Source organism: Barbatula barbatula, assembly GCF_947034865.1.
Source record: "Barbatula barbatula genome assembly, chromosome: 4".
NCBI classification, from domain to species: Eukaryota; Metazoa; Chordata; class Actinopteri; order Cypriniformes; family Nemacheilidae; genus Barbatula; species Barbatula barbatula.
In genome coordinates, this window is record NC_136768.1 from 24,966,921 (window position 1) to 25,039,009 (window position 72,089).

Below are 72,089 nucleotides of genomic sequence, written 5' to 3' on the forward strand. Positions count from 1 at the left end.
TTGATATCATATGATAGCTCTTCTCATTCTGAACAAATTTGCCTCTTGATCCATTGATGTCAATCAAACTGTTCACGAGTTATCGGTGATGATTTTAAGCACTTACTTTTGCTAACTAGTCCTTGAGTTTTTGCCCAATCAAAGCCAAACCAACACAGATGAAGTCTTTGGGGTGGGATCATAAAAAGTACTTGCAAAAAAGTTGAAATTTAAATTCAGGGTCGCTTGGGGTGTTAATACATACATGGTATTGTGTCCGTTATAGCCACTAGATGACAGCACAGCATCACTAAGTCGCTCTTAGTAAACAACAATACGTATTCGATTAAAAAATAAATATTTAAGCACTGGATCTTCGCTGGTTATTCAAATAACTTGCATACGAAAGCACTTTTTCTCCTTTCTCCAAAATCCGACAATTCTCACGGCTCAAGGACAACTGGAAAATAATCGTCCAGGTACAGGAACTTTAGACTACTTGCATTTGAAAGCACTCTTTCCCACTTTACAAAAGCCAACAACTCCTTTGACTCTTTGACGTTTCAAAATTTACAAATCTTGCCACAGGAGCACTGCAATTTGTAGGTATCATCATCAACTCGTGGCAGCCTGCATTGTTTCCATCATAACCACTAGATGGAAGCAGAGAATCACTCATTGGCTCATTTGTGGTCTTATAGCACAACCTATGGTCAAGATCACTATTAAAAAAGAAATTCTGAAGTAAATTGTCTATATTGGCTATAGATAGTTTTTCACAAATTTTTACAGGCTTTTTGAACTTGGGACATTTAGGAAGATCACATGCTTTTAGTATATGTGCATGTGTGTTTAAGCATGCGTACATTGCATGAGCCGATACTGATAATTCCTGTCATTTTTCTACGCTAACAATTTCTAAGTGAAATTTTTTATCTTCACCATTTTTAACAAAGCAATTTGTTTTATCTCATTTAATAAGCTCTCTCTGATATTCTTAAATATTTACTCAATAATTATTATTAAAGTCACTGAGTGCAGCTGTGATACATCAGAGGAGACCTGTCCCTCTCGACTTACTGTCTACTCTCAGTGTTTCTCTCCATATATTTATCATTGGACACTGGAGTTTGGGTTCTTTGCCACAAGACCATAGACTTGCTCACTAGACTGCTTTTATTTTATTAAATTACCTTGGTTTTTTACCGTTTTCTATTCTTCTGTAAGGCTGCTTTGAAACAATCCACATTGTGACAATCGATATTTAAATAAAATGGAAATTTTTACATTTTCATAAAAGGTGACATTTTCAGGACCCCAAAAGTGACGTGCATGCACCACCTGGTGGCTATTTAATAATAAAGCAACAACATAAATTATCTTGTGTGTGTGTGTGTGTGTGTGCGTGCGTGCGTAAGTTTAATGAATGTGTGTAATCTTTCAATATGCTTTTCTTACTTTCCTTTCATAAATGTATTGTTTTGCTTATAGACATTTTATCTCATGTTCAGCTGCTTTCTTACAATAATTTTTTTATAAAAAAGCTTTATATAAATAAACTTGAGTTGAGATAAACAACAATGCAACATTTTATACCAGTGCAAATTTTTATGTTGTATTTTAGCCAATAGATGGCAGCAGAGTACCACTAACTTGCTTATTGTAATCCATTGGTTTTTCTTTACACAAAAAAAGGTATTTTGAAGAATGTTTATATATTTAAAACCAGTTGGTCCTCATTGTATGAACACAAAACTGATGCAAGTCAGTAGGAAGCGAACACTTTTGGTTACCAGCCCACCAAATGTATTGTTACTCAAAAAAAGGGATATATTCAAATATGTATTTATATAAATACATGAATCTAATTGCAAAAAAACCCAATAATTAATACATTTTTTTTTACTTTTTTGTGAAGCAATAAATAAATAATTGAAATAGTATTAAAAGCTTTCATTTATTTTGAATTTTAACAAAACTGCTGAGTACATCAAAGGACACAATAACATATAGGCTAGCCATATTTTAAACAAACAAATAAGTATTTAAAAGTAACAAAAAATATCAAGGATTTTAATTGTTCATGTATTGACATAGCAAAGTGTTTGTTTTAATAGATAGAACTACATATTAAATCAAACCAATTGGGAAAAGGAAAATATTTTTAATGACAGAATATAGAAATTGATAAAATAAATCAAAGTGAAACACTGGAACATCAATAATGATTTAGAACACACACAAATAAATTATAATAATTGCATTTAAAAATATATAATATTTATAAAAAATGCATTTCTTCATGTCTTATGTCATTTCAAAAAATATTATAAGAAAAGAAATAAGGAGCATTTGTCATATTCATTCATAAATATGGATTTTTAAACACTTAACAGGGTTTATGCAAACAGGGCAATGGTGTTTGTTTGCTAAAATCTTAGCCACGTTTGTTACATCAAGCACACATAGCTACATGAGGAACAATAGTGTTTTACACTCAGTTGCTTGAAAATACATCCAGGATTGGCGTTAACAAGATGAGTTGAATTATCCATCCAATATGTCATCACTGACTATAAAGAAGAGCGTTTAGTAAGCTATACATTTAATACCACATTTACTAATACTTGGTACAAAGTACTTGAGGCTTGATCAAAAATGCTGAACAGTGGTGTTGTCAGTTTGCTGAAAGTTTAGTTGGTAAACATATCATTATCACTTGGTGAAAAGTAACCTTAGTGCTATTAGATCAAAAGTGGCGTATCTGGTTAAAATTTAACTGTATGTACATCATATACCCATATGGAGGTACCCAATTGGATGAAATTTGAATAAAATGCTTTTTATTCATTCATTCATTTTCAATGCATTGAAAAATTAAAAGTACACATAAATACACAACCACAAAGCAAACAGATGCATGATGAAAGCAGGAAGAAAGCAAAAGGGCGACTCAGAGCAGGACCAGGAAGAAGGCCAATTGCAGCAAGATGCAGATTAGAGGTACGGTAGGATGTAAACACAGCTCTGTGTGATGTAAGTAAAGTTGAGAACAGTGTTGTTCTAAATGAACGTGATGGTGAATGACAGTTGGACCTGGGTAAGATATCTTGATACTTGGTGTGACCAGTGGCATTGAAGATGAGTTGGGACTGTGCTAAACCGGCACAGCTGAAGATGCATTGGAACTGGATTGAATCAATGGAGACTGTGAATAAAAGTGAATAAAATTAAGATGAATAAAAGTCAGTGAGCAGTTAACATTTCAGATTATTTGACATATCACACTAAAAGAAGTGTAATAATGTAACAGGACAAAATTATGCTGGTTTCTTCTTCTGAGAGTCATGAATAAAAATCAAAAGCTGCAATGAGCCGAAAGTCATTCATTCAGATACTTTTGAAAAAACCTAGGTTTGTCTTCTGCTACTAAACGGAGTCACACAGATGTACTGTAAAGTCAACATGGAATGTAACTGGAATGTAAATCTATCAACCAAACTTGCCTTCAGTCAACAGTCCAAGATGATGGTGGTGATGAAGTGATACGTCCAATATACAATTAAAGTCTTCTTTCTTGATTTTATAGAAACTGGCAATGTCTGCTGGTCATGGAGTTGAGAACAGTGGAATGTTGTTGTCACAAAGATGATGTTGTCATCAGAGCAGCATAGAAGATTTGGTGTATCTGTAGATAATGAGATTCTGATTAGAACATTGTTTTATGTAAAGCCTACTATATACATCTATGTTACATTAATACATAGTCAATATATATAATTTTTCACAATATGTTTGTAACACAAACATATGTTATACATTGGACATGTTAATATAATAAAATTCATGGCCAAGAGATAAAATATATTTTCACCTGTTTATTACTATTTGAAGTGTTCGGATATAGATGCCAATGAACCAGCAGATTTCGACAATGATTTTTCAGAGTTCTCATTTCTCCTTTTGTTTTTCTCCTTCCTCTTTCCTTTATATATTGATGTTACTGTTCTGCTTTAAGACTACATACACACTCATGATATGTAGATAGACACAACACATACATTTTGAAGAATAAAATAAATAAAACAAATTAATAAAGATAATACTTAAATGAATGAATGAATAAATGAAAAAGACACAAATAAAAATGTAATAATAATTAAAAAAAACATAAAACAGTACAATGAATAGTAGTACAATGTTTGAGTAGTATATAAATACGTGTAATGATTATTAAATAAATTACCTTATTATATTAGGTTAAAAAATATAATATTCAGATAGGAAAAATAAATCTACATGACCCTAACAACCAGTAATAATAGAAACAAAAAAATCCCAATGCTGCCTTCACATGCTACCAGAAATGTGCTGCTTCTGCTACCTTTTCACTGCACGTGTTTAACAAAAAAGTAGTATGTAATATGGTCTGTTATTTGCAGTACAGGAAAATACTTTACTTCTGGTCAGCGGATTGTAGGCCTATGTAGCATAATTACTGAAGTTTATATAGGTCACATCCAAAGATCATTTGATCATATGATTATTTGATTGGAGCACAGGAAACACATTTCTTATGTTTGGTTGATCGTAGTATAGTTGCTTATGTGCAGTTTTTTTACATACATCCAAAAATCTGATTGGATCCAAAATGTTCACATATGCAGTTAGTCATCACACAAAGCCCAAATGTGATGTTTTATAATGAATGACTTTTGTCGTATCTGCTGTGGTTTGTTATGTGCAGTGAAAAAACTTTAAATGTTTAAATGTTCACATTTCGTGTCTTTTAAATGCAGAGTTTTTCTAGGTACATCAGCAGCACATTACCATAAGAATATGTCAAGTTCTCAGAATATTAAACTTAGTAAAGATGAAGACACAGATGATCACAGCTTAAATAAATCTACTAGCAGAGTTATTGCCAGGTTTATAACTCATGGTTACTTAGCAACAACAGACACATGATATAAAATGAACTGGCAGGATACTGGAGAACAGTTAATGGATGATCTGCTCACGCTGTCTAAGTGATCTCACCTGAGATAGAGTCATTTTTCATCTACTGGAATTTTAACAGTAAGGCATGTTTGATTGTTTAGTTGTCCAGTAATATTGGCATCTCAATGAAGGGAAGGATGGTTTTTAGCTATTTCTTTAGAAAATATTCTTATATTTTGTAGTTTAAGATAAATTGACTAAAAATATTTTCTTAAAAAGAATAATACAAAAATATATAACTAAATAAGAAAATAAATAAAATAAATTCATACTCACAATAATTCCGATAGCAAGTGAAGGCAGCAAAAAGTCCCACAGGGGTCGTCCATATTTTAAGCCCTACCCCTGTATCCCCCTCCCCCCATATTGTTGGACGATTTCTTTATTCTAAAAATGTCATTGCAATACTATTATAATGTAAGTAAATATGCATCACTGTTTACTTTATCCAAACCTTTATATTATCTTCATCAACTTCATTAGTGGCATAAACATATAAACTCTATCAACACAATGAACAATTTCACTTTGTTTAATAATAGTAACCTTTTCTTTAATTATTTCCTCACCTTTTTTGTATAGCTTTATGCGATTTCATCTAGCACATTAAAATAGCCACTTGAGCACAATGCAGTCATGATAGCTGAAGTATGTGGGCATTATGTCAATCTTTATTTTATCCAACTCAATATCTTTTATATAAACATGATCAATCAATGTGCCATTTTCAGTTGTTGCACTGTGAACTATTTGTGTGAAACCAAACTGCTGCATGACATCATGAATAGTTGATTTATTGAGAAGGTTTTCATTGAAATCTCCAAGAATGATTTTGCCTCCTGGAAAACTGTTGATTTCATTGATCAAGTGAATCAAGTTCTCTCTAAACAACGGTACATTATATGATGGAGGTCTGTACACGACTGCCACTGTTGTGTTTAAATGTTCAACCCTGCACATTAGACATTCAATGTTAATACATGGTAGATCAAGTACAGTAACTTCTACATTCTCTCTGTGATATACACCCACACCACCATGATTTTCCTCTTTTAGTTTAGCAAACACATCTTGACTTGTGTCATATGCATCACTTCGTGTTTTGTCATGAATATAGTATCCAGCAAGACTGATATCATTCTCATAATAGTTTGGTTTTAGCCATGTCTCTGTCACACAAATCATATCTGCTTGAAAATATCTACTGTCATGTCGAATGTCTGAGATATGTGGAATGAGCCCTTGCACGTTGTGTAACATCATTTGAAATGTTGAACTTTCTGTTGTTTCACATGGAAGAATGAATGGTGGCATACTCTGCAAAGCTTGTACAATGTTATCTTTTGCAAAAATAACTTTTTCCTTGAAATCTTCTATTATCAGTCCATCAAGAGAAGTCACACGACTTAAAGCAACATAAGCTTGTCCTGGAGCAAATATCTTTTTCAATGATACAACAGCTTTATTCACTGTGAGACCTTGTACTTTGTGAACTGTACATGCGTAAGCAAGTTTCAGTGAATACTGTATTCTGATGCCCCCAGCGCTTGTGACTTTTTCTTCTGAAGGTTCAATCGGTGTACATTTCTCCAGTCCAGGTTTTAAACATGGGTTTTTACCTCTGGCTTCTTTACCAATTCTTTCATCATCAAAATCAATATATATTTTGGCTGGAAATGTTTCATCATCATCATAACAGAATTCTTTAATTGTCCCAAAAACACCATTCACAAGCCCATCAGAAACATTAATATTCTTCAGAAGCATTACTCGAGCATCAACAGCTAACTCAAGAGATTTCTCTAAAGAACTGTTCTGAATTCTGACATGAAACCCATCTTTTCTTTCCATTCGGCCAGTTTTCGCATTTCTCTCAAAGTCTTTGGCATTTACAGTAACTGTGTCAGAGCACAATTTACACAACTTCTTTATGTTATGATCATCAACTTCTCTGTTAGTTGCATATATGTGGATAGCTGTGCTTTCATCTCCATCACCAGTTTCACATTGTTTAATCATAGCAACATCTTCTTTAAGCAGTGGTTCACCTTTTTTATGTACTCTCAGACGATTTAATAATTCTGCAAACCTTTTGTCCTTCTGTCTCATAATCTCTGTAAGCTCAACGAAACTGAAGTTAGTTTCCCAAAGATTCACACTGTTCACAGGTTCGGTGTAAAGTGGTTTTCCTTTAACAGGTGACAGCTGATAAAAATCTCCGACTGCGATGACACAGACTTTTCCAAATGCAGAATAATCCCCAGTTTGTTTGATTTGTCTCAATCTTCCATGAATATATGCTAGAAGTTTATGATCAACCATTGAAATTTCATCAATTATCAAAATTTGCAATTTTCCAAATTTGGCTCTCAATGAATTAATTTTTTCATCTCCAAGAGGTTGATATGGCAGTGAAGCATTTGTTCCGATAGAGAAAGTGCTGTGGATTGTAGCGGCATTGATATTATAAGCAGCAACACCAGTCGGAGCTGTTAACAGCACGTGAGTCTCATCTGGATTCTCTGACAACTGTGAGAGGATACGAGACGTTTCATAATACATTGCTTTAATCAGTACAGACTTTCCAACACCTCCTGGACCAGATATGAACACATGAAATGGATCTGGGTTTTCACCTTGTACTTTTGCTAAACACCACTGTCGCACTTTATAAAAGATTTGTGACTGTTTTTCATTCAATGATTGTAGTAAAGCCATTGCATCTTGTTTTGTCATAGCAGATGGATTTTTTTCTATTTTGGAAACACATGCGTTTGGTAATAGATCGGGTATGACATCATCACCTCCCTCTGTTTCTATTTGTTGTTTATTCTCCAGACATTCTAAACGCTCAAGTTCAGCTTCAGGACAGATTTCAGCCCAAGCATCCTCCATTGGTCCATGTTGTTCTAGATCATCTTGAGCTCTTTGTATTGTGTCTGCTTCTTTTTCAAATTTTGCCATGTTTGTGTCCACTATCATTTTCACTGACTCAAGCTCGTCATTAATGGTTACATATGCAGTCTCATAAAAATCTTTATGGGAAGTGAAATTTGGTGGTTTCAGTTGGCTTTGAGAATAATGAGGCAAAAATAATTCCAAAATACTTTGAAAATAATTTTCTGGATTTTTAGTGGGTGAAAAACGTGCGTATCGTACAACAGCAAAGCCTGTGCGAGTTCTTTTCCTCACAAATCCCATGTCATTGTCCAGTCTTACTCTGTCAGAACAAGAGATTTCAGATTTACACAAAACTCTGTATTCTGATGCAAAAGTTGCTAAACACATTCCAGTAAATTCTTTTGTGTTTGGTCGAGCTCTGTATCTGTCTGTGATGCTTTTCATCCATATGTCATCACTGTCATTTTCTGCACATTCAGCTTTTTTCTGCATTACGTTTAAGGGCAAACTCATTTTTACTGTATTAGGTCCAGTTGGAATGAAAACCACTTTCCTTGATGCTTCTTTTAATCTCATGTTTGTCAGCCGATAAACACTTTCTTGAGCCGAAACCTCTCGATTATGTAAAAACACGCTTCCAAGTTTTCTTAAAGCCTGCTTTGCATCCATATTACCTTGACTGTGTGCTTCTTTCTGAGCATTAGCTAGCAGCAATCCCATTTCTCTCTCAGCTTTGGAAATGTAGGAAATGATATAAACAACACAAGAATAAGCATCAACAACAAACTGTATGTCCATGTTTGCATTCCAGCAGCGTAAAAGATCAGGATTATACTGATTCACCCACACGTCACTTGGCTTTCTCTTCAACAGAACACTTGTTTTCTTGGTCAGTTTAATGTACGCAGCTTCAAAGATCCGTTGATTTATACCAAGAGATGCAAACAAAGAGTCAACTGAGTCAAATACAGCATCACTATTCAACAAACATTCTTTTACTTGTTTTAATATAGATTCAGCTAGCTCACTTGATATTTCTTTACAGTTGTTTGTATTTTCATGTTTTTTATCATCAGCTCCCTTTTTATCCTTATCAGTATTTCTGCTTCTTGTAATGAAAGTATTTTTGCTCGGTGGACGTGGAAAGTTAAATCTACACACAGTTCCTTTCTTTCTACATGTTTTTGAATGTCTTTTGCTGTGTTGTTGAACACTGCTCACAATTTCATACAGTTCATCTTCCTCAGATGGCATTTCACAAGTCACATACTTATCAACAAATGCAACAACATCTTTATCATCATCTCTGTCCACTTGAGGTGCATTTTCAACCCAAAACAAACAGTGTGTATGAGGCGATCCACGCTGCTGAAATTCTACACGATAGAAATAATCAATGACTTTTCCGATTGGTTGAGCAGGTGACATGATCACATCTTTAAGAAAGCAGTGAAATCTATGATCAAACATCCGAGCAGCGGTTACTGGATTACGTTTAAGCATTCCACATCTCTCAGACCAGTCCAGTTCATCAATAGGAGTTTCACAGCCCTCTTGTCTCGCAATAGTCTGCATTAGCTCTGGCCAGCGCAAGTCAGCTGATGAAAATGACGCAAAAAACGATGGAAGGCCTTGTTGACGCAAAATTGCGAAAAGATCTCGTTGGCAGGAGCTCCAGAAACTCGGTGATCCTCTTATTGGCTTTAAGAATTTATAACCCTGATCAAAATTCAAAATCTTTTGAAGTGATTCTTTATTTGTCAGATTCTCTGGAGTAATTTTTGTTTTGTTATCAGTATGATAACCTTTCCTTAAAGCAATTGATACATTTGAAATAACTTGATTCAGCTCAGACAAATATTGGCCATAAAATATGTAATCTTGGTTTTGAGCAAAACGTCCGTCTGCGTTTAGGATTCTATTTTTCAAGTATTTACAAATTGTTAGTTTTTCCTGTCTTGAGTCATGAAACGTTCCTGTTCCTTTTGGGAAGAGAACTGGAAAACATTTGGCTTCATTCGTTTCATCCATTAACATTCTCACTGGACTACTGCCCTCTGCTGGTGCAAGTGACATAATGCCATCAAAATGCTGATCACAAATTTCTTGTCCAATATCCACAGGTTGAAGGCATGTGTCCATATATAATCCATGCTGTTGTCTATCATGAAGTGTCTCATCAGTCATCTCATCATCTTCATTCTCAGTTTTGTTCTCTGTCTCAACACACATGTCCTGACAATTCTCTGAATGTTGCTCACTATTGTCAATTTCCTCGACAATTTCTTCTTCTGTTTTACTCAGAGGATTAATCCAAGTTTCATTAAAGTCCACATCTGAATACCACTTGTTATTATCCTTTAAGTATGCCAGCGCTGTCTTTATCTTATCAGTATGTACATATTTATACTCATAATGTCCTTTATATGTTAATTTCCTCTTTAGCTTTACACGAATCATCAAATCATCATTTTCTGATCTTGGTAAGACATTCACCACTTCTGTAACATTAGATGGGACACAGGTCACAGGTCCATGAACACCATTCTGTCCACCTCGTGGTAATGCCAGCATCTTCATGAATGGAATATGCTTTGCTATCAGATGTGTCTCAAGAGAATTTAAACAGCTCAGTTCAGGAGGAATAGGATCCAGAGCAAGATTATTTGCTACACTTTCAGCAGGCATTTTACCATCAGAAATCTTTCTATCACATGTGTGACAAATCCACAGAGATGCAGCAGAGCTGTTTCTGTAAACACAGTCTTCACAACAGTCTTCATTACACTCATGTACATAATTAAATGTTACACATTTTTCTGCAACATACCTGCATTGTGCTGACTTTTGAAAGTATGTGTCTATTCTGCAGTGTTTGACCTGCATTTTAAAGCAACAGCGATGACAAACTGAACAAACATATTCAGGACCTGTAGATATTTTATCTTTAAACTGTTCCACCACAAAGTCAATGTCTTTTTTATTCATCTGTGTCTCACATCGTCTTTCAGTGTTTCTTATTTTAATCCTACTAGCAAAGCCATCATCATTTCTGTATTTCTGTATATTATAATCTATAACACTGTTTCTATGTATTTCATTCTCATGGTATTTTCTGTGGCTGAATTCTTTTTTGGCCTGTTTGTGTATTTCATTGTCGTGGTATTTTCGGTGGCTAAATTCTTTTTTGGCCTGTTTGTGTATTTCATTCTCGTGGTATTTTCTGTGGCTAAATTCTTTTTTGGCCTGTTTGTGTATTTCATTCTCGTGGTATTTTCGGTGACTAAATTCTTTTTTGGCCTGTTTGTGTATTTCATTCTCATGATATTTTCTGTGGCTAAATTCTTTCACGGCCTGTTTGTGTATTTCATCATTCGCATACTTCTCTGTACTAAACTTTTTCACAATCTCACGATGCAAATCATCAAATTTATATCTATCTTTACTATATTGTTTGATCTTTTCTTGATGCTGTTCATTTGTCTTGTATTTCTCAGTGCTGAATTTCATCAGTTTATCTTTGTAAATTTCATCCTCATGATACCTTTTGTTAACATTGATGTTTTTCTTCTGTTGTAAGTCATTATTGGTGGTGTATTGAAGTTTCTCCCTGTACTGCTTACGTGAGTATGATGTTCGTTTTAATGAATCATCTTCAGATAGTGATTTACAAAAGGAGGCACAGTTACTATCAGTGGTTTTCACACACAGAACAACTTCATAATGACAGCTGTTGACATGTTTCAGGTAAATCCCATTACTTTGACAACCACGTCTATTTGATGAGACATTTGAAGATGAATATTTAAGCCATTTATCATCACTGTATGTAAATATGTCAACACCAATTAAATCACTAGTAGCCTGAATCTCAAGTTCTGTTGCCCAAACACCGAGATATTTCATCCTTGATGTGGAAATATAGTCTCTTACAGAGCTGTGTCCTTCTCTGAGATACTGTGTGTAGTTTGATTCATTCTGCAGTATGTGTGTAACAACAGCTCGTCTCATTCTACGATGTTCTGTCTCATCCTGAGATACAGCATAGGTTAGTGCTCGGAAAAAACAATTGCCATCTCCTACAATACTTTTAGTTACACAAGGCTCAGCCATTTCAGCAGCCACACTTGCATTGTTCTGTTCTCTGACAATGTTTACAATGTTCAACTTTAAACAAATGCTTTTTTGTTGCTGTACTGTTAACGGACTAAACTGAAAAGTGTCATTGACAATTTCTGAAATAAATTCAACATCACTTGTATATTCATTTGTTGACTCCACACAAATGACTTCAGGTGTGTGTTGAACACACGTTTCATTAATAGATTCTGTATCTGTGCTTGTGACATCAATAACACACTGATTGAGATTTACATCAATTTCTATTTCAGAGTTTACCGCTTGTTCAGCTTCAGCATCTGTCGCGACTACTGGACTGTACACAGAGACAGAAGGCACGTCACTCATGTTTGCATTCACCCCAGTTACTTCAAAGGGAGTACCGTCAGCTTCCAGTGATGCTCCGAGCTTCTTAAAATGCGTGCACAAAGATCTCATGTCACGGTGGAAAACCACTACACTCTTACCCTCACATGCTAATGTTCCGTCAACATTTCGTGAATGTGGATCGATGACTGCATACCAGGAGCCTTGTTTGACTGCTGCACAAATGCTTCTCTGGACATTCACCAAACATGCATCAAAATTCTGAAATGCTCGAGTCAGAGCTTTATCTAGAGACATGTAAACATTACGCATAGATTTCTGATATCTAGTCACACCAAACAAACCACTTAATGTTGTCCCATAGTTTATTGCAAAAGTACAATCATTCAGTGTGTGTGTGTCAGGCAGTTCCTCGACGTACATGTAGCCATTGATGCGGTCACTGATCTTTCCAGCAGCTTCCAGGTCTGAATAGAATTGATCACCATGCAATAACACAGAATTAATATCACTGGTGCTCCACTGAAAAACATTTTTCAATTTACACATCACAATTGCAGTTAAACTGTTAACAGCACATTGCTTCCCATAATTCTGGACATAACGAGGATCTCCTTGATGGAAAGAGCCAGTGATGAAGGATGTCTGAGGAAACAAGTCAAAAACAGCATTCATGGTTATTTTAGATTTTTGCTCATAGTTTGATTGACACTTTGGTTCAAGACTGGTTTCATGATTAGGCATATTGGAAGGTATATTGGAAGGTATTTGGAAAGGTATTTTGGAAGGTATTTTGGAAGGTATTTTGGAAGGTATTTGGAAAGGTATTTTGGAAGGTATTTGGAAAGGTATTTTGGAAGGTATTTGGAAAGGTATTTGTGCAGAGCTGTCATGATGTCCGAAACATTCAGTTGATTGTGCCACTTTATTAACAGCAGGCACACCCTCTGCAGGATAAGGAGCCATCCGGTCCACCATCCTTTTCTTGGCTACCTGCGAACGCAGGCTCTTCTTAGTACGGGGCATTCTGCACACAAAAATAAATAATATTAAAGATTAGTTACAAATGCAATACAATATCAAAAAACCTAGTTTCAATTTTTTTCATATTACAACAAGGTCTAATATTATTAATGACAGTATTTGTTTCCATTTTGTGTAGTTTTAAGTATAAGATGACCAGATGGGCCTGTCGCAAGAACACCACCTGCCCAGGATATCACCTATGTTTCTGAGTATGCATGCAAAATGTACTTGCTACATCATGTGCCAACTTATGCGTTTTTTGCATAGGGTTGGGTACTGTTTGGGATTTTTTTTATACTAGTGATACTCTTTTGAAACAATAATGGTGCCCTAATCATTACCTAAAAAAAGATATTGAATGATATTAAGTAGTACATTACACAAGATCATTATGCAGATGATACTCGATACACATAGATTCACATAAGTCACCAAAAACATATTTTGCATTTCTGCATACCCAGATATGGACACAGTCGAAATCCTGTACTGATCATGTCCCTTGGAACAAGCACATTTGGTCACTTTCCCTGAGCAATGAAATGATTTGATGATACTACTAACTGAATACTACTGCGCAACTTCAAATCTAAAGTATCAGCTCAAAACAATATTCACATAAAAGACATTTAGTGAAACACAAAATAAAAATAACCATTGACTAAACACTTTGTAACATAATAAGACTTAACTTCTAGTTACATTTTAAAAATATTTATAAACAAAAGACAAAATTTACATTTTTACCTCAGATTCACCTTCACCGTCTTCTGCAACATAAAAGTGAAAAACATTTAATAACCAACATATAACATTACACTTTAGCTTATTATAAAGTGCTGACTTTTAAAGAAATGTCAGTTTAGTTTATTTGAACATTAATCATGTATGTCACTTTACGATACATCTATAAAGCAAACACACATACACGTGTAAATGTGTGTCACAACACCCACCACAGTGTCACCACAGCTGACATAAATGTATATAATAAATCACTTTTATTGTAATTATGTACTACCTTAAAGCATAATAAGCCGTTTACCTTTGTTTTGCTCTCATATAACTAGATCAATAATATCAGTACCATTGTACACATGGTCAACGAGGGAATGGGGAAAAATAAAATCCCTGTCCGGCAAAGTTAAAAGGAAAATACAGTAATATACTACGACTTTGCCTTATTTTTATAGTATTTATTTTTAATACTGCTCCAGCGAGCATATACACCTTAAAATGTAGATGCACAATTTCATTATTTTTATATTTTTTAAGAAATAAAAATAATGGGAACCATTCTTCGTTTTTTCCGTATGAAGTAGTTTGTAGACGGTCCATAACTGCTAACCTGCCATGCGTCGCATCAAAACAGACATAAAGTTTTAAACTGTGATCTGTGTCGATTTAGACATTGCAAATAAGCGAACTTGTATACAATTACACTCCACTACAAATCTTTTTACATTATTCGAGGCTGCATATCCGTCTTATACAACATTAAACTTCTAACCAGCGTTACATGAGTACACGATGTCATAATATATCTATAAATATAAATCACAATTCGACCTGAATATAAAAAATAATGAACACATGACGGAATTATCCTTAAAACGTTAATATGATATCATAAAAAAATAAGGACAAAACGCGTAATACAGTCAAACATTACCAACTGAGCATCTAACAAACACGAACGGTAACACTATTTCTAAACAAACATACTGTCAAAATAAAGCGATGTATTATTTTCTCTAATGAACATGTTTTAACATTTTACACCGGAGCATTGGCATCGCGTGACTTACCACTTGCAAACATCCAAAATGGATTCCTTCTCTTCCCAACAAAAACGGATGTAGGCTTTCAACAACATTTGCGACACCTAGTGGAAAAAACGTATTACCATTTGTATTATCATACTTTACGTACAAAAATTAACTAGCTACTATAATGAAAAATTGTTTCTTTATTGAAATAGGATTACCATAATAGGATATATTCATCTATATTTTTATTGAAATAGGATTACCATATAGATAAAAGGATACATTTGTGGAAACTGTGGAGTTACTGCAAAAACAATCCCTGCTTAAAAAAACATTAAGTTGTGAGTCACTTTTAGATTTTTTAACTGTCATCTGCGTACCTGAGGATTATTTCTGACCATTTGTATTTCTTAATGACTATTTATATACCTGTTCTGTTCTTTATACAGACCGACGAACTCCAGCACGCCTTATGTATCTTTATTATGACCCCTGTCGTCCCCAAACATGCCTACGTGACTATGGATCTCAGTATATTAGATGACCACTAGATGTCCTCATAACCTCATATATGTATAATTCACATAATATGTTACAATACCCATCATTTGATTCCTAAAGGATAATACAATATGTCAGAAAACTCTAATGATCTCAAACTGGTATCTTGAACATGACACTGAACTCATTGTAATCCAAAGGTCTACACACTCACCATATCTTCATTTAAGTGGCTTTGATGAAGAAACAATCACACACTTGATAACAATAAACAAACATGCCATATTTTATGACAATAATAAATACCAGAATATCTATGAATACACAACATGTCATACCACAATAATTGGTTTATTTTATTAATTCATATGTTGCCTATTTGAGTATATATTTCTTTAATTGTGTTACTTAGGCCTTTTTGTCTTTTGTTTAGAAATATTGAATAAAATGACACCCACAATTCAAACCTTACAGGTTATATTAACAGAAGCCAGTGAATTGCTCTGTAAATGTAAATTAAAATACAAAAAAGTTGGATTAAAGGCTATATTAGAAGAATGGAGACGTTTGCATTCTAACATGCTTCACAGTGATCACATCTTTACACTAGCAACAAACTCTATTACACATTGGTCCTTCGAGGCAAATAGCTAATTTCTGCATCAAAAGGATAGCTTACACTCCATTTAGCAAAGACTCTACATGATCTTCGTCCACGACGACAGCAGATTCCTCCTGTCTGGACTAGGAATTACGTCTCTTCCAGCCCTACAGTCCACACAACTGGAGCTAAGAAGTTATGAGTGGAATGAATTAAACATCACAACCTGTCCCCTGTTACAAGAGCACCCCTGTAGTTTCATGGTTAACTCCACAATGGGGGTTCTTATGTAAATGCAGGAGGATAACAAGCGGTTACATCACACCATATTGGATAAACAGAATACAAAAGACGGTGGCAGAGCCTATCCCACAAACCCTGCTCCAGAACAAACACTTGTCCCTACATTAAGTGCCAATATGAGGCATTAAGCCACTTTCAGTATAGCACCTTAGTCTGTTAACCAACCATTACGTGACGTTGAATACTGGCCACCCCCTCCAGTGACTTTGAATGAGACACTGACATAGTCTGGTTTTACAGAGGTTATGGAGGAGATATAGGAAAGTGTTTGCTTCTTAGAACTGAAAGGCTCATCTTCCTCCTCCAAAGCAAGGTATAAACAGCCATGGTGATAAGGAGTCAGAGTCATGGGCAAACTCACATAACATGGGTAAACCTCCATTGCCGCCACTAAGAGATTACAACATTGGTAATATAGGACAACACAGCCATGACAAATTTAATCCCTTTAGCCTTTTTTTAGCCTTTTTTAAATTTAAATTTAGCCTTTAATCCCAAATTTCACCAGTGATGATCCGCAAGAGTTTGCAGGGCTTCGAACATCTGTTGACAATATCCTTCCCCTGACGCTACAGAGAGATTTAAATACCAAATTATGCTGGAAAATGCTAAATTCAAGGAAGTACTCCTGATAGCTGATTCCTATAGTACTCTCTGGACTCTCTAGGTCAACAATGATCAAAAACATGTTGAGTTTTTTTGTTGTGTGACCATTACAGGGTCCTTTATTATATTAACGTGAAAAATGTACGTTAAAGGTTGCTACTCGTTAATAAATAATCCAACTGATTTGCAATTAAGTAGTATTATACATATTATGACTCAAAACAAGCATGCTCATCAGAAGAGGCATACCTTCATAAAAGTCCAAAAGGTGAAATATTAATTCAATGTCTTTGTAAGCATGCATAGTCTGCATAGACCATTACTGATCACCTAAGTCAAAATTCTGGGTCTAAAGGCCTATCATTCATTGAGGATGTGTGTTAGGGCAATTTCTGAAATGGATTTGACTAATTTATCCTGATAACGTGAGTCTCGCTACTGAATTGTCCAAATGACTTGATATGAGAAAATGTAATCTATGTGCATGTGTGTTTGAGCATGCCTGGGTCTGTATGAGCCAATGCTGACCGTCTGACTCATTTTTCTGGGTGTGGGGTTGTATTGTCGATTGTGGACATGTTAGTTTGCCATCCCCGAGACTGGTCGACGTTTACTTACCTAAACTTCTCGAAACCCGATAATTGCTGCTTGCAGCTATATTCTTATTATTATTATTCCGCCATAAAACGCGTCGCCCAGCCCAAACCGTAAGTCGTAGAAACTCGACACTTTGTCAGTTGGTTGTATCTGTGCAGGTTACTCAGATACAGTGAACCAGCCAAATCGGTCCATAGGTGGCGCTATAGCGATGGCCAATGCGTTTGGGCTCATTGCTCGTAAACCGGATGTCGCACAACAAAGTGTTTGGTGTCAATGGAATCCTTGGGTCCAAACTTAAAAAATGGCTATCTCCGATTACATTTCCGGTATGCAAATTTTTCCGCTAATTTGCATTTTATGAAAAAAAAAAAAAATGAACTAGTCCCTGGATTTTTGCCCGATCGGAACCAAACCAACGCTGATGAATTCTGTGGAGTGTGAATATGAATAATCATAAAAGGAAGTTGAAATTTCGATTCAGGGTCGCTAGGGGGCATCAAAACGTCCGAACCGGAAGTAGCCTGTTTCACTAAAATGACCATAACTCGTGAACCGTTTGAGCTATCTTCACGGGGCTTAGACTGTATGTGTAGACCCTCAGTCCGGGGTCACAATAAAAAAGACTCGGTGTTTGGCCACTAGGTGGCGCTATAATAGCAAAGAAGTCGAAAAAGGCTATAACTACGCAACCGTTTGCCCGATTGACATATTATTTGGTATGGTGTGTCTTTGTGTCATGCACTGTGACTGTATAAAAGGACTTTGACGTTTCTCAAAAACCATGGCCGCTATCGGCCAATGAATTTTGAGCACTCATTAGACAGGGTTAACAGGGGCCGATCGAAACGACACTCGCTGGGCTTGTTCGACTCGTGGTCCTGAAGGTCTGTAAGAAATATGAACTCATTCGGCCACCGGGGGGCGAAGTAACGGTTTTAGAGTGCATAAACAATTGTATATCACGTGACATTTGACATATACCCAAACTATTTACATCATATGATAGCTCCTGTCATTCTGAACAACTTTGCCTCTGGACTTGCTTCTGTCGATCAAACGGTTCGTGAGTTATCGTTGACGATGTCAAAAATCTACTTTCGCGAACTAGTCCTTGGTTTTTCAACCGATCGGAACCAAACCAATGCAGATGACTTCTATGGAGTGTGAATGTAAATAATCATTGAAAAAAAGTTGAAATTTATATTCATACACGGTAGGGGGGGCCAAAAACTGAACTGAGCGGAGCCTATCACAATTACATGGCCATAAATCCAGAACGGATTAACACATCATCATGGGGCTTGAATCATATGTGTAGACCATCACTCTGAGGTCACCTACAAAAGAAGGTGGCGTTTGGACACTATGTGGCGCTAAACCAGTAAAAATGGCAAAATTGACGCGTATTTCATTTCTTAAACAATTGTGCATCACCTGATCATTTGACATTTACACAAACTAATAATATCATACGATAGTCCTCCACATTCTGAACAAATTTGCCTCTTGATCCATTGATGTCAATCAAACTGTTCACGAGTTATCGGTGATGATTTTAAGCACTTACTTTTGCTAACTAGTCTTTGAGTTTTTGCCCAATCAAAGCCAAACCAACACAGATGAAGTCTTTGGGGTGGGATCATAAAAAGTACTTGCAAAAAAGTTGAAATTTAAATTCAGGGTCGCTTGGGGTGTTAATACATACATGGTATTGTGTCCGTTATAGCCACTAGATGACAGCACAGCATCACTAAGTCGCTCTTAGTAAACAACAATACGTATTCGATTCAAAAATAAATATTTAAGCACTGGATCTTCGCTGGTTATTCAAATAACTTGCATACGAAAGCACTTTTTCTCCTTTCTCCAAAATCCGACAATTCTCACGGCTCAAGGACAACTGGAAAATAATCGTCCAGGTACAGGAACTTTAGACTACTTGCATTTGAAAGCACTCTTTCCCACTTTACAAAAGCCAACAACTCCTTTGACTCTTTGACGTTTCAAAATTTACAAATCTTGCCACAGGAGCACTGCATTTTGTAGGTATCATCATCAACTCGTGGCAGCCTGCATTGTTTCCATCATAACCACTAGATGGAAGCAGAGAATCACTCATTGGCTCATTTGTGGTCTTATAGCACAACCTATGGTCAAGATCACTATTAAAAAAGAAATTCTGAAGTAAATTGTCTATATTGGCTATAGATAGTTTTTCACAAATTTTTACAGGCTTTTTGAACTTGGGACATTTAGGAAGATCACATGCTTTTAGTATATGTGCATGTGTGTTTAAGCATGCGTACATTGCATGAGCCGATACTGATAATTCCTGTCATTTTTCTACGCTAACAATTTCTAAGTGAAATTTTTTATCTTCACCATTTTTAACAAAGCAATTTGTTTTATCTCATTTAATAAGCTCTCTCTGATATTCTTAAATATTTACTCAATAATTATTATTAAAGTCACTGAGTGCAGCTGTGATACATCAGAGGAGACCTGTCCCTCTCGACTTACTGTCTACTCTCAGTGTTTCTCTCCATATATTTATCATTGGACACTGGAGTTTGGGTTCTTTGCCACAAGACCATAGACTTGCTCACTAGACTGCTTTTATTTTATTAAATTACCTTGGTTTTTTCAACAATCCACATTGTGACAATCGATATTTAAATAAAATGGAAATTTTTACATTTTCATAAAAGGTGACATTTTCAGGACCCCAAAAGTGACGTGCATGCACCACCTGGTGGCTATTTAATAATAAAGCAACAACATAAATTATCTTGTGTGTGTGTGTGTGTGCGTGCGTGCGTAAGTTTAATGAATGTGTGTAATCTTTCAATATGCTTTTCTTACTTTCCTTTCATAAATGTATTGTTTTGCTTATAGACATTTTATCTCATGTTCAGCTGCTTTCTTACAATAATTTTTTTATAAAAAAGCTTTATATAAATAAACTTGAGTTGAGATAAACAACAATGCAACATTTTATACCAGTACAAATTTTTATGTTGTATTTTAGCCAATAGATGGCAGCAGAGTACCACTAACTTGCTTATTGTAATCCATTGGTTTTTCTTTACACAAAAAAAGGTATTTTGAAGAATGTTTATATATTTAAAACCAGTTGGTCCTCATTGTATGAACACAAAACTGATGCAAGTCAGTAGGAAGCGAACACTTTTGGTTACCAGCCCACCAAATGTATTGTTACTCAAAAAAAGGGATATATTCAAATATGTATTTATATAAATACATGAATCTAATTGCAAAAAAACCCAATAATTAATACATTTTTTTACTTTTTTGTGAAGCAATAAATAAATAATTGAAATAGTATTAAAAGCTTTCATTTATTTTGAATTTTAACAAAACTGCTGAGTACATCAAAGGACACAATAACATATAGGCTAGCCATATTTTAAACAAACAAATAAGTATTTAAAAGTAACAAAAAATATCAAGGATTTTAATTGTTCATGTATTGACATAGCAAAGTGTTTGTTTTAATAGATAGAACTACATATTAAATCAAACCAATTGGGAAAAGGAAAATATTTTTAATGACAGAATATAGAAATTGATAAAATAAATCAAAGTGAAACACTGGAACATCAATAATGATTTAGAACACACACAAATAAATTATAATAATTGCATTTAAAAATATATAATATTTATAAAAAATGCATTTCTTCATGTCTTATGTCATTTCAAAAAATATTATAAGAAAAGAAATAAGGAGCATTTGTCATATTCATTCATAAATATGGATTTTTAAACACTTAACAGGGTTTATGCAAACAGGGCAATGGTGTTTGTTTGCTAAAATCTTAGCCACGTTTGTTACATCAAGCACACATAGCTACATGAGGAACAATAGTGTTTTACACTCAGTTGCTTGAAAATACATCCAGGATTGGCGTTAACAAGATGAGTTGAATTATCCATCCAATATGTCATCACTGACTATAAAGAAGAGCGTTTAGTAAGCTATACATTTAATACCACATTTACTAATACTTGGTACAAAGTACTTGAGGCTTGATCAAAAATGCTGAACAGTGGTGTTGTCAGTTTGCTGAAAGTTTAGTTGGTAAACATATCATTATCACTTGGTGAAAAGTAACCTTAGTGCTATTAGATCAAAAGTGGCGTATCTGGTTAAAATTTAACTGTATGTACATCATATACCCATATGGAGGTACCCAATTGGATGAAATTTGAATAAAATGCTTTTTATTCATTCATTCATTTTCAATGCATTGAAAAAATAAAAGTACACATAAATACACAACCACAAAGCAAACAGATGCATGATGAAAGCAGGAAGAAAGCAAAAGGGCGACTCAGAGCAGGACCAGGAAGAAGGCCAATTGCAGCAAGATGCAGATTAGAGGTACGGTAGGAGGTAAACACAGCTCTGTGTGATGTAAGTAAAGTTGAGAACAGTGTTGTTCTAAATGAACGTGATGGTGAATGACAGTTGGACCTGGGTAAGATATCTTGATACTTGGTGTGACCAGTGGCATTGAAGATGAGTTGGGACTGTGCTAAACCGGCACAGCTGAAGATGCATTGGAACTGGATTGAATCAATGGAGACTGTGAATAAAAGTGAATAAAATTAAGATGAATAAAAGTCAGTGAGCAGTTAACATTTCAGATTATTTGACATATCACACTAAAAGAAGTGTAATAATGTAACAGGACAAAATTATGCTGGTTTCTTCTTCTGAGAGTCATGAATAAAAATCAAAAGCTGCAATGAGCCGAAAGTCATTCATTCAGATAGTTTTGAAAAAACGTAGGTTTGTCTTCTGCTACTAAATGGAGTCACACAGATGTACTGTAAAGTCAATATTTTGTAACTGGAATGTAAATCTATCAACCAAACTTGCCTTCAGTCAACAGTCCAAGATGATGGTGGTGATGAAGTGATACGTCCAATATACAATTAAAGTCTTCTTTCTTGATTTTATAGAAACTGGCAATGTCTGCTGGTCATGGAGTTGAGAACAGTGGAATGTTGTTGTCACAAAGATGATGTTGTCATCAGAGCAGCATAGAAGATTTGGTGTATCTGTAGAAAATGAGATTCTGATTAGAACATTGTTTTATATAAAGCCTACTATACACATCTATGTTACATTAATACATAGTCAATATATATAATTTTTCACAATATGTTTGTAACACAAACATATGTTATACATTGGACATGTTAATATAATAAAATTCATGGCCAAGAGATAAAATATATTTTCACCTGTTTATTACTATTTGAAGTGTTCGGATATAGATGCCAATGAACCAGCAGATTTCGACAATGATTTTTCAGAGTTCTCATTTCTCCTTTTGTTTTTCTCCTTCCTCTTTCCTTTATATATTGATGTTACTGTTCTGCTTTAAGACTACATACACACTCATGATATGTAGATAGACACAACACATACATTTTGAAGAATAAAATAAATAAAACAAATTAATAAAGATAATACTTAAATGAATGAATGAATAAATGAAAAAGACACAAATAAAAATGTAATAATAATTTAAAAAAACATAAAACAGTACAATGAATAGTAGTACAATGTTTGAGTAGTATATAAATACGTGTAATGATTATTAAATAAATTACCTTATTATATTAGGTTAAAAAATATAATATTCAGATAGGAAAAATAAATCTACATGACCCTAACAACCAGTAATAATAGAAACAAAAAAATCCCAATGCTGCCTTCACATGCTACCAGAAATGTGCTGCTTCTGCTATCTTTTCACTGCACGTGTTTAACAAAAAAGTAGTATATGTAATATGGTCTGTTATTTGCAGTACAGGAAAATACTTTACTTCTGGTCAGCGGATTGTAGGCCTATGTAGCATAATTACTGAAGTTTATATAGGTCACATCCAAAGATCATTTGATCATATGATTATTTGATTGGAGCACAGGAAACACATTTCTTATGTTTGGTTGATCGTAGTATAGTTGCTTATGTGCAGTTTTTTTACATACATCCAAAAATCTGATTGGATCCAAAATGTTCACATATGCAGTTAGTCATCACACAAAGCCCAAATGTGATGTTTTATAATGAATGACTTTTGTCGTATCTGCTGTGGTTTGTTATGTGCAGTGAAAAAACTTTAAATGTTTAAATGTTCACATTTCGTGTCTTTTAAATGCAGAGTTTTTCTAGGTGCATCAGCAGCACATTACCATAAGAATATGTCAAGTTCTCAGAATATTAAACTTAGTAAAGATGAAGACACAGATGATCACAGCTTAAATAAATCTACTAGCAGAGTTATTGCCAGGTTTATAACTCATGGTTACTTAGCAACAACAGACACATGATATAAAATGAACTGGCAGGATACTGGAGAACAGTTAATGGATGATCTGCTCACGCTGTCTAAGTGATCTCACCTGAGATAGAGTCATTTTTCATCTACTGGAATTTTAACAGTAAGGCATGTTTGATTGTTTAGTTGTCCAGTAATATTGGCATCTCAATGAAGGGAAGGATGGTTTTTAGCTATTTCTTTAGAAAATATTCTTATATTTTGTAGTTTAAGATAAATTGACTAAAAATATTTTCTTAAAAAGAATAATACAAAAATATATAACTAAATAAGAAAATAAATAAAATAAATTCATACTCACAATAATTCCGATAGCAAGTGAAGGCAGCAAAAAGTCCCACAGGGGTCGTCCATATTTTAAGCCCTACCCCTGTATCCCCCTCCCCCCATATTGTTGGACGATTTCTTTATTCTAAAAATGTCATTGCAATACTATTATAATGTAAGTAAATATGCATCACTGTTTACTTTATCCAAACCTTTATATTATCTTCATCAACTTCATTAGTGGCATAAACATATAAACTCTATCAACACAATGAACAATTTCACTTTGTTTAATAATAGTAACCTTTTCTTTAATTATTTCCTCACCTTTTTTGTATAGCTTTATGCGATTTCATCTAGCACATTAAAATAGCCACTTGAGCACAATGCAGTCATGATAGCTGAAGTATGTGGGCATTATGTCAATCTTTATTTTATCCAACTCAATATCTTTTATATAAACATGATCAATCAATGTGCCATTTTCAGTTGTTGCACTGTGAACTATTTGTGTGAAACCAAACTGCTGCATGACATCATGAATAGTTGATTTATTGAGAAGGTTTTCATTGAAATCTCCAAGAATGATTTTGCCTCCTGGAAAACTGTTGATTTCATTGATCAAGTGAATCAAGTTCTCTCTAAACAACGGTACATTATATGATGGAGGTCTGTACACGACTGCCACTGTTGTGTTTAAATGTTCAACCCTGCACATTAGACATTCAATGTTAATACATGGTAGATCAAGTACAGTAACTTCTACATTCTCTCTGTGATATACACCCACACCACCATGATTTTCCTCTTTTAGTTTAGCAAACACATCTTGACTTGTGTCATATGCATCACTTCGTGTTTTGTCATGAATATAGTATCCAGCAAGACTGATATCATTCTCATAATAGTTTGGTTTTAGCCATGTCTCTGTCACACAAATCATATCTGCTTGAAAATATCTACTGTCATGTCGAATGTCTGAGATATGTGGAATGAGCCCTTGCACGTTGTGTAACATCATTTGAAATGTTGAACTTTCTGTTGTTTCACATGGAAGAATGAATGGTGGCATACTCTGCAAAGCTTGTACAATGTTATCTTTTGCAAAAATAACTTTTTCCTTGAAAGCTTCTATTATCAGTCCATCAAGAGAAGTCACACGACTTAAAGCAACATAAGCTTGTCCTGGAGCAAATATCTTTTTCAATGATACAACAGCTTTATTCACTGTGAGACCTTGTACTTTGTGAACTGTACATGCGTAAGCAAGTTTCAGTGAATACTGTATTCTGATGCCCCCAGCGCTTGTGACTTTTTCTTCTGAAGGTTCAATCGGTGTACATTTCTCCAGTCCAGGTTTTAAACATGGGTTTTTACCTCTGGCTTCTTTACCAATTCTTTCATCATCAAAATCAATATATATTTTGGCTGGAAATGTTTCATCATCATCATAACAGAATTCTTTAATTGTCCCAAAAACACCATTCACAAGCCCATCAGAAACATTAATATTCTTCAGCAGCATTACTCGAGCATCAACAGCTAACTCAAGAGATTTCTCTAAAGAACTGTTCTGAATTCTGACATGAAACCCATCTTTTCTTTCCATTCGGCCAGTCTTCGCATTTCTCTCAAAGTCTTTGGCATTTACAGTAACTGTGTCAGAGCACAATTTACACAACTTCTTTATGTTATGATCATCAACTTCTCTGTTAGTTGCATATATGTGGATAGCTGTGCTTTCATCTCCATCACCAGTTTCACATTGTTTAATCATAGCAACATCTTCTTTAAGCAGTGGTTCACCTTTTTTATGTACTCTCAGACGATTTAATAATTCTGCAAACCTTTTGTCCTTCTGTCTCATAATCTCTGTGAGCTCAACGAAACTGAAGTTAGTTTCCCAAAGATTCACACTGTTCACAGGTTCGGTGTAAAGTGGTTTTCCTTTAACAGGTGACAGCTGATAAAAATCTCCGACTGCGATGACACAGACTTTTCCAAATGCAGAATAATCCCCAGTTTGTTTGATTTGTCTCAATCTTCCATGAATATATGCTAGAAGTTTATGATCAACCATTGAAATTTCATCAATTATCAAAATTTGCAATTTTCCAAATTTGGCTCTCAATGAATTAATTTTTTCATCTCCAAGAGGTTGATATGGCAGTGAAGCATTTGTTCCGATAGAGAAAGTGCTGTGGATTGTAGCGGCATTGATATTATAAGCAGCAACACCAGTCGGAGCTGTTAACAGCACGTGTGTCTCATCTGGATTGTCTGACAACTGTGAGAGGATACGAGACGTTTCATAATACATTGCTTTAATCAGTACAGACTTTCCAACACCTCCTGGACCAGATATGAACACATGAAATGGATCTGGGTTTTCACCTTGTACTTTTGCTAAACACCACTGTCGCACTTTATAAAAGATTTGTGACTGTTTTTCATTCAATGATTGTAGTAAAGCCATTGCATCTTGTTTTGTCATAGCAGATGGATTTTTTTCTATTTTGGAAACACATGCGTTTGGTAATAGATCGGGTATGACATCATCACCTCCCTCTGTTTCTATTTGTTGTTTATTCTCCAGACATTCTAAACGCTCAAGTTCAGCTTCAGGACAGATTTCAGCCCAAGCATCCTCCATTGGTCCATGTTGTTCTAGATCATCTTGAGCTCTTTGTATTGTGTCTGCTTCTTTTTCAAATTTTGCCATGTTTGTGTCCACTATCATTTTCACTGACTCAAGCTCGTCATTAATGGTTACATATGCAGTCTCATAAAAATCTTTATGGGAAGTGAAATTTGGTGGTTTCAGTTGGCTTTGAGAATAATGAGGCAAAAATAATTCCAAAATACTTTGAAAATAATTTTCTGGATTTTTAGTGGGTGAAAAACGTGCGTATCGTACAACAGCAAAGCCTGTGCGAGTTCTTTTCCTCACAAATCCCATGTCATTGTCCAGTCTTACTCTGTCAGAACAAGAGATTTCAGATTTACACAAAACTCTGTATTCTGATGCAAAAGTTGCTAAACACATTCCAGTAAATTCTTTTGTGTTTGGTCGAGCTCTGTATCTGTCTGTGATGCTTTTCATCCATATGTCATCACTGTCATTTTCTGCACATTCAGCTTTTTTCTGCATTACGTTTAAGGGCAAACTCATTTTTACTGTATTAGGTCCAGTTGGAATGAAAACCACTTTCCTTGATGCTTCTTTTAATCTCATGTTTGTCAGCCGATAAACACTTTCTTGAGCCGAAACCTCTCGATTATGTAAAAACACGCTTCCAAGTTTTCTTAAAGCCTGCTTTGCATCCATATTACCTTGACTGTGTGCTTCTTTCTGAGCATTAGCTAGCAGCAATCCCATTTCTCTCTCAGCTTTGGAAATGTAGGAAATGATATAAACAACACAAGAATAAGCATCAACAACAAACTGTATGTCCATGTTTGCATTCCAGCAGCGTAAAAGATCAGGATTATACTGATTCACCCACACGTCACTTGGCTTTCTCTTCAACAGAACACTTGTTTTCTTGGTCAGTTTAATGTACGCAGCTTCAAAGATCCGTTGATTTATACCAAGAGATGCAAACAAAGAGTCAACTGAGTCAAATACAGCATCACTATTCAACAAACATTCTTTTACTTGTTTTAATATAGATTCAGCTAGCTCACTTGATATTTCTTTACAGTTGTTTGTATTTTCATGTTTTTTATCATCAGCTCCCTTTTTATCCTTATCAGTATTTCTGCTTCTTGTAATGAAAGTATTTTTGCTCGGTGGACGTGGAAAGTTAAATCTACACACAGTTCCTTTCTTTCTACATGTTTTTGAATGTCTTTTGCTGTGTTGTTGAACACTGCTCACAATTTCATACAGTTCATCTTCCTCAGATGGCATTTCACAAGTCACATACTTATCAACAAATGCAACAACATCTTTATCATCATCTCTGTCCACTTGAGGTGCATTTTCAACCCAAAACAAACAGTGTGTATGAGGCGATCCACGCTGCTGAAATTCTACACGATAGAAATAATCAATGACTTTTCCGATTGGTTGAGCAGGTGACATGATCACATCTTTAAGAAAGCAGTGAAATCTATGATCAAACATCCGAGCAGCGGTTACTGGATTACGTTTAAGCATTCCACATCTCTCAGACCAGTCCAGTTCATCAATAGGAGTTTCACAGCCCTCTTGTCTCGCAATAGTCTGCATTAGCTCTGGCCAGCGCAAGTCAGCTGATGAAAATGACGCAAAAAACGATGGAAGGCCTTGTTGACGCAAAATTGCGAAAAGATCTCGTTGGCAGGAGCTCCAGAAACTCGGTGATCCTCTTATTGGCTTTAAGAATTTATAACCCTGATCAAAATTCAAAATCTTTTGAAGTGATTCTTTATTTGTCAGATTCTCTGGAGTAATTTTTGTTTTGTTATCAGTATGATAACCTTTCCTTAAAGCAATTGATACATTTGAAATAACTTGATTCAGCTCAGACAAATATTGGCCATAAAATATGTAATCTAGGTTTTGAGCAAAACGTCCGTCTGCGTTTAGGATTCTATTTTTCAAGTATTTACAAATTGTTAGTTTTTCCTGTCTTGAGTCATGAAACGTTCCTGTTCCTTTTGGGAAGAGAACTGGAAAACATTTGGCTTCATTCGTTTCATCCATTAACATTCTCACTGGACTACTGCCCTCTGCTGGTGCAAGTGACATAATGCCATCAAAATGCTGATCACAGATTTCTTGTCCAATATCCACTGGTTGAAGGCATGTGTCCATATATAATCCATGCTGTTGTCTATCATGAAGTGTCTCATCAGTCATCTCATCATCTTCATTCTCAGTTTTGTTCTCTGTCTCAACACACATGTCCTGACAATTCTCTGAATGTTGCTCACTATTGTCAATTTCCTCGACAATTTCTTCTTCTGTTTTACTCAGAGGATTAATCCAAGTTTCATTAAAGTCCACATCTGAATACCACTTGTTATTATCCTTTAAGTATGCCAGCGCTGTCTTTATCTTATCAGTATGTACATATTTATACTCATAATGTCCTTTATATGTTAATTTCCTCTTTAGCTTTACACGAATCATCAAATCATCATTTTCTGATCTTGGTAAGACATTCACCACTTCTGTCACATTAGATGGGACACAGGTCACAGGTCCATGAACACCATTCTGTCCACCTCGTGGTAATGCCAGCATCTTCATGAATGGAATATGCTTTGCTATCAGATGTGTCTCAAGAGAATTTAAACAGCTCAGTTCAGGAGGAATAGGATCCAGAGCAAGATTATTTGCTACACTTTCAGCAGGCATTTTACCATCAGAAATCTTTCTATCACATGTGTGACAAATCCACAGAGATGCAGCAGAGCTGTTTCTGTAAGCACAGTCTTCACAACAGTCTTCATTACACTCATGTACATAATTAAATGTTACACATTTTTCTGCAACATACCTGCATTGTGCTGACTTTTGAAAGTATGTATCTATTCTGCAGTGTTTAACCTGCATTTTAAAGCAACAGCGATGACAAACTGAACAAACATATTCAGGACCTGTAGATATTTTATCTTTAAACTGTTCCACCACAAAGTCAATGTCTTTTTTATTCATCTGTGTCTCACATCGTCTTTCAGTGTTTCTTATTTTAATCCTACTAGCAAAGCCATCATCATTTCTGTATTTCTGTATATTATAATCTATAACACTGTTTCTATGTATTTCATTCTCATGGTATTTTCTGTGGCTGAATTCTTTTTTGGCCTGTTTGTGTATTTCATTCTCGTGATATTTTCTGTGGCTGAATTCTTTTTTGGCCTGTTTGTGTATTTCATTGTCGTGGTATTTTCGGTGGCTAAATTCTTTTTTGGCCTGTTTGTGTATTTCATTCTCGTGGTATTTTCTGTGGCTAAATTCTTTTTTGGCCTGTTTGTGTATTTCATTCTCGTGGTATTTTCGGTGACTAAATTCTTTTTTGGCCTGTTTGTGTATTTCATTCTCATGATATTTTCTGTGGCTAAATTCTTTCACGGCCTGCTTGTGTATTTCATCATTCGCATACTTCTCTGTACTAAACTTTTTCACAATCTCACGATGCAAATCATCAAATTTATATCTATTTTTACTATATTGTTTGATCTTTTCTTGATGCTGTTCATTTGTCTTGTATTTCTCAGTGCTGAATTTCATCAGTTTATCTTTGTAAATTTCATCCTCATGATACCTTTTGTTAACATTGATGTTTTTCTTTTTTTGTAAGTCATTATTGGTGGTGTATTGAAGTTTCTCCCTGTACTGCTTACGTGAGTATGGTGTTCGTTTTAATGAATCATCTTCAGATAGTGATTTACAAAAGGAGGCACAGTTACTATCAGTGGTTTTCACACACAGAACAACTTCATAATGACAGCTGTTGACATGTTTCAGGTAAATCCCATTACTTTGACAACCACGTCTATTTGATGAGACATTTGAAGATGAATATTTAAGCCATTTATCATCACTGTATGTAAATATGTCAACACCAATTAAATCACTAGTAGCCTGAATCTCAAGTTCTGTTGCCCAAACACCGAGATATTTCATCCTTGATGTGGAAATATAGTCTCTTACAGAACTGTGTCCTTCTCTGAGATACTGTGTGTAGTTTGATTCATTCTGCAGTATGTGTGTAACAACAGCTCGTCTCATTCTACGATGTTCTGTCTCATCCTGAGATACAGCATAGGTTAGTGCTCGGAAAAAACAATTGCCATCTCCTACAATACTTTTAGTTACACAAGGCTCAGCCATTTCAGCAGCCACACTTGCATTGTTCTGTTCTCTGACAATGTTTACAATGTTCAACTTTAAACAAATGCTTTTTTGTTGCTGTACTGTTAACGGACTAAACTGAAAAGTGTCATTGACAATTTCTGAAATAAATTCAACATCACTTGTATATTCATTTGTTGACTCCACACAAATGACTTCAGGTGTGTGTTGAACACACGTTTCATTAATAGATTCTGTATCTGTGCTTGTGACATCAATAACACACTGATTGAGATTTACATCAATTTCTATTTCAGAGTTTACCGCTTGTTCAGCTTCAGCATCTGTCGCGACTACTGGACTGTACACAGAGACAGAAGGCACGTCACTCATGTTTACATTCACTCCAGTTACTTCAAAGGGAGTACCGTCAGCTTCCAGTGATGCTCCGAGCTTCTTAAAATGCGTGCACAGAGATCTCATGTCACGGTGGAAAACCACTACACTCTTACCCTCACATGCTAATGTTCCGTCAACATTTCGTGAATGTGGATCGATGACTGCATACCAGGAGCCTTGTTTGACTGCTGCACAAATGCTTCTCTGGACATTCACCAAACATGCATCAAAATTCTGAAATGCTCGAGTCAGAGCTTTATCTAGAGACATGTAAACATTACGCATAGATTTCTGATATCTAGTCACACCAAACAAACCACTTAATGTTGTCCCATAGTTTATTGCAAAAGTACAATCATTCAGTGTGTGTGTGTCAGGCAGTTCCTCGACGTACATGTAGCCATTGATGTGGTCACTGATCTTTCCAGCAGCTTCCAGGTCTGAATAGAATTGATCACCATGCAATAACACAGAATTAATATCACTGGTGCTCCACTGAAAAACATTTTTCAATTTACACATCAGAATTGCAGTTAAACTGTTAACAGCACATTGCTTCCCATAATTCTGGACATAACGAGGATCTCCTTGATGGAAAGAGCCAGTGATGAAGGATGTCTGAGGAAACAAGTCAAAAACAGCATTCATGGTTATTTTAGATTTTTGCTCATAGTTTGATTGACACTTTGGTTCAAGACTGGTTTCATGATTAGGCATATTGGAAGGTATTTGGAAAGGTATTTTGGAAGGTATTTTGGAAGGTATTTGGAAAGGTATTTTGGAAGGTATTTGGAAAGGTATTTTGGAAGGTATTTGGAAAGGTATTTTGGAAGGTATTTGGAAAGGTATTTTGGAAGGTATTTGGAAAGGTATTTTGGAAGGTATTTGTGCAGAACTGTCATGATGTCCGAAACATTCAGTTGATTGTGCCACTTTATTAACAGCAGGCACACCCTCTGCAGGATAAGGAGCCATCCGGTCCACCATCCTTTTCTTGGCTACCTGCGAACGCAGGCTCTTCTTAGTACGGGGCATTCTGCACACAAAAATAAATAATATTAAAGATTAGTTACAAATGCAATACAATATCAAAAAACCTAGTTTCAATTTTTTTCATATTACAACAAGGTCTAATATTATTAATGACAGTATTTGTTTCCATTTTGTGTAGTTTTAAGTATAAGATGACCAGATGGGCCTGTCGCAAGAACACCACCTGCCCAGGATATCACCTATGTTTCTGAGTATGCATGCAAAATGTACTTGCTACATCATGTGCCAACTTATGCGTTTTTTGCATAGGGTTGGGTACTGTTTGGGATTTTTTTTATACTAGTGATACTCTTTTGAAACAATAATGGTGCCCTAATCATTACCTAAAAAAAGATATTGAATGATATTAAGTAGTACATTACACAAGATCATTATGCAGATGATACTCGATACACATAGATTCACATAAGTCACCAAAAACATATTTTGCATTTCTGCATACCCAGATATGGACACAGTCGAAATCCTGTACTGATCATGTCCCTTGGAACAAGCACATTTGGTCACTTTCCCTGAGCAATGAAATGATTTGATGATACTACTAACTGAATACTACTGCGCAACTTCAAATCTAAAGTATCAGCTCAAAACAATATTCACATAAAAGACATTTAGTGAAACACAAAATAAAAATAACCATTGACTAAACACTTTGTAACATAATAAGACTTAACTTCTAGTTACATTTTAAAAATATTTATAAACAAAAGACAAAATTTACATTTTTACCTCAGATTCACCTTCACCGTCTTCTGCAACATAAAAGTGAAAAACATTTAATAACCAACATATAACATTACACTTTAGCTGATTATAAAGTGCTGACTTTTAAAGATATGTCAGTTTAGTTTATTTGAACATTAATCATGTATGTCACTTTACGATACATCTATAAAGCAAACACACATACACGTGTAAATGTGTGTCACAACACCCACCACAGTGTCACCACAGCTGACATAAATGTATATAATAAATCACTTTTATTGTAATTATGTACTATCTTAAAGCATAATAAGCCGTTTACCTTTGTTTTGCTCTCATATAACTAGATCAATAATATCAGTACCATTGTACACATGGTCAACGAGGGAATGGGGAAAAATAAAATCCCTGTCCGGCAAAGTGAAAAGGAAAATACAGTAATATACTACGACTTTGCCTTATTTTTATAGTATTTATTTTTAATACTGCTCCAGTGAGCATATACACCTTAAAATGTAGATGCACAATTTCATTATTTTTATATTTTTTAAGAAATAAAAATAATGGGAACCATTCTTCGTTTTTTCCGTATGGAGTAGTTTGTAGACGGTCCATAACTGCTAACCTGCCATGCGTCGCATCAAAACAGACATAAAGTTTTAAACTGTGATCTGTGTCGATTTAGACATTGCAAATAAGCGAACTTGTATACAATTACACTCCACTACAAATCTTTTTACATTATTCGAGGCTGCATATCCGTCTTATACAACATTAAACTTCTAACCAGCGTTACATGAGTACACGATGTCATAATATATCTATAAATATAAATCACAATTCGACCTGAATATAAAAAATAATGAACACATGACGGAATTATCCTTAAAACGTTAATATGATATCATAAAAAAATAAGGACAAAACGCGTAATACAGTCAAACATTACCAACTGAGCATCTAACAAACACGAACGGTAACACTATTTCTAAACAAACATACTGTCAAAATATAGCGATGTTTTATTTTCTCTAATGAACATGTTTTAACATTTTACACCGGAGCATTGGCATCGCGTGACTTACCACTTGCAAACATCCAAAATGGATTCCTTCTCTTCCCAACAAAAACGGATGTAGGCTTACAACAACATTTGCGACACCTAGTGGAAAAAACGTATTACCATTTGTATTATCATACTTTACGTACAAAAATTAACTAGCTACTATAATGAAAAATTGTTTCTTTATTGAAATAGGATTACCATAATAGGATATATTCATCTATATTTTTATTGAATTAGGATTACCATATAGATAAAAGGATACATTTGTGGAAACTGTGGAGTTACTGCAAAAACAATCCCTGCTTAAAAAAACATTAAGTTGTGAGTCACTTTTAGATTTTTTAACTGTCATCTGCGTACCTGAGGATTATTTCTGACCATTTGTATTTCTTAATGACTATTTATATACCTGTTCTGTTCTTTATACAGACCGACGAACTCCAGCACGCCTTATGTATCTTTATTATGACCCCTGTCGTCCCCAAACATGCCTACGTGACTATGGATCTCAGTATATTAGATGACCACTAGATGTCCTCATAACCTCATATATGTATAATTCACATAATATGTTACAATACCCATCATTTGATTCCTAAAGGATAATACAATATGTCAGAAAACTCTAATGATCTCAAACTGGTATCTTGAACATGACACTGAACTCATTGTAATCCAAAGGTCTACACACTCACCATATCTTCATTTAAGTGGCTTTGATGAAGAAACAATCACACACTTGATAACAATAAACAAACATGCCATATTTTATGACAATAATAAATACCAGAATATCTATGAATACACAACATGTCATACCACAATAATTGGTTTATTTTATTAATTCATATGTTGCCTATTTGAGTATATATTTCTTTAATTGTGTTACTTAGGCCTTTTTGTCTTTTGTTTAGAAATATTGAATAAAATGACACCCACAATTCAAACCTTACAGGTTATATTAACAGAAGCCAGTGAATTGCTCTGTAAATGTAAATTAAAATACAAAAAAGTTGGATTAAAGGCTATATTAGAAGAATGGAGACGTTTGCATTCTAACATGCTTCACAGTGATCACATCTTTACACTAGCAACAAACTCTATTACACATTGGTCCTTCGAAGCAAATAGCTAATTTCTGCATCAAAAGGATAGCTTACACTCCATTTAGCAAAGACTCTACATGATTTTCGTCCACGACGACAGCAGATTCCTCCTGTCTGGACTAGGAATTACGTCTCTTCCAGCCCTACAGTCCACACAACTGGAGCTAAGAAGTTATGAGTGGAATGAATTAAACATCACAACCTGTCCCCTGTTACAAGAGCACCCCTGTAGTTTCATGGTTAACTCCACAATGGGGGTTCTTATGTAAATGCAGGAGGATAACAAGCGGTTACATCACACCATATTGGATAAACAGAATACAAAAGACGGTGGCAGAGCCTATCCCACAAACCCTGCTCCAGAACAAACACTTGTCCCTACATTAAGTGCCAATATGAGGCATTAAGCCACTTTCAGTATAGCACCTTAGTCTGTTAACCAACCATTACGTGACGTTGAATACTGGCCACCCCCTCCAGTGACTTTGAATGAGACACTGACATAGTCTGGTTTTACAGAGGTTATGGAGGAGATATAGGCACGTGTTATATAGGCCAAAGCAAGGTATAAACAGCCATGGTGATAAGGAGTCAGAGTCATGGGCAAACTCACATAACATGGGTAACCCTCCATTGCCGCCACTAAGAGATTACAACATTGGTAATATAGGACAACACAGCCATGAGAAATGTAATCCCTTTAGCCTTTTTTTAGCCTTTTTTAAATTTAAATTTAGCCTTTAATCCCAAATTTCACCTGTGATGATCCGCAAGAGTTTGCAGGGCTTCGAACATCTGTTGACAATATCCTTCCCCTGACGCTACAGAGAGATTTAAATACCAAATTATGCTGGAAAATGCTAAATTTGAGGAAGTACTCCTGATAGCTGATTCCTATAGTACTCTCTGGACTCTCTAGGTCAATAATGATTAAAAACATGTTGAGTTTTTTTTGTTGTGTGACCATTACAGGGTCCTTTTTTATATTAACGTGAATAATGTACGTTAAAGGTTGCTACTCCTTAATAAATAATCCAACTGACTTGCAATTAAGTAGTATTATACATATTATGACTCGAAACAAGCATGCTCATCAGAAGAGGCAAGCCTTCATAAAAGTCCAAAAGGCGAAATATTCATTCAAATGGGCTTTTCATACATGTCTTTGTAAGCATGCGTAGTCTGCATAGACCGTTACTGATCACCTAAGTCAAAATTCTGGGTCTAAAGGCCTATCATTCATTGAGGATGTGTGTTAGGGCCATTTCTGAAATGGATTTGACTAATTTATCCTGATAACGTGAGTCTCGCTACTGAATTGTCCGAATGACTTGATATGACAAAATGTAATCTATGTCCTATATGTGCATGTGTGTGTGAGCATGCCTGGGTCTGTATGAGCCAATGCTGACCCTTTGACTCATTTTGCTGGGTGTGGGGTTGTATTGTCGATTGTGGACATGTTAGTTTGCCATCCCTGAGACTGGTCGACGTTTACTTACCTAAACTTCTCGTTCTTCTTCTTTAGGGTTTCGAGCACGAAGTGCTGAAAACCTATTGTTTTTGTAAGGATTTTTATTCTTCTTCTTCTTATTATTATTATTCCGCCATAAAACGCGTCGCCCAGCCCAAACCGTAAGTCGTAGAAACTCGACACTTTGTCAATTGGTTGTATCTGTGCAGGCTACTCAGATACAGTGAACCAGCCAAATCGCCCCATAGGTGGCGCTATAGCGATGGCCAATGCGTTTGGGCTCAATACTTGTAAACCGGATGTCGCACAACAAAGTGTTTGGTGTCATTGGAATCCTTGGCTCCAAACTTAAAAAATAGCTATCTCCGATTTCATTTCCGGTATGCAAATTTTTCCGCTAATTTGCATTTTATGAAAAAAAAAAAAAATGAACTAGTCCCTGGATTTTTGCCCGATCGGAACCAAACCAACGCTGATGAATTCTGTGGAGTGTGAATATAAATAATCATAAAAGAAAGTTGAAATTTCGATTCAGGGTCGCTAGGGGGCATCAAAACGTCTGAACCGGAAGTAGCCTATTTCACTCAAATGACCATAACTCGTGAACCGTTTGAGCTATCTTCACGGGGCTTAGACCGTATATGTAGACCCTTAGTCCGGGGTCACAATAAAAAAGACTCGGTGTTTGGCCACTAGGTGGCGCTATAATAGCAAAGAACTCGAAAAGGGCTATAACTATGCAACCGTTTGCCCGATCGACTTATTATTTGGTATGGTGTGTCTTTGTGTCATGCTCCGTGACTGTATAAAAGGACTTTGGCGTTTCTCAAAAAACATGGCCGCCTTCGGCCAATGAATTTTGAGCACTCATTAGACAGGGTTAACGGAGGCCGATCAAAACGACACTCGCTGGGCTTGTTCGACTCGTGGTCCTGAAAGTCTGTAAGAAATATGAACTCATTCGGCCACCGGGGGGCGAAAAAACGTTTTTGCAGTGCATAAACAATTGTGTATCACTTGACATTTGACATATACTCAAACTATTTACATCATATGATAGCTCTTCTCATTCTGAACAACTTTGCCTCTTGAAATGCTTCTGTCGATCAAACGGTTCATGAGTTATCGCTGATGATGTCAAAAACCTACTTTCGCGAACTAGTCCCTGGTTTTTCAACCGATCGGAACCAAACCAATGCAGATGACTTTTGTGGAGTGTGAATGTAAATAATCATTGAAAAAAAGTTGAAATTTGTATTCATACACGGTAGGGGGGGCCAAAAACTGAACTGGGCGGAGCCTATCACATTAAAATGGCCATAAATCCAGAACGGATTAACACATCATCATGGGGCTTGGAACATATGTGTAGACCATCACTCTAAGGTCACCTACAAAAGAAGGTGCCGTTTGGACACTAGGTGGCGCTAAAACAGTAAAAATGGCAAAATTGACGCGTATTTCATTACTTAAACAATTGTGTATCACGTGACATTTGACATACACACAAACTATTGATATCATATGATAGCTCTTCTCTTTCTGAACAAATTTGCCTCATGATCTATTGATGTCAATCAAACGGTTCAGGAGTTATTGCTGATGATCTTAAAATCGTACTTTTGCAAACTAGTTCTTTGATTTTCAAGCAATTTCAAAATTTCCACCATAGTACAATTCTCTGGACTCTCTAGGTCAACAATGATTCAAAACATGTTGAGTTTTTTTTGTTGTGTGACCATTACAGGGTCCTTTTTTATATTAACGTGAATAATGTACGTTAAAGGTTGCTACTCCTTAATAAATAATCCAACTCACTTGCAATTAAGTAGTATTATGCATATTATGACTCTAAACAAGCATGCTCATCAGAAGAGGCATGCCTTCATAAAAGTACAAAAGGTGAAATATTCATGCAAATGGGCTTTTCATACATGTCTTTGTAAGCATGCGTAGTCTGCATAGACCGTTACTGATCACCTAAGTCAAAATTCTGGGTCTAAAGGCCTATCATTCATTGAGGATGTGTGTTAGGGCAATTTCTGAAATGGATTTGACTAATTTATCCTGATAACGTGAGTCTCGCTACTGAATTGTCCGAATGACTTGATATGAGAAAATGTAATCTATGTCCTATATGTGCATGTGTGTGTGAGCATGCCTGGGTCTGTATGAGCCAATGCTGACCCTTTGACTCATTTTGCTGGGTGTGGGGTTGTATTGTCGATTGTGGACATGTTAGTTTGCCATCCCTGAGACTGGTCGACGTTTACTTACCTAAACTTCTCGAAACCCGATAATTGCTGCTTGCAGCTATATTTAGGGTTTCGAGCACGAAGTGCTGAAAACCTATTGTTTTTGTAAGGATTTTTATTCTTCTTCTTCTTCTTCTTCTTCTTATTATTATTATTCCGCCATAAAACGCGTCGCCCAGCCCAAACCGTAAGTCGTAGAAACTCGAGACTTGGTCAGATGGTAGTAGTCTTGCACGCTACTCAGATACTCGGAGCCAGCCATGTCGGTCCATAGGTGGCGCTATAGCGATGGCCAATGCGTTTGGGCTCAATGCTCGTAAACCGGATGTCACACAACAAAGTGTTTGGTGTCATTGGAATCCTTGGCTCCAAACTTAAAAAACGTATATCTCCGATTTCATTTCCGGTATGCAAATTTTTTCGCTAATTTGCATTTTATGAAAAAAAAAAAAAATGAACTAGTCCCTGGATTTTTGCCCGATCGGAACCAAACCAACGCTGATGAATTCTGAGGAGTGTGAATATAAATAATCATAAAAGAAAGTTGAAAATTCGATTCAGGGTCGCTAGGGGGCATCAAAACATCCGAACCGAAAGTTGCCTATTTCGCTAAAATGGCTATACCTAGAGAACGGTTTGAGCAATCTTCACGGGGCTTAGACCATATGTGAGGACCCTCAGTACGGGGTCATAATAAAAAAGACTCGGTGTTTGGCCACTAGGTGGCGCTATAATAGCAAATATCTCGAAAACGGCAATAACTACCCAACCGTTGGCCCGATCGACTTATTATTTGGTATGGTGTGTCTTTGTGTCATGCAACATGACTGTATAAAAGGACTTTGGGGTTTCTCAAAAAACATGGCCGCCAGCGGCCAATGAATTTTGAGCACTCATTACACAGGGTTAACGGAGGCCGATCGAAACGACACTCGCTGGGCATGTTCGACTCGTGGTCCTGAAGGTCTGTAAGAAATATGAACTCATTCGGCCACTAGGGGGCGAAGTAACGGTTTTAGAGTGCATAAACAATTCTGTATCACGTGACATTTGACACATACTCAAACTATTTACATCATATGTTTGCTCTTCTCATTCTTAACAACTTTGCCTCTGGACACGCTTCTGTCGATCAAACGGATCGAGAGTTATCGCTGACGATGTCAAAAATCTACTTTCGCGAACTAGTCCTTGGTTTTTCAACCGATCGGAACCAAACCAATGCAGATGACTTCTGTGGAGTGTGAATGTAAATAATCATTGAAAAAAAGTTGAAATTTATATTCATACACGGTGGGGGGGGGCAAAAACTGAACTGGGCGGAGCCTATCACATTAAAATGGCCATAAATCCAGAACGGATTAACACATCATCATGGGGCTTGGAACATATGTGTAGACCATCACTCCGAGGTCACCTACAAAAGAAGGTGCCGTTTGGATACTAGGTGGCGCTAAAACAGTAGAAATGGCAAAATTGACGCGTATTTCATTACTTAAACAATTGTGTATCACGTGACATTTGACATACACACAAACTATTGATATCATATGATAGCTCTTCTCATTCTGAACAAATTTGCCTCTTGATCTATTGATGTCAATCAAACGGTTCAGGAGTTATTGCTGATGATGTTAAAATCGTACTTTTGCAAACTAGTTCTTTGATTTTCAAGCAATTTCAAAATTTCCACCATAGTACAATTCTCTGGACTCTATAGGTCAACAATGATTAAAAACATGTTGAGTTTTTTTTTGTTGTGTGTCCATTACAGGGTCCTTTTTTATATTAAGGTGAATAATGTACGTTAAAGGTTGCTACTCCTTAATAAATAATCCAAAGGACTTGCAATTAAGTAGTATTATACATATTTTGACTCAAAACAAGCATGCTCATCAGAAGAGGCATGCCTTCATAAAAGTCCAAAAGGTGAAATATTCATTCAAATGGGCTTTTCATACATGTCTTTGTAAGCATGCGTAGTCTGCATAGACTGTTACTGATCACCTAAGTCAAAATTCTGGGTCTAAAGGCTATCATTCATTGAGGATGTGTGTTAGGGCCATTTCTGAAATGGATTTGACCTATTTATCCTGATAACGTGAGTCTTGCTACTGAATTGTCCGAATGACTTGATATGAGAAAATGTAATGTATGTCCTATATGTGCATGTGTGTGTGAGCATGCCTGGGTCTGTATGAGCCAATGCTGACCCTTTGACTCATTTTTCTGGGTGTGGGGTTGTATTGTCGTTTGTGGACATGTTAGTTTGCCATCCCTGAGACTGGTCGACGTTTACTTACCTAAACTTCTCGAAACCCGATAATTGCTGCTTGCAGCTATATTTATTATTAGGGTTTCGAGCCCGAAGGGCTGAAAACCTATTGTTTTTGTAAGGATTTTTATTCTTCTTCTTCTTATTATTATTTTTCCGCGCTAAAACGCATCGCCCAGCCCAAACCGTAAGTCGTAGAAACTCGAGACTTTGTCAATTGGTTGTATATGTGCAGGTTACTCAGATAGAATGACCCAGCCAAATCGGCCCATAGGGGGCGCTATAGCGATGGCCAATGCGTTTGGGCTCATTGCTCGTAAACCGGATGTCGCACAACAAAGTTTTTGGTGTCATTGGAATCCTTGGCTCCAAACTTAAAAAATGGCTATCTCCGATTTCATTTCCGGTATGCAAATTTTTCCGCTAATTTGCATTTTATAAAAAAAAAAAAAAATGAACTAGTCCCTGGATTTTTGCCCAATCTGAACCAAACCAACGCTGATGAATTCTGTGGAGTGTGAATGTAAATATTCATTGAAAAAAAGTTGAAATTTCGATTCATGGTCGCTAGGGGGCATCAAAACGTCCGAACCGGAAGTAGAAAATGTAACTAAAATGGCCATAACTCGTGAAATGTTTGAGCTATCTTCACGAGGCTTGGACCCTATGTGTAGACTCTCAGTCCAGGGTCACAGTAAGAAGGAGTTGGCGTTTGGCCACTAGGTGGCGCTATAATATACATGAACTCTAAAAGGGCTATAACTACCCAACCGTTTGCCCGATCGACTTATTATTTGGTATGGTGTGTCTTTGTATCATGCACCATCACTGTATAAAAGGACTTTGGGGTTTCTCAAAAAACATGGCCGCCATCGGCCAATGAAGTTTGAGCACTCATTAGACAGGGTTAACGTAGGCCGATCGAAACGACACTCGCTGGGCTTGTTCGACTCGTGGTCCTGAAGGTCTGTAAGAAATATGAACTCATTCGGCCACTGGGGGCGAAATAACGTTTTTGGAGTTCATAAACAATTGTGTATCACGTGACATTTGACATATACTCAAACTATGGTTATCATATGATAGCTCTTCTCATTCTGAATAACTTTGCCTCTGGACACGCTTCTGTCGATCAAACGGATCATGAGTTATCGCTGATAATGTCAAAAACCTACTTTCGCGAACTAGTCCTTGGTTTTTCAACCGATAGGAACCAAACCAATGCAGATGACTTCTGTGGAGTATGAATGTAAATAATCATTGAAAAAAAGTTGAAATTTCGATTCATACACGGTAGGGGGGGCCAAAAACTGAACTGGGCGGAGCCTATCACATTAAAATGGCCATAAATATAGAACGGATTAACACATCATCATGGGGCTTGGGACATATGTGTAGACCATCACTCTGAGGTCACCTACAAAAGAAAGTGGTGTTTGGACACTAGGTGGCGCTAAACCAGTTAAAATGGCAAAATTTAGACGCATTTCAATTCTTAAACAATTGTGTATCACGTTACATTTGACTTATACCCAAAATATTTACATCAAATCATAGTTCTCTTCATTCTGAACAACTTTGCCTCTTGAAGCATTGCTGTCAATAAAACGGTCCATTAGATATCGATGATAACGTTAAATACCTACTATTGCTAACTACTTCGCGGTTTTACGCCCTATTGGAACCAAACAAACGCAGAGTGCTTCTGTGGCGTGTGAACATCAAAAGTACTTGAAAAAAAGTTGAAATTTAAATTCATACACGGTAAGGGGGCCCAAAAACTGAACTGGGCGAAGCCTATAACACTTAAACAAACGTTGTTAGAGAAGGGTTTGAGATAGCTTCACGGGGCTTTAAACATATGTGTAGACCATCGCTCTGAGCTCACGGTAAAAATAACACGGTGATTGGACACTAGGTGGCGCTTTAACGGGAACAATGGCACTAAATACTGTAATTATGCAACTGTTATACATCTACAGGTTCTGATACGCTTTGAAAATAAACCTCTCGGCCCAGGAACTTCAGACTTCTTGAGTTTGAAAGCACCTTCGCTTCAATTTAAAAGCCAACAACAATGAAAATCGGATACTCATTAACGAATTGTCCAAATGATTTGACAGTCAGGAAAATAACATTATTGTAGTATATGTGCATGTTTCTGTAAGCATGCATAGTTTCTATGAGTTCATACCTCTAATTTTTCTGTGTCTGTGTGTGTTGGACTTTGAACCTTCATGCGTTTGTTGTGGTGTGACCCCTAAACTGTTCATGAATGCACGACTGCTTTTGACTGCCTTAAAACTCGAAACCCGATAAATGCTGCTTGCAGCTTTAATTAGGGTTTCGAGCACGAAGTGCTGAAAACCTATTGTTTTTGTAAGGATTTTTATTCTTCTTCTTCTTCTTCTTCTTCTTATTATTATTATTCCGCCATAAAACGCGTCGCCCAGCCCAAACCGTAAGTCGTAGAAACTCGAGACTTGGTCAGATGGTAGTAGTCTTGCACGCTACTCAGATACTCGGAGCCAGCCATGTCGGTCCATAGGTGGCGCTATAGCGATGGCCAATGCGTTTGGGCTCAATGCTCGTAAACCGGATGTCACACAACAAAGTTTTTGGTGTCATTGGAATCCTTGGCTCCAAACTTAAAAAACGTATATCTCCGATTTCATTTCCGGTATGCAAATTTTTTCGCTAATTTGCATTTTATGAAAAAAAAAAAAAAAGAACTAGTCCCTGGATTTTTGCCCGATCGGAACCAAACCAACGCTGATGAATTCTGTGGAGTGTGAATATAAATAATCATAAAAGAAAGTTGAAAATTCGATTCAGGGTCGCTAGGGGGCATCAAAACATCCGAACCGAAAGTTGCCTATTTCGCTAAAATGGCTATACCTAGAGAACGGTTTGAGCTATCTTCACGGGGCTTAGACCATATGTGAGGACCCTCAGTCCGGGGTCATAATAAAAAAGACTCGGTGTTTGGCCACTAGGTGGCGCTATAATAGCAAATATCTCGAAAACGGCAATAACTACCCAACCGTTGGCCCGATCGACTTATTATTTGGTATGGTGTGTCTTTGTGTCATGCACCATGACTGTATAAAAGGACTTTGGGGTTTCTCAAAAAACATGGCCGCCATCGGCCAATGAATTTTGAGCACTCATTACACAGGGTTAACGGAGGCCGATCGAAACGACACTCGCTGGGCATGTTCGACTCGTGGTCCTGAAGGTCTGTAAGAAATATGAACTCATTCGGCCACTAGGGGGCGAAGTAACGGTTTTAGAGTGCATAAACAATTCTGTATCACGTGACATTTGACACATACTCAAACTATTTACATCATATGTTTGCTCTTCTCATTCTTAACAACTTTGCCTCTGGACACGCTTCTGTCGATCAAACGGATCGAGAGTTATCGCTGACGATGTCAAAAATCTACTTTCGCGAACTAGTCCTTGGTTTTTCAACCGATCGGAACCAAACCAATGCAGATGACTTCTGTGGAGTGTGAATGTAAATAATCATTGAAAAAAAGTTGAAATTTACATTCATACACGGTGGGGGGGGGGCAAAAACTGAACTGGGCGGAGCCTATCACATTAAAATGGCCATAAATCCAGAACGGATTAACACATCATCATGGGGCTTGGAACATATGTGTAGACCATCACTCCGAGGTCACCTACAAAAGAAGGTGCCGTTTGGACACTAGGTGGCGCTAAAACAGTAGAAATGGCAAAATTGACGCGTATTTCATTACTTAAACAATTGTGTATCACGTGACATTTGACATACACACAAACTATTGATATCATATGATAGCTCTTCTCATTCTGAACAAATTTGCCTCTTGATCTATTGATGTCAATCAAACGGTTCAGGAGTTATTGCTGATGATGTTAAAATCGTACTTTTGCAAACTAGTTCTTTGATTTTCAAGCAATTTCAAAATTTCCACCATAGTACAATTCTCTGGACTCTATAGGTCAACAATGATTAAAAACATGTTGAGTTTTTTTTTGTTGTGTGTCCATTACAGGGTCCTTTTTTATATTAACGTGAATAATGTACGTTAAAGGTTGCTACTCCTTAATAAATAATCCAACTGATTTGCAATTAAGTAGTATTATACATATTATGACTCAAAACAAGCATGCTCATCAGAAGAGGCATGCCTTCATAAAAGTCCAAAAGGCGAAATATTCATTCAAATGGGCTTTTCATACATGTCTTTGTAAGCATACGTAGTCTGCATAGACCGTTACTGATCACCTAAGTCAAAATTCTGGGTCTAAAGGCCTATCATTCATTGAGGATGTGTGTTAGGGCAATTTCTGAAATGGATTTGACTAATTTATCCTGATAACGTGAGTCTCGCTACTGAATTGTCCGAATGACTTGATATGAGAAAATGTAATGTATGTCCTATATGTGCATGTGTGTGTCAGCATGCCTGGGTCTGTATGAGCCAATGCTGACCCTTTGACTCATTTTTCTGGGTGTGGGGTTGTATTGTCGATTGTGGACACGTTAGTTTGCCATCCCTGAGACTGGTCGACGTTTACTTACCTAAACTTCTCGAAACCCGATAATTGCTGCTTGCAGCTATATTTATTAGGGTTTCGAGCACGAAGTGCTGAAAACCTATTGTTTTTGTAAGGATTTTTATTAGGGTTTCGAGCACGAAGTGCTGAAAACCTATTGTTTTTGTAAGGATTTTTATTCTTCTTCTTCTTCTTATTATTATTATTCCGCCATAAAACGCGTCGCCCAGCCCAAACCGTAAGTCGTAGAAACTCGACACTTTGTCAGTTGGTTGTATCTGTGCAGGTTACTCAGATACAGTGAACCAGCCAAATCGGTCCATAGGTGGCGCTATAGCGATGGTCAATGCGTTTGGGCTCATTGCTCGTAAACCGGATGTCGCACAACAAAGTGTTTGGTGTCAATGGAATCCTTGGCTCCAAACTTAAAAAATGGCTATCTCCGATTTCATTTCCGGTATGCAAATTTTTCCGCTAATTTGCATTTTATGAAAAAAAAAAAAAATGAACTAGTCCCTGGATTTTTGCCCGATCGGAAAAAAACCAACGCTGATGAATTCTGTGGAGTGTGAATATGAATAATCATAAAAGGAAGTTGAAATTTCGATTCAGGGTCCCTAGGGGGCATCAAAACGTCCGAACCGGAAGTAGCCTGTTTCACTAAAATGACCATAACTCGTGAACCGTTTGAGCTATCTTCACGGGGCTTAGACCGTATATGTAGACCCTCAGTCCGGGGTAACAATAAAAAAGACTCGGTGTTTGGCCACTAGGTGGCGCTATAATAGCAAAGAAGTCGAAAAAGGCTCTAACTACGCAACCGTTTGCCCGATTGACTTATTATTTGGTATGGTGTGTCTTTGTGTCATGCACCGTGACTGTATAAAAGGACTTTGACGTTTCTCAAAAAACATGGCCGCTATCGGCCAATGAATTTTGAGCACTCATTACACAGGGTTAACAGGGGCCGATCAAAATGACACTCGCTGGGCTTGTTCGACTCGTGGTCCTGAAGGTCTGTAAGAAATATGAACTCATTCGGCCACCGGGGGGCGAAGTAACGGTTTTAGAGTGCATAAACAATTGTGTATCACGTGACATTTGACATATACTCAAACTATTTACATCATATGATAGCTCTTCTCATTCTGAACAACTTTGTCTCCTGACACGCTTCTGTCAATCAAACGGTTCGTGAGTTATCGCTGACGATGTCAAAAATCTACTTTCGCGAACTAGTCCTTGGTTTTTCGACCGATCGGAACCAAACCAATGCAGATGACTTCTGTGGAGTGTGAATGTAAATAATCATTGAAAAAAAGTTGAAATTTATATTCATACACGGTAGGGGGGGGCAAAAACTGAACTGGGCGGAGCCTATCACATTAAAATGGCCATAAATCCAGAACGGCTTAACACATCATCATGGGGCTTGGAATAAATGTGTAGACCATCACTCTGAGGTCACCTTCAAAAGAAGGTGGCGTTTGGACACTAGGTGGCGCTAAAACAGTAAAAATGGCAAAATTGAGGTGTATTTCATTACTTAAACAATTGTGTATCACCTGACATTTGACAAACACACAAACTATTGATATCATATGATAGCTCTTCTCATTCTGAACAAATTTGCCTCTTGATCTATTGATGTCAATCAAATGGTTCAGGAGTTATTGCTGATGATGTTAAAATCGTACTTTTGCAAACTAGTTCTTTGATTTTCAAGCAATTTCAAAATTTCCACCATAGTACAATTCTCTGGACTCTCTAGGTCAACAATGATTAAAAACATGTTGAGTTTTTTTTGTTGTGTGACCATTACAGGGTCCTTTTTTATATTAACGTGAATAATGTACGTTAAAGGTTGCTACTCCTTAATAAATAATCCAACTGACTTGCAATTAAGTAGTATTATACATATTATGACTCAAAACAAGCATGCTCATCAGAAGAGGCATAGCTTCATAAAAGTCCAAAAGGCGAAATATTCATTCAAATGGGCTTTTCATACATGTCTTTGTAAGCATGCGTAGTCTGCATAGACCGTTACTGATCACCTAAGTCAAAATTCTGGGTCTAAAGGCCTATCATTCATTGAGGATGTGTGTTAGGGCCATTTCTGAAATGGATTTGACAAATTTATCCTGATAACGTCAGTCTCGCTACTGAATTGTCCGAATGACTTGATATGAGAAAATGTAATCTATGTCCTATATGTGCATGTGTGTGTGAGCATGCCTGGGTCTGTATGAGCCAATGCTGACCCTTTGACTCATTTTGCTGGGTGTGGGGTTGTATTGTCGATTGTGGACATGTTAGTTTGCCATCCCTGAGACTGGTCGACGTTTACTTACCTAAACTTCTCGAAACCCGATAATTGCTGCTTGCAGCTATATTTCTTCTTCTTCTTCTTCTTATTATTATTATTCCGCCATAAAACGCGTTGCCCAGCCCAAACCGTAAGTCGTAGAAACTCGAGACTTTGTCGGATGGTTGTAGTCTTGCACGCTACTCAGATACTCGGAGCCAGCCATGTCGGTCCATAGGTGGCGCTATAGCGATGGCCAATGCGTTTGGGCTCAATGCTCGTAAACCGGATGTCGCACTACAAAGTGTTTGGTGTCATTGGAATCCTTGGCTCCAAACTTAAAAAACGTATATCTCCGATTTCATTTCCGGTATGCAAATTTTTCCGCTAATTTGCATTTTATGAAAAAAAAAAAAAATGAACTAGTCCCTGGATTTTTGCCCGATCGGAACCAAACCAACGCTGATGAATTCTGTGGAGTGTGAATATGAATAATCATAAAAGGAAGTTGAAATTTCGATTCAGGGTCCCTAGGGGGCATCAAAACGTCCGAACCGGAAGTAGCCTGTTTCACTAAAATGACCATAACTCGTGAACCGTTTGAGCTATCTTCACGGGGCTTAGACCGTATATGTAGACCCTCAGTCCGGGGTAACAATAAAAAAGACTCGGTGTTTGGTCACTAGGTGGCGCTATAATAGCAAAGAAGTCGAAAAAGGCTCTAACTACGCAACCGTTTGCCCGATTGACTTATTATTTGGTATGGTGTGTCTTTGTGTCATGCACCGTGACTGTATAAAAGGACTTTGACGTTTCTCAAAAAACATGGCCGCTATCGGCCAATGAATTTTGAGCACTCATTACACAGGGTTAACAGGGGCCGATCAAAATGACACTCGCTGGGCTTGTTCGACTCGTGGTCCTGAAGGTCTGTAAGAAATATGAACTCATTCGGCCACCGGGGGGCGAAGTAACGGTTTTAGAGTGCATAAACAATTGTGTATCACGTGACATTTGACATATACTCAAACTATTTACATCATATGATAGTTCTTCTCATTCTGAACAACTTTGTCTCCTGACACGCTTCTGTCAATCAAACGGTTCGTGAGTTATCGCTGACGATGTCAAAAATCTACTTTCGCGAACTAGTCCTTGGTTTTTCAACCGATCGGAACCAAACCAATGCAGATGACTTCTGTGGAGTGTGAATGTAAATAATCATTGAAAAAAAGTTGAAATTTATATTCATACACGGTAGGGGGGGGGCAAAAACTGAACTGGGCGGAGCCTATCACATTAAAATGGCCATAAATCCAGAACGGCTTAACACATCATCATGGGGCTTGGAATAAATGTGTAGACCATCACTCTGAGGTCACCTTCAAAAGAAGGTGGCGTTTGGACACTAGGTGGCGCTAAAACAGTAAAAATGGCAAAATTGACGTGTATTTCATTACTTAAACAATTGTGTATCACGTGACATTTGACAAACACACAAACTATTGATATCATATGATAGCTCTTCTCATTCTGAACAAATTTGCCTCTTGATCTATTGATGTCAATCAAATGGTTCAGGAGTTATTGCTGATGATGTTAAAATCGTACTTTTGCAAACTAGTTCTTTGATTTTCAAGCAATTTCAAAATTTCCACCATAGTAGAATTCTCTGGACTCTCTAGGTCAACAATGATTAAAAACATGTTGAGTTTTTTTTGTTGTGTGACCATTACAGGGTCCTTTTTTATATTAACATGAATAATGTACGTTAAAGGTTGCTACTCCTTAATAAATAATCCAACTGACTTGCAATTAAGTAGTATTATACATATTATGACTCAAAACAAGCATGCTCATCAGAAGAGGCATAGCTTCATAAAAGTCCAAAAGGCGAAATATTCATTCAAATGGGCTTTTCATACATGTCTTTGTAAGCATGCGTAGTCTGCATAGACCGTTACTGATCACCTAAGTCAAAATTCTGGGTCTAAAGGCCTATCATTCATTGAGGATGTGTGTTAGGGCCATTTCTGAAATGGATTTGACTAATTTATCCTGATAACGTGAGTCTCGCTACTGAATTATACGAATGACTTGATATGAGAAAATGTAATCTATGTCCTATATGTGCATGTGTGTGTGAGCATGCCTGGGTCTGTATGAGCCAATGCTGACCCTTTGACTCGTTTTTCTGGGTGTGGGGTTGTATTGTCGATTGTGGACATGTTAGTTTGCCATCCCTGAGACTGGTCGACGTTTACTTACCTAAACTTCTCGAAACCCGATAATTGCTGCTTGCAGCTATATTTATTATTATTATTTTTCCGCGCTAAAACACATCGCCCAGCCCAAAGTGTAACTCGTAGAAACTCGAGACTTTGTCAATTGGTTGTATCTGTGCAGGTTACTCAGATACAATGACCCAGCCAAATCGGCCCATAGGGGGCGCTATAGCGATGGCCAATGCGTTTGTGCTCATTGCTCATAAACCGGATGTCGCACAACAAAGTTTTTGGTGTCATTGGAATCCTTGGCTCCAAACTTAAAAAATGGCTATCTCCGATTTCATTTCCGGTATGCAAATTTTTCCGCTAATTTGCATTTTATGAAAAAAAAAAAAAATGAACTAGTCCCTGGATTTTTGCCCGATCGGAACCAAACCAACGCTGATGAATTCTGTGGAGTGTGAATATGAATAATCATAAAAAGAAGTTGAAATTTCGATTCAGGGCCGCTAGGGGGCATCAAAACGTCCTAACCGGAAGTAGCCTGTTTCACTGAAATGGCCATAACTCGTGAACCGTTTGAGATATCTTCACGGGGCTTGGACCCTATGTGTAGACTCTCAGTCCAGGATCACAGTAAAAAGGAGTTGGCGTTTGGCCACTAGGTGGCGCTATAATAGCAAAGAACTCGAAAAGGGCTATAACTACGCAACCGTTTGCCCGATCGACTTATTATTTGGTATGGTGTGTCTTTGTGTCATGCACCGTGACTGTATAAAAGGACTTTGACGTTTCTCAAAAAACATGGCCGCTATCGGCCAATGAATTTTGAGCACTCATTACACAGGGTTAACGGGGGCCGATCGAAACGACACTCGCTGGGCTTATTCGACTTGTGGTCCAGAAGGTATGTAAGAAATATGAACTCATTCGGCCACCAGGGGGCGAAGTAACGGTTTTAGAGTGCATAAACAATTGTGAATCACGTGACATTTGACACATACTCAAACTATTTACATCATATGATAGCTCTTCTCATTCTGAACAACTTTGCCTCTGGACACGCTTCTGTAGATCAAACGGTTCGTGAGTTATCGCTGACGATGTCAAAAATCTACTTTTGCGAACTAGTCCTTGGTTTTTCAAAACCCATCGGAACCAAACCAAAGCAGACGACTTCTGTGGAGTGTGAATGTAAATAATTATTAAAAAAAAGTTGAAATTTATATTCATACACGGTAGGGGGGGCCAAAAACTGAACTGGGCGGAGCCTATCACATTAAAATGGCCATAAATCCAGAACGGATTAACACATCATCATGGGGCTTGGAACATATGTGTAGACCATCACTCTGAGGTCACCTAAAAAAGAAGGTGGCGTTTGGACACTAGGTGGCGCTAAAACAGTAAAAATGGCAAAATTGATGCGTATTTCATTTCTTAAACAATTGTGTATCACGTGACATTTCACATTTACACAAACTAATGATATCATACGATAGTCCTCTACATTCTGAACAACTTTGCCTCTTGATCCATTGATGTCAATCAAACGGTTCACGAGTTATCGGTGACGATGTTAAAAACATACTTTTGCTAACTACTTCTTAGATTTTCAAGCAATTTCTTAATTTCCACCACAGTACAATTCTCTGGACTCTCTAGGTCAATAATGATCAAAAACATGTTGAGTTTTTTTGTTGTGTGACCATTACAGGGTCCTTTATTATATTAACGTGAAGAATGTACGTTTAAGGTCGCTACTACTTAATAAATAATCCAACTGACTTGCAATTAAGTAGTATAATACATATGAAGAACCCTGAAGGAATGTTTGACACCGCACACTTCTGAACTTCGCGTGATTCCCGTCTCATCTACCCGAGGATTGCTGCTTAATCCTGTCATTTTTCTGTGTGTGCAGGACTTTGATCTGTTGTGGTTGTGTTGGGGAGTGACCCCTGAGCCTGTTCAATGATGTCACAGTGCCTTAGATGGCTCAGATGACGAGAAACCCGTTATTACTGCTTGCAGTTATATTTAGGGTTTCGAGCACGAAGTGCTGAAAACCTATTGTTTTTGTAAGGATTTTTATTCTTCTTCTTCTTCTTCTTCTTCTTATTATTATTATTCCGCCATAAAACGCGTTGCCCAGCCCAAACCGTAAGTCGTAGAAACTCGAGACTTTGTCGGATGGTTGTAGTCTTGCACGCTACTCAGATACTCGGAGCCAGCCATGTCGGTCCATAGGTGGCGCTATAGCGATGGCCAATGCGTTTGGGCTCAATGCTCGTAAACCGGATGTCGCACTACAAAGTGTTTGGTGTCATTGGAATCCTTGGCTCCAAACTTAAAAAACGTATATCTCCGATTTCATTTCCGGTATGCAAATTTTTCCGCTAATTTGCATTTTATGAAAAAAAAAAAAAATGAACTAGTCCCTGGATTTTTGCCCGATCGGAACCAAACCAACGCTGATGAATTCTGTGGAGTGTGAATATGAATAATCATAAAAAGAAGTTGAAATTTCGATTCAGGGCCGCTAGGGGGCATCAAAACGTCCGAACCGGAAGTAGCCTGTTTCACTAAAATGACCATAACTCGTGAACCGTTTGAGCTATCTTCACGGGGCTTAGACCGTATGTGTAGACCATCAGTCCGGGGTCACAGTAAAAAAGACTCGGTGTTTGGCCACTAGGTGGCGCTATAATAGCAAAGAACTCGAAAAGGGCTATAACTACGCAACCGTTTGCCCGATCGACTTATTATTTGGTATGGTGTGTCTTTGTGTCATGCACCGTGACTGTATAAAAGGACTTTGGCGTTTCTCAAAAAACATGGCCGCCATCGGCCAATGAATTTTGAGCACTCATTAGACAGGGTTAACGGGGGCCGATCGAAACGACACTCGCTGAGCTTGTTCGACTCGTGGTCCTGAAGGTCTGTAAGAAATATGAACTCATTCGGCCACCGGGGGGCGAAGTAACGTTTTTACAGTGCATAAACAATTGTGTATCACGTGACATTTGACATATACTCAAACTATTTACATCATATGATAGCTCTTCTCATTCTGAACAACTTTGCCTCTGGACTCGCTTCTGTCGATCAAACGGTTCGTGAGTTATCGCTGACGATGTCAAAAATCTACTTTCGCGAACTAGTCCTTGGTTTTTCAACCGATCGGAACCAAACCAATGCAGATGACTTCTGTGGAGTGTGAATGTAAATAATCATTGAAAAAAAGTTGTAATTTGTATTCATACACGGTAGGGAAGGCCAAAAACTCAACTGGGCGGAGCCTATCACATTAAAATGGCCATAAATCCAGAACGGATTAACACATCATCATGGGGCTTGGAACATATGTGAAGACCATCACTCCGAGGTCACCTACAAAAGAAGGTGGCGTTTGGACACTAGGTGGGGCTAGACCAGTAGAAATTGCTAAATTGACGCGTATTTCATTACTTAAACAATTGTGTATCACGTGACATTTGACAAACACACAAACTATTGATATCATACGATAGCTCTTCTCATTCTGAACAAATTTGCCTCTTGATCCATTGATGTCAATCAAACGGTTCAGGAGTTATTGCTGATGATGTTACAAACGTACTTTTGCAAACTAGTTCTTTGATTTCCAAGCAATTTCAAAATTTCCACCATAGTACAATTCTCTGGACTCTCTAGGTCAATAATGATCAAAAACATGTTGAGTTTTTTTGTTGTGTGACCATTACAGGGTCCTTTATTATATTAACGTGAAAAATGTACGTTAAAGGTTGCTACTCCTTAATAAATAATCCAACTGATTTGCAATTAAGTAGTATTATACATATTATGACTCAAAACAAGCATGCTCATCAGAAGAGGCATGCCTTCATAAAAGTCCAAAAGGTGAAATATTCATTCAAATGGGCTTTTCATACATGTCTTTGTAAGCATGAGTAGTCTGCATAGACCGTTACTGATCACCTAAGTCAAAATTCTGGGTCTAAAGGCTTATCATTCATTGAGGATGTGTGTTAGGGCCATTTCTGAAATGGATTTGACTAATTTATCCTGATAACGTGAGTCTCGCTACTGAATTATCTGAATGACTTGATATAAGAAAATGTAATGTATGTCCTATATGTGCATGTGTGTGTGCTCATGCCTCGGTCTGTATGAGCCAATGCTGACCATCTGACTAATTTTTCTGAATGTGGGGTTGTATTGTCGATTGTGGACATGTTAGTTTGCCATCCCTGAAGCCCGTCGACATTTACTAACCTAAACCTCTCGAAACCCGATAATTGCTGCTTGCAGCTATATTTAGGGTTTCGAGCCCGAAGGGCTGAAAACCTATTGTTTTTGTAAAGATTTTTAGGGTTTCGAGCCCGAAGGGCTGAAAACCTATTGTTTTTGTAAGGATTTTTATTCTTCTTCTTCTTATTATTATTTTTCCGCGCTAAAACGCATCGCCCAGCCCAAACCGTAAGTCGTAGAAACTCGAGACTTTGTCAATTGGTTGTATATGTGCAGGTTACTCAGATAGAGTGACCCAGCCAAATCGGCCCATAGGGGGCGCTATAGCGATGGCCAATGCGTTTGGGCTCATTGCTCGTAAACCGGATGTCGCACAACAAAGTTTTTGGTGTCACTGGAATCCTTGGCTCCAAACTTAAAAAATGGCTATCTCCGATTTCATTTCCGGTATGCAAATTTTTCCGCTAATTTGCATTTTATAAAAAAAAAAAAAAATGAACTAGTCCCTGGATTTTTGCCCAATCTGAACCAAACCAACGCTGATGAATTCTGTGGAGTGTGAATGTAAATATTCATTGAAAAAAAGTTGAAATTTCGATTCATGGTCGCTAGGGGGCATCAAAACGTCCGAACCGCAAGTAGAAAATGTAACTAAAATGGCCATAACTCGTGAAATGTTTGAGCTATCTTCACGAGGCTTGGACCCTATGTGTAGACTCTCAGTCCAGGGTCACAGTAAGAAGGAGTTGGCGTTTGGCCACTAGGTGGCGCTATAATATACATGAACTCTAAAAGGGCTATAACTACCCAACCGTTTGCCCGATCGACTTATTATTTGGTATGGTGTGTCTTTGTATCATGCACCATCACTGTATAAACGGACTTTGGGGTTTCTCAAAAAACATGGCCGCCATCGGCCAATGAAGTTTGAGCACTCATTAGACAGGGTTAACGTAGGCCGATCGAAACGACACTCGCTGGGCTTGTTCGACTCATGGTCCTGAAGGTCTGTAAGAAATATGAACTCATTCGGCCACTGGGGGCGAAATAACGTTTTTGGAGTTCATAAACAATTGTGTATCACGTGACATTTGACATATACTCAAACTATGGTTATCATATGATAGCTCTTCTCATTCTGAATAACTTTGCCTCCGGACACGCTTCTGTCGATCAAACGGATCATGAGTTATCGCTGATAATGTCAAAAACCTACTTTCGCGAACTAGTCCTTGGTTTTTCAACCGATAGGAACCAAACCAATGCAGATGACTTCTGTGGAGTATGAATGTAAATAATCATTGAAAAAAAGTTGAAATTTCGATTCATACACGGTAGGGGGGGCCAAAAACTGAACTGGGCGGAGCCTATCACATTAAAATGGCCATAAATATAGAACGGATTAACACATCATCATGGGGCTTGGGACATATGTGTAGACCATCACTCTGAGGTCACCTACAAAAGAAAGTGGTGTTTGGACACTAGGTGGCGCTAAACCAGTTAAAATGGCAAAATTTAGACGCATTTCAATTCTTAAACAATTGTGTATCACGTTACATTTGACTTATACCCAAAATATTTACATCAAATCATAGTTCTCTTCATTCTGAACAACTTTGCCTCTTGAAGTATTGCTGTCAATAAAACGGTCCATTAGATATCGATGATAACGTTAAATACCTACTATTGCTAACTACTTCGCGGTTTTTACGCCCTATTGGAACCAAACAAACGCAGAGTGCTTCTGTGGCGTGTGAACATCAAAAGTACTTGAAAAAAAGTTGAAATTTAAATTCATACACGGTAAGGGGGCCCAAAAACTGAACTGGGCGAAGCCTATAACACTTAAACAAACGTTGTTAGAGAAGGGTTTGAGATAGCTTCACGGGGCTTTAAACATATGTGTAGACCATCGCTCTGAGCTCACGGTAAAAATAACACGGTGATTGGACACTAGGTGGCGCTTTAACGGGAACAATGGCACTAAATACTGTAATTATGCAACTGTTATACATCTACAGGTTCTGATACGCTTTGAAAATAAACCTCTCGGCCCAGGAACTTCAGACTTCTTGAGTTTGAAAGCACCTTCGCTTCAATTTAAAAGCCAACAACAATGAAAATCGGATACTCATTAACGAATTGTCCAAATGATTTGACAGTCAGGAAAATAACATTATTGTAGTATATGTGCATGTTTCTGTAAGCATGCATAGTTTCTATGAGTTCATACCTGTCATTTTTCTGTGTCTGTGTGTGTTGGACTTTGAACCTTCATGCGTTTGTTGTGGTGTGACCCCTAAACTGTTCATGAATGCACGACTGCTTTTGACTGCCTTAAAACTCGAAACCCGATAAATGCTGCTTGCAGCTTTAATTAGGGTTTCGAGCACGAAGTGCTGAAAACCTATTGTTTTTGTAAGGATTTTTATTCTTCTTCTTCTTCTTATTATTATTCTTCCGCCATAAAACGCGTCGCCCAGCCCAAACCGTAAGTCGTAGAAACTCGAGACTTTGTCGGATGGTAGTAGTCTTGCTCGCTACTCAGATACTCGGAGCCAGCCATGTCGGTCCATAGGTGGCGCTATAGCGATGGCCAATGCGTTTGGGCTCAATGCTCGTAAACCGGATGTCGCACAACAAAGTGTTTGGTGTCAATGGAATCCTTGGCTCCAAACTTAAAAAATGGCTATCTCCGATTTCATTTCCGGTATGCAAATTTTTCCGCTAATTTGCATTTTATGAAAAAAATAAAAAATGAACTAGTCCCTGGATTTTTGCCCGATCGGAACCAAACCAACGCTGATGAATTCTGTGGAGTGTGAATGTAAATATTCATTGAAAAAAAGTTGAAATTTCGATTCACCGTTGCTAGGGGGCGCCAAAACGTCTGAACCGGAAGTAGCCTATTTCACTAAAATGACCATAACTCGTGAACCGTTTGAGCTATCTTCACGGGGCTTAGACCGTATGTGTAGACCCTCAGTCCGGGGTCACAATAAAAAAAACTCGGTGTTTGGCCACTAGGTGGCGCTATAATAGCAAAGAACTCGAAAAGGGCTATAACTACGCAACCGTTTGCCCGATCGACTTATTATTTGGTATGGTGTGTCTTTGTGTCATGCACCGTGACTGTATAAAAGGACTTTGGCGTTTCTCAAAAAACATGGCCGCCATCGGCCAATGAATTTTGAGCACTCAATAGACAGGGTTAACGGGGGCCGATCGAATCGACACTCGCAGGGCTTGTTCGACTCGTGGTCCTGAAGGTCTGTAAGAAATATGAACTTATTCGGCCACCGGGGGGCGAAAAAACGTTTTTACAGTGCTTAAACAATTGTGTATCACGTGACATTTGACATATACTCAAACTATTTACTTCATATGATAGCACTCCTCATTCTGAACAACTTTGCCTCCGGACACGCTTCTGTCGATGAAACGGTTCGTGAGTTATCGCTGATGATGTTAAAAACCTACTTTTGCGAACTAGTCCCTGGTTTTTCAACCGATCGGAACCAAACTAATGCATATGACTTCTGTGGAGTTTGAATGTAAATAATCATTGAAAAAAAGTTGAAATTTGTATTCATACACGGTAGGGGGGGCCAAAAACTGAACTGGGCAGAGCCTATCACATAAAAATGGCCATAAATCCAGAACGGATTAACACATCATCATGGGGCTTGGAACAAATGTGTAGACCATCACTCCGAGGTCACATACAAAAGAAAGTGGCGTTTGGACACTAGGTGGCGCTAAACAAGTAAAAATGGCAAAATTGACACGCATTTCAATTCTAAAAACAATTGTGTATCACGTGACATTTGACATATACCCAAACTATTTACATCATATGATAGCTCTTCTCATTCTGAACAACTTTGTCTCTGGACACGCTTCTGTCGATCAAACGGTTCGTGAGTTATCGCTGATAATGTAAAAAACCTACTTTTGCAAACTAGTCCTTGGTTTTTCAACCGATTGGAACCAAACCAATGCAGATGACTTCTGTGGAGTTTGAATGTAAATAATCATTGAAAAAAAATAGAAATTTCTATTCATACACGGTAAGGGGGGCCAAAACTGAACTGGGCGGAGCCTAAGACACTTAAACGGACGTTGTTAGAGAAGGGTTTGAGATAGCTTCACAGGGCTTTACACATATGTGTAGACCATCGCTCTGAGCTCACTGTAAAAATAACAAGGTGATTGGACACTAGGTGGGGCTATAACATGAACAATGGCACTAAATACTGTAAATATGCAACGGTTATACATCTACAGGCTCTGATACGCTTTGAAAATAAACGTCTCGGCCCAGGAACTTCAGACTTCTTGAGTTTGAAAGCACCATCGCTTCAATTTAAAAGCCAACAACAATGAAAATCGGATACTCATTAACGAATTGTCCAAATGATTTGACAGTCAGGAAAATAACATTATTGTAGTATATTTGCATGTTTCTGTAAGCATGCATAGTTTCTATGAGTTCATACCTGTCATTTTTCTGTGTCTGTGTGTGTTGGACTTTGAACCTTCATGCGTTTGTTGTGGTGTGACCCCCTAAACTGTTCATGAATGCACGACTGCTTTTGACTGCCTTAAAACTCGAAACCCGATAAATGCTGCTTGCAGCTTTAATTAGGGTTTCGAGCACGAAGTGCTGAAAACCTATTGTTTTTGTAAGGATTTTTATTCTTCTTCTTCTTCTTCTTATTATTATTATTCCGCCATAAAACGCGTTGCCCAGCCCAAACCGTAAGTCGTAGAAACTCGAGACTTTGTCGGATGGTTGTAGTCTTGCACGCTACTCAGATACTCGGAGCCAGCCATGTCGGTCCATAGGTGGCGCTATAGCGATGGCCAATGCGTTTGGGCTCAATGCTCGTAAACCGGATGTCGCACTACAAAGTGTTTGGTGTCATTGGAATCCTTGGCTCCAAACTTAAAAAACGTATATCTCCGATTTCATTTCCGGTATGCAAATTTTTCCGCTAATTTGCATTTTATGAAAAAAAAAAAAAATGAACTAGTCCCTGGATTTTTGCCCGATCGGAACCAAACCAACGCTGATGAATTCTGTGGAGTGTGAATATGAATAATCATAAAAGGAAGTTGAAATTTCGATTCAGGGTCCCTAGGGGGCATCAAAACGTCCGAACCGGAAGTAGCCTGTTTCACTAAAATGACCATAACTCGTGAACCGTTTGAGCTATCTTCACGGGGCTTAGACCGTATATGTAGACCCTCAGTCCGGGGTAACAATAAAAAAGACTCGGTGTTTGGTCACTAGGTGGCGCTATAATAGCAAAGAAGTCGAAAAAGGCTCTAACTACGCAACCGTTTGCCCGATTGACTTATTATTTGGTATGGTGTGTCTTTGTGTCATGCACCGTGACTGTATAAAAGGACTTTGACGTTTCTCAAAAAACATGGCCGCTATCGGCCAATGAATTTTGAGCACTCATTACACAGGGTTAACAGGGGCCGATCAAAATGACACTCGCTGGGCTTGTTCGACTCGTGGTCCTGAAGGTCTGTAAGAAATATGAACTCATTCGGCCACCGGGGGGCGAAGTAACGGTTTTAGAGTGCATAAACAATTGTGTATCACGTGACATTTGACATATACTCAAACTATTTACATCATATGATAGTTCTTCTCATTCTGAACAACTTTGTCTCCTGACACGCTTCTGTCAATCAAACGGTTCGTGAGTTATCGCTGACGATGTCAAAAATCTACTTTCGCGAACTAGTCCTTGGTTTTTCAACCGATCGGAACCAAACCAATGCAGATGACTTCTGTGGAGTGTGAATGTAAATAATCATTGAAAAAAAGTTGAAATTTATATTCATACACGGTAGGGGGGGGCAAAAACTGAACTGGGCGGAGCCTATCACATTAAAATGGCCATAAATCCAGAACGGCTTAACACATCATCATGGGGCTTGGAACATATGTGTAGACCATCACTCTGAGGTCACCTTCAAAAGAAGGTGGCGTTTGGACACTAGGTGGCGCTAAAACAGTAAAAATGGCAAAATTGACGTGTATTTCATTACTTAAACAATTGTGTATCACGTGACATTTGACAAACACACAAACTATTGATATCATATGATAGCTCTTCTCATTCTGAACAAATTTGCCTCTTGATCTATTGATGTCAATCAAATGGTTCAGGAGTTATTGCTGATGATGTTAAAATCGTACTTTTGCAAACTAGTTCTTTGATTTTCAAGCAATTTCAAAATTTCCACCATAGTAGAATTCTCTGGACTCTCTAGGTCAACAATGATTAAAAACATGTTGAGTTTTTTTTGTTGTGTGACCATTACAGGGTCCTTTTTTATATTAACGTGAATAATGTACGTTAAAGGTTGCTACTCCTTAATAAATAATCCAACTGACTTGCAATTAAGTAGTATTATACATATTATGACTCAAAACAAGCATGCTCATCAGAAGAGGCATAGCTTCATAAAAGTCCAAAAGGCGAAATATTCATTCAAATGGGCTTTTCATACATGTCTTTGTAAGCATGAGTAGTCTGCATAGACCGTTACTGATCACCTAAGTCAAAATTCTGGGTCTAAAGGCCTATCATTCATTGAGGATGTGTGTTAGGGCAATTTCTGAAATGGATTTGACTAATTTATCCTGATAACGTGAGTCTCGCTACTGAATTATACGAATGACTTGATATAAGAAAATGTAATCTATGTCCTTTATGTGCATGTGTGTGTGAGCATGCCTGGGTCTGTATGAGCCAATGCTGACCCTTTGCCTCGTTTTTCTGGGTGTGGGGTTGTATTGTCGATTGTGGACATGTTAGTGTGCCATCCCTGAGACTGGTCGACGTTTACTTACCTAAACTTCTCGAAACCCGATAATTGCTGCTTGCAGCTATATTTATTATTATTATTATTATTATTCCGCCATAAAACGCGTCGCCCAGCCTAAACCGCAAGTCGTAGAAACTCGAGACTTTGTCAATTGGTTGTATCTGTGCAGGTTACTCAGATACAGTGACCCAGCCAAATCGGCCCATAGGTGGCGCTATAGCGATGCTCAACGCGTTTGCATTCGTAACTCCTAAACCGTTTGTCGCACACCCAAGTGTTTTATATCATTGTAACCATTGGCTCAAAACTTAAAAAATGGCTATCTCCGATTTCATTTCCGGTATGCAAAATTTCCCGCTAATTTGCATTTTATAAAAAAAAACAAAAATGAACTACTCCCTGGATTCTTGCCCGATCGGAACCAAACCAACGCTGATGAATTCTGTGGAGTGTGAATGTAAATATTCGTTGAAAAAAAGTTGAAATTTCTATTCAGGGTCGCTAGGGGGTTCTAAAACGTGTGAACCGATAGTTGCCTATTTCACTAAAATGGCTATATCTACAGAACGGTTTGAGCTATCTTCACGGGGCTTAGACCGTATATGTAGACCCTCAGTCCGGGGTCACAATAAAAATAACTCTGTGTTTGGCCACTAGGTGGCGCTATAATAGCAAATAACTCGAAAAGGGCTAGAACTACGCAACCGTTTGCCTGATCGACTTATTATTTGGTATGGTGTGTCTTTGTGTCATGCACCCTGACTGTATAAAAGGACTTTGGCGTTTCTCAAAAAACATGGCCGCCATCGGCCAATGAAATTTTAGCACTCAATAGACAGGGTTAACACAGGCCGATCAAAATGACACTCGCAGGGCTTGTTCGTGTCCCGGTCCTGAAGGTCTGTAAGAAATATGAACTCATTTGGCCACTGGGGGCGAAACAATTGTGTATAACGTGACATACATCTACAGGTTCTGATACGCTTTGAAAACAAACGTCTCGGCCCAGGAACTTCAGACTTCTTGAGTTTTGAAGCACCTTCGCTTCAATTTAAAAGCCAACAACAATGAAAATCGGATACTCATTAACGAATTGTCCAAATTATTTGACCTGCTTGTAGTATATGTGCATGCTTCTGTAACCATGCATAGTTTCTATGAGTTGATACCTGTCATTTTTCTGTGTGTGTTGGACTTTGATCCTTCATGCGTGTGTTGAGGTTTGACCCCCTAACCAGTTCATGAATGCATGACTGCTTTTGACTGCCTTAAACCTCGAAATCCGCTTAAAGGCTGCTTGCAGCTTTATTAGGGTTTCGAGCACGAAGTGCTGAAAACCTATTGTTTTTGTAAGGATTTTTATTCTTCTTCTTCTTCTTCTTATTATTATTATTCCGCCATAAAACGCGTTGCCCAGCCCAAACCGTAAGTCGTAGAAACTCGAGACTTTGTCGGATGGTTGTAGTCTTGCACGCTACTCAGATACTCGGAGCCAGCCATGTCGGTCCATAGGTGGCGCTATAGCGATGGCCAATGCGTTTGGGCTCAATGCTCGTAAACCGGATGTCGCACTACAAAGTGTTTGGTGTCATTGGAATCCTTGGCTCCAAACTTAAAAAACGTATATCTCCGATTTCATTTCCGGTATGCAAATTTTTCCGCTAATTTGCATTTTATGAAAAAAAAAAAAAATGAACTAGTCCCTGGATTTTTGCCCGATCGGAACCAAACCAACGCTGATGAATTCTGTGGAGTGTGAATATGAATAATCATAAAAGGAAGTTGAAATTTCGATTCAGGGTCCCTAGGGGGCATCAAAACGTCCGAACCGGAAGTAGCCTGTTTCACTAAAATGACCATAACTCGTGAACCGTTTGAGCTATCTTCACGGGGCTTAGACCGTATATGTAGACCCTCAGTCCGGGGTAACAATAAAAAAGACTCGGTGTTTGGTCACTAGGTGGCGCTATAATAGCAAAGAAGTCGAAAAAGGCTCTAACTACGCAACCGTTTGCCCGATTGACTTATTATTTGGTATGGTGTGTCTTTGTGTCATGCACCGTGACTGTATAAAAGGACTTTGACGTTTCTCAAAAAACATGGCCGCTATCGGCCAATGAATTTTGAGCACTCATTACACAGGGTTAACAGGGGCCGATCAAAATGACACTCGCTGGGCTTGTTCGACTCGTGGTCCTGAAGGTCTGTAAGAAATATGAACTCATTCGGCCACCGGGGGGCGAAGTAACGGTTTTAGAGTGCATAAACAATTGTGTATCACGTGACATTTGACATATACTCAAACTATTTACATCATATGATAGTTCTTCTCATTCTGAACAACTTTGTCTCCTGACACGCTTCTGTCAATCAAACGGTTCGTGAGTTATCGCTGACGATGTCAAAAATCTACTTTCGCGAACTAGTCCTTGGTTTTTCAACCGATCGGAACCAAACCAATGCAGATGACTTCTGTGGAGTGTGAATGTAAATAATCATTGAAAAAAAGTTGAAATTTATATTCATACACGGTAGGGGGGGGCAAAAACTGAACTGGGCGGAGCCTATCACATTAAAATGGCCATAAATCCAGAACGGCTTAACACATCATCATGGGGCTTGGAACATATGTGTAGACCATCACTCTGAGGTCACCTTCAAAAGAAGGTGGCGTTTGGACACTAGGTGGCGCTAAAACAGTAAAAATGGCAAAATTGACGTGTATTTCATTACTTAAACAATTGTGTATCACGTGACATTTGACAAACACACAAACTATTGATATCATATGATAGCTCTTCTCATTCTGAACAAATTTGCCTCTTGATCTATTGATGTCAATCAAATGGTTCAGGAGTTATTGCTGATGATGTTAAAATCGTACTTTTGCAAACTAGTTCTTTGATTTTCAAGCAATTTCAAAATTTCCACCATAGTAGAATTCTCTGGACTCTCTAGGTCAACAATGATTAAAAACATGTTGAGTTTTTTTTGTTGTGTGACCATTACAGGGTCCTTTTTTATATTAACGTGAATAATGTACGTTAAAGGTTGCTACTCCTTAATAAATAATCCAACTGACTTGCAATTAAGTAGTATTATACATATTATGACTCAAAACAAGCATGCTCATCAGAAGAGGCATAGCTTCATAAAAGTCCAAAAGGCGAAATATTCATTCAAATGGGCTTTTCATACATGTCTTTGTAAGCATGAGTAGTCTGCATAGACCGTTACTGATCACCTAAGTCAAAATTCTGGGTCTAAAGGCCTATCATTCATTGAGGATGTGTGTTAGGGCAATTTCTGAAATGGATTTGACTAATTTATCCTGATAACGTGAGTCTCGCTACTGAATTATACGAATGACTTGATATAAGAAAATGTAATCTATGTCCTTTATGTGCATGTGTGTGTGAGCATGCCTGGGTCTGTATGAGCCAATGCTGACCCTTTGCCTCGTTTTTCTGGGTGTGGGGTTGTATTGTCGATTGTGGACATGTTAGTGTGCCATCCCTGAGACTGGTCGACGTTTACTTACCTAAACTTCTCGAAACCCGATAATTGCTGCTTGCAGCTATATTTATTATTATTCCGCCATAAAACGCGTCGCCCAGCCCAAACCGTAAGTCGTAGAAACTCGAGACTTGGTCAGATGGTAGTAGTCTTGCACGCTACTCAGATACTCGGAGCCAGCCATGTCGGTCCATAGGTGGCGCTATAGCGATGGCCAATGCGTTTGGGCTCAATGCTCGTAAACCGGATGTCACACAACAAAGTGTTTGGTGTCATTGGAATCCTTGGCTCCAAACTTAAAAAACGTATATCTCCGATTTCATTTCCGGTATGCAAATTTTTTCGCTAATTTGCATTTTATGAAAAAAAAAAAAAATGAACTAGTCCCTGGATTTTTGCCCGATCGGAACCAAACCAACGCTGATGAATTCTGTGGAGTGTGAATATAAATAATCATAAAAGAAAGTTGAAAATTCGATTCAGGGTCGCTAGGGGGCATCAAAACATCCGAACCGAAAGTTGCCTATTTCGCTAAAATGGCTATACCTAGAGAACGGTTTGAGCTATCTTCACGGGGCTTAGACCATATGTGAGGACCCTCAGTACGGGGTCATAATAAAAAAGACTCGGTGTTTGGCCACTAGGTGGCGCTATAATAGCAAATATCTCGAAAACGGCAATAACTACCCAACCGTTGGCCCGATCGACTTATTATTTGGTATGGTGTGTCTTTGTGTCATGCACCATGACTGTATAAAAGGACTTTGGGGTTTCTCAAAAAACATGGCCGCCATCGGCCAATGAATTTTGAGCACTCATTACACAGGGTTAACGGAGGCCGATCGAAACGACACTCGCTGGGCATGTTCAACTCGTGGTCCTGAAGGTCTGTAAGAAATATGAACTCATTCGGCCACTAGGGGGCGAAGTAACGGTTTTAGAGTGCATAAACAATTCTGTATCACGTGACATTTGACACATACTCAAACTATTTACATCATATGTTTGCTCTTCTCATTCTTAACAACTTTGCCTCTGGACACGCTTCTGTCGATCAAACGGATCGAGAGTTATCGCTGACGATGTCAAAAATCTACTTTCGCGAACTAGTCCTTGGTTTTTCAACCGATCGGAACCAAACCAATGCAGATGACTTCTGTGGAGTGTGAATGTAAATAATCATTGAAAAAAAGTTGAAATTTATATTCATACACGGTGGGGGGGGGCAAAAACTGAACTGGGCGGAGCCTATCACATTAAAATGGCCATAAATCCAGAACGGATTAACACATCATCATGGGGCTTGGAACATATGTGTAGACCATCACTCCGAGGTCACCTACAAAAGAAGGTGCCGTTTGGACACTAGGTGGCGCTAAAACAGTAGAAATGGCAAAATTGACGCGTATTTCATTACTTAAACAATTGTGTATCACGTGACATTTGACATACACACAAACTATTGATATCATATGATAGCTCTTCTCATTCTGAACAAATTTGCCTCTTGATCTATTGATGTCAATCAAACGGTTCAGGAGTTATTGCTGATGATGTTAAAATCGTACTTTTGCAAACTAGTTCTTTGATTTTCAAGCAATTTCAAAATTTCCACCATAGTACAATTCTCTGGACTCTATAGGTCAACAATGATTAAAAACATGTTGAGTTTTTTTTTGTTGTGTGTCCATTACAGGGTCCTTTTTTATATTAAGGTGAATAATGTACGTTAAAGGTTGCTACTCCTTAATAAATAATCCAAAGGACTTGCAATTAAGTAGTATTATACATATTTTGACTCAAAACAAGCATGCTCATCAGAAGAGGCATGCCTTCATAAAAGTCCAAAAGGTGAAATATTCATTCAAATGGGCTTTTCATACATGTCTTTGTAAGCATGCGTAGTCTGCATAGACTGTTACTGATCACCTAAGTCAAAATTCTGGGTCTAAAGGCTATCATTCATTGAGGATGTGTGTTAGGGCCATTTCTGAAATGGATTTGACTAATTTATCCTGATAACGTGAGTCTTGCTACTGAATTGTCCGAATGACTTGATATGAGAAAATGTAATGTATGTCCTATATGTGCATGTGTGTGTGAGCATGCCTGGGTCTGTATGAGCCAATGCTGACCCTTTGACTCATTTTTCTGGGTGTGGGGTTGTATTGTCGTTTGTGGACATGTTAGTTTGCCATCCCTGAGACTGGTCGACGTTTACTTACCTAAACTTCTCGAAACCCGATAATTGCTGCTTGCAGCTATATTTAGGGTTTCGAGCCCGAAGGGCTGAAAACCTATTGTTTTTGTAAGGATTTTTAGGGTTTCGAGCCCGAAGGGCTGAAAACCTATTGTTTTTGTAAGGATTTTTATTCTTCTTCTTCTTATTATTATTTTTCCGCGCTAAAACGCATCGCCCAGCCCAAACCGTAAGTCGTAGAAACTCGAGACTTTGTCAATTGGTTGTATATGTGCAGGTTACTCAGATAGAATGACCCAGCCAAATCGGCCCATAGGGGGCGCTATAGCGATGGCCAATGCGTTTGGGCTCATTGCTCGTAAACCGGATGTCGCACAACAAAGTTTTTGGTGTCATTGGAATCCTTGGCTCCAAACTTAAAAAATGGCTATCTCCGATTTCATTTCCGGTATGCAAATTTTTCCGCTAATTTGCATTTTATAAAAAAAAAAAAAAATGAACTAGTCCCTGGATTTTTGCCCAATCTGAACCAAACCAACGCTGATGAATTCTGTGGAGTGTGAATGTAAATATTCATTGAAAAAAAGTTGAAATTTCGATTCATGGTCGCTAGGGGGCATCAAAACGTCCGAACCGGAAGTAGAAAATGTAACTAAAATGGCCATAACTCGTGAAATGTTTGAGCTATCTTCACGAGGCTTGGACCCTATGTGTAGACTCTCAGTCCAGGGTCACAGTAAGAAGGAGTTGGCGTTTGGCCACTAGGTGGCGCTATAATATACATGAACTCTAAAAGGGCTATAACTACCCAACCGTTTGCCCGATCGACTTATTATTTGGTATGGTGTGTCTTTGTATCATGCACCATCACTGTATAAAAGGACTTTGGGGTTTCTCAAAAAACATGGCCGCCATCGGCCAATGAAGTTTGAGCACTCATTAGACAGGGTTAACGTAGGCCGATCGAAACGACACTCGCTGGGCTTGTTCGACTCGTGGTCCTGAAGGTCTGTAAGAAATATGAACTCATTCGGCCACTGGGGGCGAAATAACGTTTTTGGAGTTCATAAACAATTGTGTATCACGTGACATTTGACATATACTCAAACTATGGTTATCATATGATAGCTCTTCTCATTCTGAATAACTTTGCCTCTGGACACGCTTCTGTCGATCAAACGGATCATGAGTTATCGCTGATAATGTCAAAAACCTACTTTCGCGAACTAGTCCTTGGTTTTTCAACCGATAGGAACCAAACCAATGCAGATGACTTCTGTGGAGTATGAATGTAAATAATCATTGAAAAAAAGTTGAAATTTCGATTCATACACGGTAGGGGGGGCCAAAAACTGAACTGGGCGGAGCCTATCACATTAAAATGGCCATAAATATAGAACGGATTAACACATCATCATGGGGCTTGGGACATATGTGTAGACCATCACTCTGAGGTCACCTACAAAAGAAAGTGGTGTTTGGACACTAGGTGGCGCTAAACCAGTTAAAATGGCAAAATTTAGACGCATTTCAATTCTTAAACAATTGTGTATCACGTTACATTTGACTTATACCCAAAATATTTACATCAAATCATAGTTCTCTTCATTCTGAACAACTTTGCCTCTTGAAGCATTGCTGTCAATAAAACGGTCCATTAGATATCGATGATAACGTTAAATACCTACTATTGCTAACTACTTCGCGGTTTTACGCCCTATTGGAACCAAACAAACGCAGAGTGCTTCTGTGGCGTGTGAACATCAAAAGTACTTGAAAAAAAGTTGAAATTTAAATTCATACACGGTAAGGGGGCCCAAAAACTGAACTGGGCGAAGCCTATAACACTTAAACAAACGTTGTTAGAGAAGGGTTTGAGATAGCTTCACGGGGCTTTAAACATATGTGTAGACCATCGCTCTGAGCTCACGGTAAAAATAACACGGTGATTGGACACTAGGTGGCGCTTTAACGGGAACAATGGCACTAAATACTGTAATTATGCAACTGTTATACATCTACAGGTTCTGATACGCTTTGAAAATAAACCTCTCGGCCCAGGAACTTCAGACTTCTTGAGTTTGAAAGCACCTTCGCTTCAATTTAAAAGCCAACAACAATGAAAATCGGATACTCATTAACGAATTGTCCAAATGATTTGACAGTCAGGAAAATAACATTATTGTAGTATATGTGCATGTTTCTGTAAGCATGCATAGTTTCTATGAGTTCATACCTCTAATTTTTCTGTGTCTGTGTGTGTTGGACTTTGAACCTTCATGCGTTTGTTGTGGTGTGACCCCTAAACTGTTCATGAATGCACGACTGCTTTTGACTGCCTTAAAACTCGAAACCCGATAAATGCTGCTTGCAGCTTTAATTAGGGTTTCGAGCACGAAGTGCTGAAAACCTATTGTTTTTGTAAGGATTTTTATTCTTCTTCTTCTTCTTCTTCTTCTTATTATTATTATTCCGCCATAAAACGCGTCGCCCAGCCCAAACCGTAAGTCGTAGAAACTCGAGACTTGGTCAGATGGTAGTAGTCTTGCACGCTACTCAGATACTCGGAGCCAGCCATGTCGGTCCATAGGTGGCGCTATAGCGATGGCCAATGCGTTTGGGCTCAATGCTCGTAAACCGGATGTCACACAACAAAGTTTTTGGTGTCATTGGAATCCTTGGCTCCAAACTTAAAAAACGTATATCTCCGATTTCATTTCCGGTATGCAAATTTTTTCGCTAATTTGCATTTTATGAAAAAAAAAAAAAAAGAACTAGTCCCTGGATTTTTGCCCGATCGGAACCAAACCAACGCTGATGAATTCTGTGGAGTGTGAATATAAATAATCATAAAAGAAAGTTGAAAATTCGATTCAGGGTCGCTAGGGGGCATCAAAACATCCGAACCGAAAGTTGCCTATTTCGCTAAAATGGCTATACCTAGAGAACGGTTTGAGCTATCTTCACGGGGCTTAGACCATATGTGAGGACCCTCAGTCCGGGGTCATAATAAAAAAGACTCGGTGTTTGGCCACTAGGTGGCGCTATAATAGCAAATATCTCGAAAACGGCAATAACTACCCAACCGTTGGCCCGATCGACTTATTATTTGGTATGGTGTGTCTTTGTGTCATGCACCATGACTGTATAAAAGGACTTTGGGGTTTCTCAAAAAACATGGCCGCCATCGGCCAATGAATTTTGAGCACTCATTACACAGGGTTAACGGAGGCCGATCGAAACGACACTCGCTGGGCATGTTCGACTCGTGGTCCTGAAGGTCTGTAAGAAATATGAACTCATTCGGCCACTAGGGGGCGAAGTAACGGTTTTAGAGTGCATAAACAATTCTGTATCACGTGACATTTGACACATACTCAAACTATTTACATCATATGTTTGCTCTTCTCATTCTTAACAACTTTGCCTCTGGACACGCTTCTGTCGATCAAACGGATCGAGAGTTATCGCTGACGATGTCAAAAATCTACTTTCGCGAACTAGTCCTTGGTTTTTCAACCGATCGGAACCAAACCAATGCAGATGACTTCTGTGGAGTGTGAATGTAAATAATCATTGAAAAAAAGTTGAAATTTACATTCATACACGGTGGGGGGGGGGCAAAAACTGAACTGGGCGGAGCCTATCACATTAAAATGGCCATAAATCCAGAACGGATTAACACATCATCATGGGGCTTGGAACATATGTGTAGACCATCACTCCGAGGTCACCTACAAAAGAAGGTGCCGTTTGGACACTAGGTGGCGCTAAAACAGTAGAAATGGCAAAATTGACGCGTATTTCATTACTTAAACAATTGTGTATCACGTGACATTTGACATACACACAAACTATTGATATCATATGATAGCTCTTCTCATTCTGAACAAATTTGCCTCTTGATCTATTGATGTCAATCAAACGGTTCAGGAGTTATTGCTGATGATGTTAAAATCGTACTTTTGCAAACTAGTTCTTTGATTTTCAAGCAATTTCAAAATTTCCACCATAGTACAATTCTCTGGACTCTATAGGTCAACAATGATTAAAAACATGTTGAGTTTTTTTTTGTTGTGTGTCCATTACAGGGTCCTTTTTTATATTAACGTGAATAATGTACGTTAAAGGTTGCTACTCCTTAATAAATAATCCAACTGATTTGCAATTAAGTAGTATTATACATATTATGACTCAAAACAAGCATGCTCATCAGAAGAGGCATGCCTTCATAAAAGTCCAAAAGGCGAAATATTCATTCAAATGGGCTTTTCATACATGTCTTTGTAAGCATACGTAGTCTGCATAGACCGTTACTGATCACCTAAGTCAAAATTCTGGGTCTAAAGGCCTATCATTCATTGAGGATGTGTGTTAGGGCAATTTCTGAAATGGATTTGACTAATTTATCCTGATAACGTGAGTCTCGCTACTGAATTGTCCGAATGACTTGATATGAGAAAATGTAATGTATGTCCTATATGTGCATGTGTGTGTCAGCATGCCTGGGTCTGTATGAGCCAATGCTGACCCTTTGACTCATTTTTCTGGGTGTGGGGTTGTATTGTCGATTGTGGACACGTTAGTTTGCCATCCCTGAGACTGGTCGACGTTTACTTACCTAAACTTCTCGAAACCCGATAATTGCTGCTTGCAGCTATATTTATTAGGGTTTC

General features: G+C 37.8%; 2 long non-coding RNA genes across 2 annotated transcripts; both read right to left on the reverse strand.

Moving 5' to 3' along the window:
• Window positions 1–12,676: 12,676 nt before the first annotated feature.
• LOC306892840 lies at window positions 12,677–15,194 on the reverse strand. Its single transcript, XR_013786504.1, has 3 exons — window positions 15,162–15,194; window positions 14,101–14,123; window positions 12,677–13,354 (listed from the first exon to the last, which is right to left on the reverse strand). It is a non-coding gene; the product is annotated as an uncharacterized lncRNA (long non-coding RNA).
• Window positions 15,195–31,888: 16,694 nt separating this feature from the next.
• Window positions 31,889–34,447, reverse strand: LOC306893554. Its single transcript, XR_013786592.1, has 3 exons — window positions 34,408–34,447; window positions 33,347–33,369; window positions 31,889–32,600 (listed from the first exon to the last, which is right to left on the reverse strand). It is a non-coding gene; the product is annotated as an uncharacterized lncRNA (long non-coding RNA).
• Window positions 34,448–72,089: the final 37,642 nt, after the last annotated feature.